Below are 60,948 nucleotides of genomic sequence, written 5' to 3'. Positions count from 1 at the left end.
CCCATTCCACACTCCTGCGCGATGGCGATCACTCGAGCCATCTTCCGCTTTATCTGGAGGTCGAAAATGGATCGTGTCTGCAGGGACGCGATGTACAAGCCTCTAGATAAAGGGGGAAAAAACGTGCCCAACATCGCCCTCATACTGATGGCCACCTTTGTGTGTGGCTGCATCAAGCGGTGCGTAGACCCTCAGTACGCAAACACCAAGTGTCACTACGTGCTGAGGTTCTACCTGTCCCCGGTGTTGCGAAGGATGGGTCTGGCCACGCTGCCGCGGAACGCTCCAAGTAGTTGGACCGTGCCGTACCACCTGTCCCTGGTGGAAAAATTTGTGCAGAAAAACACCTTTGACCACAAGTCCATCAGGCAGTGGTCAGCACGTAACGTCCTAGAGGCCCTGAGGGAAAAGGAGAGGGTGGACCCTGTGGGATGGTTCCCCGAGCAGACTGTCAAAGTCATTTGGCAGAATGCCTCATCGCCAGAACTTTCCAACAAGCACCAAGACGTAGCTTGGCTGGTGGTGAGAAAGGCCCTCCCCGTCAGATCCTTCCTACACGCCAGGAGTCTCACCCCCTCTGCACGTTGCCCTCGAGGTGGCTGTGGTGGGGAAGAGACCGTTGTTCACCTCCTTGTGGATTGTGCCTTTGCAAAGAAAGTCTGGAGAGAGATGCAGTGGTTGCTGTCGAGGTTCATCCCGAGCAGTTCTGTGACACAGGACTCTGTGCTCTACGGGCTGTTCCCAGGGACACACACCGAGACAAACATCGACTGCAGCTGGAGGATCATCAACTCGGTGAAAGACGCGCTTTGGTCTGCCCGAAACTTGTTGGTCTTCCAGCACAAAGAGTTGTCCCCGACCGATTGTTGCGGACTGGCACAATCCAAAGTCCAGGACTACGTGCTGAGGGACGCACTAAAGCTTGGGGCAGCTGCCGCAAAGGCGCAATGGGGAAGGGTCGCTGTCTAAGACCTTTCTACCACAGCGCACCGAGAGACTGGGAACTGTTTAGAGCCCCTCGGGCTGTACAGATCAAAATGAAAGGCTGTAAATGATTGTAATATTGTTTGTACTGATGCACCTGGTGATACATTTTGTAAAAGTTTAACCTGGATTGTACCCTTGTAATGTTGTTTTTGAAATGGTTTTGAATGTGATTGAAGATTTTTTATGAATAAAGTATATTTTTACAAAAAAAAAAATTCAGTGAGGTTTTTTTTGGACTCTTGGCTGCAATCCAACTGTCTAATTGTTTTATGAGTGCTTGACTTTATTTACACAAGTGGTTTGAAGAGTGTTTACACAAGGAGTTTCATGGGCTATTTAATAGCTTCCAACTGTCATAGTTGGGTTTGTGAGTTTTGTTCATAATGGATAATGGGTGAGGGTTAGGGTAAGGAGGAAGAGTGAGAGGAGTTCAAAGCAATCAGAAGGTTCAACTGTATATAGCTGAGCCACTGATTGCATTAGGAACATTGAGCTGAGGCTTTTTGGGAAATGAGGCGGACCTTTTAACCTGCCCGCTCTGGACTCAACCAGCCTCCACTTCTGCCTCTGGCCTACCATATTCGGCCAACCTTCTGGCCACTTAGGGCCTGGACTCCTAAAGACCCCGCTTGCTCGCAGTCTCGAGACAAAATGGGAATGCGACAGACGGATTAATCCCATCTCCTGATTCCTGCCTCCTAGGTGAAAATTTGTTCATTGTTTATCTTTCAAACCAAGTTAACTGTCAGTCACCATCAACTGGTACATTCTCCATGGCAACGCCTCTACCTATTAAAGTCCACTTGCTAACCAATCAGCACTCTCTTCTCATACAGTATAAATTGTTGTTTCCCCTGACATTGGCATTTTCTTACAAATTGTCTTGATAAGTGCAAGACAAAAAACTTCAGCAAAAGATGTATTTTTTTTCAGCAATACAGTAGTGTCTCAAATCTAGCTGTCCATAAACTGGAGTTGTCTGAAAACCGGACATTTTTAGAATGTGCCATGCATCAATTTTATTTGAGTAAAATAATAAAAAAAAACCTTACTTGGATAATTCAGCTAGATGCTGCATTAGCCCGATGTGCCACCTGACTAGTTATCCCCTTTGCTGCTTGTGCACTGGTCTATTCTCATGCTCCGACCAACCCTAACCTTGACCCTCAGCTCTGGTTAAAATCAGGGTGCCTGTGGTTTTTTTAAATTATTTCACGGGATGTAGGTTTTGCTGGCTAGGTCAGCATTTATTGCCCATCCCTAATTGCCCTTGAGAAGATGGTGCTGAGCTTCCTCCTTGAACTGCTGTAGTCCAAGTGGCGTAAATATACCCACAGTGCTGTTAGGGAGTTCCAGAATTTCGACTGAGTGACAGTGAAGGAACAGCAATATAGTTCCAAGTCAGGATGGTGTGTAGCTTGAAGGGAATCTTGTAGGTGGTGGTGGTGCTCCCACGCATCAGCTGTCCTTGTCCTTCTAAGTGGTAGAGGTTTGGAAGGCACTGTCGACGGAGGCATAGCAAGTTACTGCAGTGCATCTTGTTGATTGTACACTATACTACAGCCACTGTGCACTGGTGGTAGAGGGAGGGAGTGAATGTTTAAGGTGGTGGATAGGGTGCTGGTCAAGTGGGTTGCTTTGTCCTGGCAGTGTTGAGCTTGTTGAGTATAGTTGGAGCTGCAGTAATCAGGCAAGAGGAGACTATTCCATCACAATCCTGACTTGTGCCTTTATAGATGGTGGACAGGCTTTCAGAGTTAGGAAGTGAGTTTCTTGCCACAGAATTCCCAGCTTCTGTAGCCACAGTATTTATATGGCTAGTCCAGTTAAGTATCTGGTAAGTGGTTCAAGATGTTGATGGTGGGGGGGGGGGGGGGTTCAGTGAAGGTAATGCCATTGAATGTCAAGGGGAGATGGTTAGATTCCCTCTCAAAGTGGTCATTGCCTAGCACTTGTGGGATTTGAGATGTAAGATTTAATTAATGCTGCTGCATTGTTTTGTAAATTAACATGCATGAGTTTGTTATGTTCACTTAACACATTTTCAAACCTAACCAGCATTTCTCAAGAGCATCTGGAGGAACAGCACCTCATCTTCTGATTAGGCACTTTACAGCCTTCTGGGCATAACATTGAGTTCAACTTCAGACCATGAACTCTCTCCTCCAAACTCACCCCTTTTTTCAATATTCATTTTTTAATTTTTTATTTTTATCCACTTTTATTTTTATATATTTTCATTTTTATTCATTGCTTTATCCCCATCTTTTATTCTATTTTCGATCTTTTTTCCCACCACCGTCCCCTCCCCCCACCCACCCCTACAAGGGCCATCCGTCACTTGTTCATGTTGTTCTTTCCAGAGTGCTTACCCTTGTCCTGCTATTATCACATTCTGCTTTCTGACCTTAATGCCACCATCAGCACCTCCTTTAGCCAGTACCACTACCATTAACACCCCTTTGTCCTTTTGTTCATGACATCTTGTCAATCTCTCCTTTGCCCCCACCTATCACTGGCCTTCTATCCAGCTTCACCTGCTCCATCCCCCTTAAACAATATAAACTTAATCACATTTTTACTTCTCTTTAGCTCTGAAGAAGAGCTATACGGACTCAAAACATTAACTCTGCTTTTCTCTCCACAGATGCTGTTAGACCTGCTGAGCTTTTTCAGCATTTTCTGTTTTTGTTTCAGATTTCTAGCATCCACAGTATTTTGCTTTTATCTTAGTGTTTAATTCACTGCCACATCTCTTCCAGGACCTTGAAGAAGTACTGCTCTTCTCTCCAACAAGATTTCCGTTTGTCTCTTTTATCCTGTTCACCTTCATTGCTTTCCATTTCCCTCCTGATGTTTAACAAGGTTGTTACCAAAACTCACTTTCACAGCCATATTTCCTTCCTCAGTGACTGTCTCCGTCTCCAATTTATCCCATGTGGATTCCAACTGAAGTTTTCCATCCCTCATGTTTTGAATCCACCCAGGATTACAGGTATCTCCGGGACATACAACGCTCCTCAAACTGCTGTTCTCGTCGCATCTTGAGATCCACACTCAGTGCCATGCGCCACCATATGAACACACTCGACCTCTCCCTCCAGCAGCACCGACTCACCCTATCTCAAGGCTGCCCTTCTCCCCAGTTTCATTTTATTCTTCGTCTCATCTGACGCCTTAACAAGAAACTTTGTCTCTTCCTTCCAGGTGCTAAGGAACGCAAGCTCCAACAATTTCATTGATACCAGCGCCCTCCAGGACCCTCCACCCCTTCCCATCCCTCTGACCCCATCCCGACTTCTAATCCCAGCTCTTGCTGCATATTCACCATACCCTCTCACCTTCCCCTCTCTAATGCTGAATGCTCAGTACTCAGTAAAGGACTCAGTTTCATACCCTTATGCTCTCACCTCAATGAATTTCGGGCTCAGCACGATGCTGAACTCTTCTTCCACCGCCTTCGTCTCCGTGCTCACTTCTTTGGGCAGGAGTCCTCCCTTCGTTCAACGGATCCTTTCACCCACCTCCAGTATTCTCCCTCCACCTGGACCCCTCCCTCTGGCCTCTTACCTGCTCTTGATCTTTTCATTGAGAACTGTCGGCGTGACATCGGCCATCTCAATTTCTCTGCTCCACTCACCCACTCTAACCTGTCTCCTTCTGAACTTGCTGCACTTCGTTCTCTCAATTCCAACCCTAACTTTGTTATCAAACCTACTGACAAGGGTGGTGCTGCTGTTGTCTGGCGTACTGACATCTACCTCGCAGAGGCTGAGCACCAACTCTCATATACTTCCTCCTATTTCCCTCTGGACCATGACCCTACCACCGAAAATCAAGCCATTGTTTCCAGGACTGTCATTGACCTCATCTCCTCTGGAGATCTTCCCTCCACAGTTTCCAACCTCAAAGCCTCCCCACCCCAGACAGCCCACTTCTACCTCCTCCCCAAAATCCACAAACAGGACCGATCGTGTCAGCCTTTTCCTGCCCCACGGAACTCATTTCTTCCTATCTTGACTCCGTTCTCTCTCCCCTCGTCCAGTCTCTTCCCACCTACATCCGCGATTCCCCTGATGCCCTACATCATTTCAACAATTTCCAGTTCCCTGGTCCCAACCGCCTCCTCTTCACCATGGATGTCCAATCCCTCTACACCTCCATCCCCCACCAGGATGGTCTGAGGGCTCTCTGCTTCTTCCTTGAACAGGGGCCCGAACAATCCCCATCCACCACTACTCTCCTCCGTCTGGCTAAACTTGTTCTCTCACTGAAGAATTTCTCCTTAAACTTGTCTCAGTTCCTCCAAATAAAAAGCATGGCTATGGGTACCTGCATGGGCCCCAGTTATGCCTGTCTCTTTATGAGGTATGTGGAACATTCCTTGATCCAGTCCTACTTAGGCCCCCCACCCTCCCCTCCCCCACCCCCCCCACAACTCTCTTTTTGGTACATCGATGATTGCTTCGGTGCTGCTTCATGCTCTCATCTGGATCTGGAAAGATTTATCAATTTTGCTTCAAATTTCCACCCCTCCATCATCTTCACATGGTCCATCTCTGACACTTCCTTGACCTCTCTGTCTCCATTTCTGGTGATAGACTGTCCACCAATATTCATTACAAGCCCACTGGCTCCCACAGCTACCTCGACTACAGCTCCTCACACCCCGCTTCCTGTAAGGACTCCATCCCATTCTCTCAGTTCCTTTGCCTCCGTCGCATCTGTTCTGATGATGCCAGTTTCCAAAACAGCGCTTCTGACATGTCTTCCTTCTTCCTTAACCGAGGTTTCCCACCCAGTGTGGTTGACAGGGCCCTCAACAGTGTCCGGCCCATCTCCCGTGCCTCTGCCCTCACACATTCCTCTCCCACCCAGAATCATGATAGGGTCCCCCTTGTCCTCACTTTTCACCCCACCAGCCTCCGCATTCAAAGGATCATCCTCCACCATTTCTGTCAACTCCAGTATGATGCCATCACCAAAGACATTTTTCCTTCGCCCCCCCGCCCCACCCCAGGTCGACTGCATTCGTTGCACCCAATGCGGTTTCCTCTACATTGGAGAGACCAAACGCAGACTGGGTGACCACTTTGCAGAACACCTTTGGTCTGTCCGCAAGCATGACCCAGACCTTCCTGTCGCTTGCCATTTCAACACACCACCCTGCTCTCATGCCCACATGTCCGTCCTTGGCCTGCTGCAATGTTCCAGTGAAGCTCAACGCAAACTGGAGGAACAGCACCTCATCTTCCGATTAGGCACTTTACAGCCTTCTGGACTTAACATTGAGTTCAACAACTTCAGACCATGAACTCTCTCCTCCATCCTCACCCCTTTTTTCAATATTCATTTCTTAATTTTTATTTTTTATCCACTTATTTTTATTTTTGTTTATTTTCATTTTTATTCATTGTTTTATCCCTACCCTTTTATCCTATTTTCGATCTTTTTTCCCACCACCGTCCCCTCCCCCACTCCGCCCCCACAAGGACCATCTGTCACTTGTTCATGTTGTTCTTTCTAGAGTGCTTACCCTTGTCATGCTATTTTCACATTCTGCTTTCTTACTTTAATGCCACCATCAGCACCTCCTTTAGCCAGAACCACTACCCTTAACACCCCTTTGTCCTTCTGTTCATGACATCTTTGTTAATCTCTCCTTTGCCCCCATCTACCGCTGGTCTTCTATCCATCTTCACCTGCTCCACTCCCTTAAACAGTATAAATTTCAACACATTTTTACTTCTCTTTAGCTCTGAAGAAGTCATACAGACTCGAAAAGTTAACTCTGTTTTTCTCTCCACAGATGCTGTTAGACCTGCTGTGTTTTTCCAGCATTTTCTGTTTTTGTTTCAGATTTCCAGCATCTGCAGTATTTTGCTTTTTTCTCAAGAGCATGTTTATTTCAAACTCCTTGAGCCACATTCCCTCAGCTCCACCACTGGTAATTGCTCTTTCAGCGATTGCTCCTTTCTTCCCTGGAACATCCTCCCCTTAGTCACTCCACTTTTGCATTGCACCCTCTAGTTTCAAACATCTCCTGAAAACCTTTCTCTTGTTTAACGCCCTCTGCTCACAACCTATTTTTCTTACCCTTTTACCCTGTTACTTGGTACCCACAGACCTTTCTCCACCTTGTAAAAGATTTTAAAATGTCCTCTGTACATGAGGTCAGCTATAGAAATATGTTATTTCAGGGAATTTTTTAAAAGCATTTAAAAATGTTATATATGTAAAATCATACGAGTTATGCTGTTTAAGAGAATAATCTGCTTTATCAAAACTTTGATTTAAAAAACATTGTATACACACACAGTTTCTGATAAAGTGCAAAGAATAATTTTGATAAGTTTACCATCAACAGCTTTTTTTAAAAATCAACCAATGTAATGGAAAACATACTCTCAATGCTATTGGTATTGGTGTTGTGAACAAAATTTGCATGGTTTGCACGAGTGGGCACAGATAATTGGCAAAAGAGCAATGGAGACTTGAGGAGAAACTTTTTCACTCGGTGAGTGGTCAAGCTCTCATGCACTGCATGAGAATGTGATGCTGGCAGGTTCAGTCGACGATTTCAAGAGAGAATTGGATTATTATCTGAAATGGAAGAATATGCAGGCTCACTTGGAGAAGGCAAGAGAATGGCACTAGACAAATTGTTTATTCAGAGAGCTGGTGCAGACATGACGGGCCAAATGGCCTCCCAATTCTGTGCTGCAATAATCAGTGATTCATTTCAAGTGTTGCTGACAGTCGAGTATTCTGTTTATTTTCACTGTACGATAATTAGTGAAGAAATGTTGAATATGAGCGATAGTGTATCTTCTGCTTATTCTAAAGGCAGAAGGCTGACACTATTGAAAGCACGTGCGGACATGAAGTAGGACAAGAGGGGGCTTGGCTCTTGCGGACAAAATACCTTACAATAATTATGGTCAAGGCTCACCTGTGATTGATAGCCAATAGGGCTAGACTCAGGAAGATGACTGTCCTATGAAACAATATCCAAGCAACTGATTCAGACAGAGTGGGAGAAAATTGGCAATAAAAAGAGAGGAAAAAAATGGAATCACACTCTTCCAAAAATTTAAATGTTTACCGAGTCAGAATCTACATTAAAATCCTTTCGTCTGCGGTAAATGTGGATATGTGATAACATCACCAGGTACAGTGACCCGGAAGAGTTGATGGTGTGAATGGATTACAATTAGCCCCAATACATGCACAAGGTTTCTTTGCTGTTTATGCAATTGCAACTTGCAGTGTCGATTGCAGTACCTCATCCACCATTTTCCTCAATGATGCCAACAACACACTATTTGTAGGAAAATATTAAACGCGAAAGAGAAAATAAAAGCAACACAATAATTACTTCTATTTTTTTGTTACTCATTTCAATGTGAGTGGAAAATATAATAAATTATGCGGGATTTATGCAATGATGGCCACACTTAATGATTTTAAAAATGTTTCCTTGGTCTTTAGAAGGTGCCATTGTACACAATTCCTTGGCTAATAGTATGATTTTTGGCAGAATAATTATCTTTCCAAAATCAAATGGTAATTATTGTGCAAATAAGGATCTGCTTCTGTATTCCTATCAGATTTCTTTGTACTGAGAGATGTACATTTAGGACACAGCTCAGACTTAAGGCCCGTATGACATGGCGGGGTTGAGCTGATGATGTTGATGTATCCATGATGATCTCTCTTGCAAATAGCATTTTAGGACTGTCCAATCCCCACGAGGAGAGCTATCAGAAATGCCAAGTTTCCACATAGGTACATGATCAATAACAGCAAGTCAGGCTCCACCTGTAAAAGAATGGCAAAAATCATCACTAATTCAAACCGGCAACAATTCCTGACTAATTCTAAATGTAGTTGGTTAACCCAATTTTTTTTTAATATCAGCTAGCTAGTGCAAAATCTGTATTACTAGAGAGAGCTATGGCTCAATAACTCTGTCACATTAATGTTACCTCTCTTCAACTCTCCCAGTTGCTCAGCTGGTTAAGGTGATGACTCATCATACAGTCAGGAAAGTCCCAGATTCAAACCTCAGTCAATGTGGTGTTAGTTGAGGTACTGGTATAGGTTGCCAGAAGTGGTCTTACCACTTCTGCATTGGAGAGGAGAAAATAGAGTAGGGTTTTCACTCCAGATTATTGCCCAACAACCCCTCTCGAAAAGTGTCCAAGTGAGAACAATACAGGCAGGATTTGGTTCCTGTGTGATACTGGCATATGGTCAAATAACCTGTTAATGCTTCAGTACCTTGAGTCAGAACTGTGGATTAGACACCTCTCATCCATTATTCAATACAATCCAAGGTTGATGGAATGAATGGGAAATAAAGGTCCATCCAGTACATAATGAAATCCGGAACCAATTGTCAGCTAATTATTTTCTCAAAATAAGTCCTGTGTGACAAATGGAAAATGTCACATTAGTGCAGTATGAAGTGAGCATCCAAAGCACATTTATGGGGCAGGATAGAGGAGCTTCGCTTCATATACAACTCAGATGTGTCTGAGCTATTCAGCCGGTCTGGCAGCATCTGTGCAGAGAGATACAGAGTTCACGGTTAGAGTCGAATATGACCCATCTTCAATACTGAAGAGTCATATTCCTGAAGAGACATATTGGACTTGAAACATTAACTATATTTGTCTCTCCATAGATGCTGCCAGACCTGTTGAGTATTTCCAGCAATTTTTTCAATCTCAGAGTTCCAGCATCTGCAGTATTTTGCTTTTATTTCGGATGTGTTTGAGGTTGATTAAAGCCACCTAAAGAAGAGCATGTTTCATTCGCAGAACTGTGTCAGCTTGGCTCAGTGCTAGCACTCTTATCTGAGTCAGAAGATGGTAGGTTCAAGCCCACATCAAGGATTAAATATGTAAATGTTGTCTGACACTTCCTTCAATACTGATGAAATGCTGTATTGTCAGAGTTGCCCTTAGGATGAAACTTCCCTCAGAAGACTCCCTCAGGTGATGTAAAATATCTAATTGCATTATTTAAAAATGAACATGAAAGGTCTTCTGCTTGAACGTTTATCCCTCAGCCAATAAGATCAGAGCAGATTAAGTAGCCATTATCTCACTGCTGCTTGTGGGATCTTATTGTGCAAAAAGTAACTGTAACTGAACTGCTTTTAGGAAATTCTTGGGAGGTGACGCACACTATATCAATGTAAGTTCTTTGTTCTTTCTCATGTCCCTCAGCTTATTGACCAGAAAGGTACACAAAGAACAATGAATTGGGCAAGCTAGCAGAGGCTGACTAGCATCCATGGAACTACACCCCAGGAAGAAGCCAACATCTTAAGGAGAGGAGCAGTGGAAGTGAAGAGCAAAAAAAATTGAGAAGGAGAAACTCAATATTCATCTGCTAATGGTTCCAATAATCCTTTCAACATGGTTGAAGTTGGAGGAAAAAACATTGAAATTGTTGGATTCAATTCGCCCTGTGTTTCTCCAGATCAAAATAAATGTGTTGGAATGCCCACACTTAAGTAATACTTCATTGCAGATAAGAGGCAATTTCCTACACCATGACGTTGCTTTCAATCTTTACTGAATATAAGAGCATAAGAAATAGGATCAAGAGTAGACCATATGGCCCTTTGAGCCTGGTCTTACATTAAATATGATCATGGCACCTTAGACATCTCCTTAGACAGCACCTTCCAAACCCACAACCACTACCATTTAGAAGAACAAGGGCAGCAGATACATGGGAACACCACCGCCTGCAAGTTCCCCTCCAAGCCACTCACCATCCTGACTTGGAAATATATCACTGTTACTTCACTGTCGCTGGGTCAAAATCCTGGAACTCCCTCCCTTACAGCACTGTGGGTGTACCTACACCACATGGACTGCAGCACCTCACCAACACCTTCTTGAGAGCAACTAGGGGTGGAATTTTACACCAGCGGGATTTTAGGGTCCCACCTAAGTCACTGGAGTTTAGAATGGCTCGCCACGTTTTACGGCCCCATCCTCTCCATGACAGGGTCGTAAAATTCTGCCTAGGGATGCACAACAAATGCTGGCCTAGCCAGCGACACCCACATCCCATGAATTAATCCCATGAGTCTGCCTCAACTTCACTTTCCAGCTCCCTTTCCATATATATGGATTCCATGAGTGTCCAAAAATCTGTTTATCTCAGCCTTGAACATATTCAATGATATGCAACCACATATATCTCTGCGGTAGAGAATTCCAAAGATTCACGACCCTGGGAGTGAAGAAATGTCTTCTCCTCTCAGTGTTAAATGATTGACCCCTTAACCTGAGGTTGTGCTTCCATCTTCTAGATTTCCCAGCCAGGGGAAACAACCTCTCACTATCCACCCTGTCAAGCACCTTCATTGTTTTAATACAGAAGCAAATTACTGCAGATGCAGGAAATCTGACATAAAAACAGAAAATGCAGGAAGTACTGCTGAGTACCTCAGCATGTTAGGCAACATCGTTGGAGAGAAGCAGAGTTATCTTTTCAGGTCAATGGTCATTTTTATGAAAGGTCATCAACCTAAAACATTAACTCTTTCTCTCCACAGATGCTGCCTAACCTGTTGAGGTTTTTCTGTTTTCATCCCCTGATAATCGTGAACGTTTCAATGAGATCACCTCTCACTCGTCTAAACTCCATAGAAGAGGCCCAATTTACTCAGCCTCTCACCATAAGACAACTTTCTCATCCCAGGAACCAATCTAGTGAACTTTTGCTGTACCGACTCATGGTAAGTATATCCTTCCTAAGATATTGAGACCAAAGCAGATCACGCTACTGAAGCTATGGTCTCACCAAAGCCCCACAAGTTTGCAGGAAGACTTCCTTGTTCTTGTACTTTGGTCCACTTGCAAGAAAGGTCAACATGCAATTTCCCTTCCTAATTGCTTGCTGGATATTTCTATGATCTTTGCACTTGTACACCCAAGTCCCTCTGAATATCAACATTTAAAATTTTCACATCTTTTAAACAAATTATGTGCTTTTTTGATCTTACCTATTGAGGTGAATAATCTCACACTTGCCCACATGATACTGTACTCTATCTGTGACTTTGTTGTCCACTCACCAAACCATCTACATTTCCTTGTGTCCACATCGCAGCTTGCATTTTCACCTAGCTTTTTATCACAGCAAGCTTGGATATATTACTCAGTCCCTGTCTAAGTCATTAAAGAACCTATTACATCTACTTGGGTAATGACTGTGACTGCACTTCAAAAGTAATCATTGTATGTGTTTTGCTTTTGGGACATCTGCGGGAGATGTGAACCATTACATCACTACAAGTTCTTTGTTCTTTCTAATATCTCTCAGCTTCATAAATGCAAAAGGTATACAAAGAACAATTAATTGGACAAGCTATCAGATAATGACTTGCATCCATGGAACTAGACTCCAGGAAGAAGCCAACACCTTAAGGAGAGGAACAGTGGAAGTGAAGAGAAAATAATTGAAAAGAGAAAACCACACATTCATCTGCTAATGGCTCCAATAATCCTTTCAATCCCGTGGTTGATGTTGGAGTGAGGACCCTTGAACTGTTAGATTTAATTTGCCCTTTGTTCCCCTACATCAAAATAAATGTGCTGATCGCTCACATTTAAGATAAGTTACTTGTTCAATGTAGATAAGAGACAATTTCCTATGCCTATGCTTTTGCTTTCAATCACTACTGATCCCAAGAACATATGGAGTAGGTACAAGAACAGACTACATGGCCCCTCTGTGCCTCCTATGCCATTATATACAATCATGGCTGATCTTCTGCCAAAGCTCCACTTTCCCACTCCCTCCCCATAGCCCTTGATTCCCCAAAAGATCACATATCTATCTATCCCATCCTTGAACATATTCAAGGATGGAGCATCCACATACCCCTGGCATAGAGAATTCTAAAGATTCAAAACCCTCTGAACTCAACTCCACTTTCCTGCTCCCTCCCCATCTCCTTTGATTCATAGGGAGGTGAAAAATCTATCTAGCCTTGCTTGCTATTGATTTAACAGCTGCCTAAAGAACCTGTTCCATTCACCAGAACTGTGTTTGCTCAGTGGTAGGACTCTCATCTGAGTCAGAAGGTTGAAGGTTCAAGCCCCACATCACAGCTTAATCATGGAAACCTCATCCATTACTTCAATGCTATACTGATGAAATGTTGCATTGTCAAAAATGTTGTCCTGAGGATTAGTCATAAATCAAGCTGCTCTCAGGTGGATTTAACATATTTGATGGCATTATTTGAAGATGAACAGGAGAGGTCTTCTGCTTTAACGTTTTTCCCTCAACTAATATGATCAGATTAAATAGAGATATGTCATTGCTGCTTATGGGATCTTACTGTACAGAAGTTGCCTGTCACATTTAGCTGCATAATGATCAAGTCAGCATTGCAAAAGTAATCATTGCCTGTGAGATGTTCTTGGAAGGTGAGATGCACCTATTTATCAATCCAAACTGTGATTCTGTTTGTTCTTGCTAATGTCCCTCAGCTTATTAAGCAGGAAGGAACACACACAACAGTGAATTGGGCAAGTTACTAGAGGATGACTGTCACCAAGGCACTACCCTCCAGTAAGAAGCCAACATCTTAAGGAGCGGACAATAGAAGCAAGAGAAAAAAAATTGAGAAGGAAAAGCCCCACATTCATCTGCTAATAATCCTTCCAACGTGGTTGATGTTGGAGTAAGGAACATTGAGCTGTTAGATTTAATTTGCCCTTTGTTCCCCTACAACAAAATAAATGTGCCGCAATGCTTACATTTAAGATAAGTAATGTTTCAATGCAGATAAGAGACAATCTCCTTTACCGTGGTGTTGCTTTCAGTCATTACTGATCATATGAACAGAGGAACAGGAATCCACTCTGTGGCTCTTTGACCCTGTTCTGCCATTCAATGCGACCATGACTGATCTTCTGCCTCAACTCACTTTCCCACTCCCTCCTCATAAACTTTGATTCCTTTAGTGACCAAAAATCGGTCTTTGCAACCTTGAATATACTCAACGATGGAAAATCCAAAAACCTCTGGTAGAGAATTCCAAAGATTCCCAATCCTGCTAGTGAAGAAATTTATCCTCACATCAATCCTAAATCATCGCCCCTTCATTCTGCAACAGTAGCCCATGTTCTAGATTTCCCATCTAGAGGAACCATCTTAATGTCTACCCTGTCAAGCCCCTTCATAATCTCATATGTTTCAATGAGTTTATCTCTCATTTATTTAAACTCCAGAGTACAGGCCTAATTTACTCAGCCTGTCATCATAGGGGAACCTTCTCATCCCAAGAAACAAGCTAGTGAACCTTCATTGTACCACCTCCAAAGCAAGAACATCCTTCCTTAGAAATGTAGACCAAAACTGAGCACAGTACTTCAGGTATGGTGTCACCTAAGGCATCATCATCAGCTGTCCCTCGATTCAAGGAAGACATCTACTCAGAGTTGCGAGTTTCTATCATGCGTCTGCGCGTGACTGGGATTAGGAGTGCAGGATTTTGTCCTTTTATTTCCCCTTCTTCTCTGCTCAGCTCTGCCTCATCATTAAGACATTGTAACTCAAAGTATGTTGCAGCTTTATGGACAAGTTGTCGCCATTTTGAATGATTGGTAGCAAGTTCCTCCCAGTCAATAGTCCCAATGCTGCTGCGCTTCAAGGAGAGCTTCAGAGTGTCTTTGAAGTGTTTTCTTTGTCCTCCCTGGAACACTGGCCATTTGAGAGTTGAGAAAACAGGACAAGGCAGCTTACCACCACCTTCTCAAGGGCAACTAGGGATGGGCAATAAATGTGCTGGCCTAGCCAGCAAAGCCCACATCCCAAGAATAAATAAAAACAAAGATAGCTTTCTGCTATCCAGACACAGTGTCCAGTCCATCGAAGCTGATTTTGCAGCAGTTTTGCCTGAATGCTTGTGGAGCTGGCTTCAAGAAGGATACCAGCATTTGTTTGATGGCCCTCCCGTTGATTCCGGCGGGGGCACAGCAGAGATATTGCTGATGGAATTTCCCTAGTGCTCTTATGTGTCGCTGAAACACAGTCCAGGTCTCACTGCAGTACATGAGTGTGGTAGCAACAACTGCTCTGTAAGCTAGGACTTACGTTGACATGCAGAGGTCTTTGTTGTCAATCACTTATAATTTGTAGAAGACTCAGCTGACTGAGTCTTAGATCTCCTCATCAGTGGTGGCCTCTTGAGAAAGAGGGCTGCCAAGGAATGGCAAGACCAAAACTGAGCATAGTACTCCAAGTATGGTCTCACCAAAGCCCTTTACAATTGTCAAAAGATTTCCTTGTCCTTGTACTCCAGTCCCCTTGCAAGAAAGAACATCATCCATTTGCCTTCCTAATTCTTTGCTGTACATGCTAGCTAACTTTTTGTGTTCCTTACACATGTGCACCTAAGGCTATCTATAGATCAACATTTAAAAATTTTGGGCCTTTGAAAAAACAGTTCTAATTTTCTATTCTAACTATTATGGTGAATAATCTTACACCTCCTGAGCTGATACTCCAGCTGCCACCTTGTTACCCACTCTTTAACCTATTATCTCTTTGTGTGTTCCTCACAGCCTACATTTCCACCTAGCTTTGTATCATCAGAAAACTTGGACACATTACTCTGAGTCTTCGTCTAAATCATTTAAAAAATTGTGAAATTTGCCTGGGTAATGACTGTGACTGCACTTCAAAAGTAATCATTGCCTGTGAGTTGCTTTCAGAACATCTTGGGGTTGTGTGAACCACTCCATCAATTGAAGTTCTTTATTCTTTCTAATGTCCTTCAGCTTTGTAAGCACAAAAGGTACACAAAGAACAATGAATTGGGCTATGAGAGCATGACTGGCACCCATTGAATTAAACAGCACTGAGAAGTCAAAACCTCAAGGAATGGAGCAGTGGAAGTGAAGAGAGAAAAAAAATGAGAAGGAAAAACCTCACATTCATTTGCTAATAGTTCCAAAAATCTTTCCAATGTTGATGTTGATATAAAAAATGTTGAACTATTAGACTTAATTTGCCCTTTGTTCTCCAACATTAAAATAAATGTGCTGATTGCTCACATTTAAGATAAAGACATGGTTCAATGCAGATAAAAGGTAACACATTAGAAAAAGGGGCAGGAATAGACCTTGTGGTCTCTTGAGCCTGCTCCACTTTCCAATACACTCATGGCTGATCTTGTGCCAAATCTTCATGCTCCTGCTCTTTCCCCAAAACCCCATGTGATTGCTGAGAGATCAAAACTATCTATTCCAGTCTTGAATATATTCAAACTGGAACATCCACAGCCCCAAATTCCAAAGATTCACAACCCTCTGAGTAAATAAATTTCTCTTCATTCCAATACTAAATGATCAAATAAATCTCATGAGTCTGTGGCCCTATGTTCTAGATGTTCCAATCATTGAAACAGCCTCTAAGTGTCTACCCTGCCAAAACCTTTCAGAATCTTGCATATTTCAATGAGATTACTTCTCATTCTTCTGAACTCCAGGGAGGTCCATGTTTTTACACAGTTTCACATCATAGGACAACCTTCACATCCCAGGGACTAATCTAATGAACTTACATTATCCATTTGCCTTCCTAATTGCTTGCTGCACACACAGGCTAGCTTTTCATGTTCATTGCAGGCATACACCCAAGTCCCTCTGAACATCAGCATTTAGAAATTACAAATCATTCAAAAAAATGTCATGCATTTTTATTCTTATCATGGTGAATAACCTCCCACTCTCTCATCATACTCTACATTAGAATCCATCTGCCACCTTGTTGCCCATTCACTTTTACCCCGCCATATCTCTTTGCACTTCCTCACAGCTTACATTCCCACCTAGTTTTGTATCATCAGAAAACTTGGATGGTTTACTCCCAATCTCTTTGTCCAAGTTATTAAAAACCTTGTATGATTTGCCTGGGTAATGACAGCGACTGAACTTCAAAAGTAGTCACTGCCTGTGAGATGCTCTGAACATACCTGGGGAGGTGAGAAGTATTGCATCAATGCAAATTCTTTGTTCTCCACCATCAGCTTCATAAGCACAAAAGATACACAAAGAGCAATGAATGGGCAGTGGACAGAGGATGCCTGGTACCCATGGGTTTACACTGCAGTAAGAAGGCAACATCTTAAGGAGAGGAGCCATGGAAGTGAAGAGAAAAAGGATTGAGAAGGAAAAACCCCACATTCATCTGTTGATGGTTCCAAAAATTATTCCAGCGTTGATGTTGGTGTAAGAAACTTTGAACTATTAGAATAATTTGTCCTTTGTTCCCTGACATTAAAATAAATGTTCTGATTGCTTACATTTAAGATAAGTCACGGCTCAGTGCAGATAAGAGACAATTTCCTTTCCATGGTGTAGCTTCAATCATTACTAATCATAAGAGCCTAAGAAATAGGAGCAAGAATAGATCTTATGGCCCCATGAGCCTGCTCCACCTTCCAATACGATCATGGCTGATCTTCTGCCAAAACTCCACTTTTATGTTCCTTCCCAATAATCCTTGACTCCCCAGAGATCAAAAGTCCATCTGTTCCAGCCTTGAATTTTTTTACTAATACATTACTAATCATTAGAGTCTTTAGAAATAGGAGCAAGAATGGAGCTTTTGGCCCCATGATGCTGATCCACTTCCAATACGATCATAGCTGATCTTTTGTCAAAACTCCACTTTTACATTCCTTCCCCTTAACCCTTGATTCTTCACATGATCAAAACTCTACCTTTTCCAGCCCATCCACACCCCCTGGGTAGATAACTCCAAAGATTCACAATCCTCTGAGTGAATAATTTTCTCATCATCTCTTTCCTAAATGATCAAACAAATCCCCTATGCGTACTGTATGCTGCATTCTAGATTCCCCAGCCAGTGAAACAGTCTCTCAGTGTCTACCCTGTCAAGCCCTTTCACAATCTTGTATGTTTCAATGAGATCACTTCACATGAGATCACTAAACTCCAGAGAAGTAAAAGTTTACTCAGCCTCACATCAAAGGACAACCTTCATATCCCAGGGACCAATCTATTGAACCTTCACTGTACTCCCTCCAGTGCATGTAGATCCTTCCTTAGATATGGAGTTCAAAACTGTGTACAGTACTCCAGGTGTGGTCTTACGGAAGCCCTGTACAATTGTAGCAAGACTCTCTTGTTCTTGTATTCCAATCTTCTTGCAAGTAAGGACAACATGCCATTTGTCTCCCTACTTGCTTGCTGCACCTACATGCTAACTCTAGTGTAGTATGAGGTGAGCAACCAAAGCACATTGATGGGGCAGAATGGAGTGAGCTTTGCTTCATTTCCCACCTGAATGTGTTTGATATTGATTCTTAATTGCGTAAAAAAGAACATGTTCCATGTACCAGAACTGTGTTAGTTTGGCTCAGTGGTAGGACTCTCACCTGAGTCAGAAGATTGTAGGTTCAAGCCTCACTTCAAAGCTTGATTACATAAATCTTGTCTGTCACTTCGACAAAACACTGATTAAATGCTACACTGTCAAAGATGCTGTCCTGAGGATCAATCTGAAATCAAGACTTTCTCGGGTGGATTTAAAATATCATATGTCATATCATATATCATAAATAAATATGACATTATTTGAAGATTAACAGGGAAGGTCTTCTTAATCCCTCAATCAATATCATGAAATTAGATTACGTAGTTATTATCCCATTGTGGGATCTTACTGTGCACAAGTTACTGCATAATGATAAAGCCTGAACTTCAAAAGTAATCACTGCCCACGAAATGCTTTTGGGAAATCCAGGGGAGGTATGATGCACGAGATCAATGCAAGCTCTTTGTTCTTGCAAATGTCCCTCAGCTTATTGAGCTGAAATATACACAAAGTACAATGAAGCAGGCAAGCTACCAGAATGTGATTGGCAACCATGGGACTACACTCCAGTAAGAAGCCATCATCATAAGAAGTGGAGCAGCAGAATCAAAGAGAAAAAGAGCGAGAAGGAAAATCCCATGTTCATCTGCTGATGGTTACAATAATCCTTTGATGTGGTTGATGTTGGAATAAGGAACCTTGAACTATTAGATTTAATTTGTACTTTGTTCCCCATGCACCAAACAAATGTGCTGCAATGCCCTCACTTAAAATAAGTAATGTTTCAATGCAGATAAGAAACAATCTCCTTTACCATGGTGTTGCTTTCAATGATTAATGATCATAGGAACATACAAAATAGGAGCAGGAATCCACCATATGGCCCTTTGATCCTGTTCTTTCATTCAAAATGATCATGGTTCATCTTTTGCCTCGACTCACTTTCCTCTCCATCCACATATCCCTTGATTCCATGAGAGACCAAAAACCTGTCCATCTCAGCCTTAAATACACTCAACAATGGAGCATCCACAAAACTATGGGATAAAGATTGCAAAGGATTCACAACCGTCCAACTGAAGCAATTCCTTCTCATCTCAGTCCTAAATGATCGACCACTTATCATGAGACTGTGCCTCCGTGTTCTAGGTTCCCATGCCAGGGGAACAAAACCTCTCCCCATATCTACGCTGTCAAGCCCAAGAATCGTTTCATTGCGAACACCTCTCATTTTTCTAAACTCCATGATATAGGCCCACTTTACTGAGCCTTGCATCAAATGGGGATCTTCTCAACCTAGGAGCCAATCTAATGAATTTTTGCGGTACCACCTCCAATGGAAGTATATCCTTCCATAGATATGGAGACCAAAACTGAGTACATTCTTCCAGGTATGATCTCATCAATGCAGTATACAATTTAGCAAGACTTCTGTTTTTGTACTCTAGACCCCTTGCAAGGATGGACAACTTTAATTTGTCTTCCTAATTGCTTGCTGCACATGCATATTAGCTTTTTGTGTTCCTTGCACATGTCCACCCAACTCCCTCTGAACATCTGCATTTTAAAGTTTTAAGGCATTTAAAAAACAAAATTTAAGTATCCTATTCTACTTCTTGTGGTGAATAACCTCACGCTTCCTCATCATACTCCACATTATACTCCATCTGTCACCTTGTTGCCCACTCACTTTTAACTTTTATATATCTCTTTGCACCTCCTCACAGCTTACATTCCCACCCAGCTTTGAAACGTCAACAAACTTGGATGCTTTACTCCCAGTCTTTAATCCAAGTTATTAAAAACCTTGTGTGATTTGCCTGGGTAATGACAGTGACAACTTCAAAAGTAGTCACTGTCTGTGAGATGCTTTGAACATACCTGGGGAGGTGAGAACATCAATGCAAATTTTTTTATTCTTTCTAATGACCATCAGCTTCATTAGCACAAAAGATACACAAAAAACAATGAATTGGGCAAGCTAGCAGAGGATGATTGGCACTATCTTCCAGTTAGAAGCCAACATCTGAATTAAAGGAGCAGTGAAAATGAAGAGAAAAAAGACTGAGAAGGAAAAAACCCACATTCATCTGCTGATGGTTCCAATAATCATTCCAATGTTGATGTTGGTGTAAGAAACTTTGAACTATTAGACTAATTTGTCCTTTGTTCCCTGACACTAAAATAAATAACCTGATTGCCTACATTTAAGATAAGACACGGTTCAATGTAGATAAAAGACAATTTCCTATACCATGGTGCTGCTTTCAATAATTATTAATCATAAGAGCCTAAGAAATAGGAGCAAGAATAGACCTTATGGCCCCATAAGCCTGCTCCACCTTCCAATTCGATCATGGCTGATCTTCTGCCAAAACTCCACTTTCATGTTCCTTCTCCATAATCCTTGACTCCCCAGAGATCAAAAGTCCACCTATTCCAGCCTTGAATATATTTAAGTATGGAGCATCCACAGCTCCCTAGGGTAGATAACTGCAAAGATTCACAACCTCCGAGTGAAGAAAGTTCTCCCCATCTCGATCCTAAATGATCAAACATATCTCCTAGTCTGCATCCTCATGCTCTAGATTCCCCAGGCAGGCAAACAACCTCTCAATGTCTACCCTGTCAAGCCCCTTCAGAATCTTGTATGAGATCACCTCTCATTGTTCTAAACTACAGAGAAATAGAAGTTTACTCAGCCTAGCTTTATAGGATAACCTTCACACCACAGGAACCAATCATGTGAACACCCATTACACTGCCTCCAATGCACATATAGCCTTCCTTAGTTGTGGAGTCCAAAATTGTGTACAGTACTCCAGGTGTGGACACACCAAAGCCCTATACAATTGCAGCAAGACTTCCTTATTCTTGTACTCCAATCTCTTTGCAATAGAACCTAACATGCCATTTGCTTTCCTAAATGCTTGCTGTACCTACATGCTAACTGCTTTCCTAGTACGAATTTGGGACATCTTGGGGATGTGTAAGCTACTACATCAATGGAAGTTCTTTGTTCTTTCTAATGTCCTTCAGCTTTGAAAACACAGCAGGCGCACAAAAGACAATGAATTGGAGCTACCAGAGGTTGATGGCACCCATGGGATTAGACCAGTAAGAAGTTAATACCTTAATGAGAGAAGAAGTAGAATTGAAGAGAAAATAATTGAGAAGGAAACCCCCCAGATTCATCTGCTAATAGTTCCAATAATCTTTCCAACATTGATGTTGGTGTAAGAAATCTTGAACAAATAGATTTAATTTGCCCTTTGTTCCTTGACATTAAAATAAATGTGTTGATTGCTCACATTTAAGATAAGTTATGGTGCAATCTAGATAAGAGGCAATATATTAAAAATAGGAGCAATAATAGACCTTGTGGTCTCATGAGTCTGTTCCATTTTACAATATGATCATGGCTGATCTTGTGCCAAATCTTCACGTTCCTGCTCTTTCCCCATAACCCGTGATTCCCCAAAGACAAAAAGTCTATCTATTCCATCCTTGAATATATTCGAGGATGGAGCATCCATAACCCCCTGGGGTAGATAATTCCAAAGATTCACAACTCACTGAGTGAAGAAATTTCTCCTCATCTCGATGCTAAATGATCAAACATATCTTCTGAATCTGTGCCCACATGTTCTAGATTCCCCAGCCAGGGAAACAGCCTCTCAGTGTTTATCCTGTCAAGCCCCTTCCAAAAGTTGTATGTTTCAATGAGATTACCTCTCATTCTTCTAAAACTCCAGAGAAGTCCAACTTTATTCAGCCTCAAATCATAGGTCAACCTCCTCATCCCAGGAACCAATCTAGTGAACCTTCACTGTACTGCCTCCAGTGCATGTACATACTTCCTTAGACATGGAGTCTAAAATTGCTTACAGGTATGGTCTTACCTATACAAGCCCTATACAATTGTAGTAAGATTTTCTTGTTCTTGTATTCCAGTCTCCTTGCAAGAAAGGACAGGATGCCACTTGCCCTCTGAATTGCTTGTTGTACCTACATGCTATCTTTTTGTGTTCCTTATTCGATTGTACCCAAGTTTCTCCAAGCATCAAAATTTAAAAGTTTCATGCCTTTTTAAAAGATGTTCTGTTTTTCTATTCTTAATACCACAGTGAATAATCTCACATTTCCTATTATAATATTCCATCTGCCATCTCAGTATCTCCTCACCTAACCTGCCTATATTTCCTTGTGGCTTCTTCACAGCTTACAGGCCCACCTAGCTTTCTATCACCTGTAAATCTCAGTCTCTTCACTTAAGTCATTAAAAAGCCTGTCACTTTCAGCCAGTAATGACAGTGATTGTGCTTCAAAAGTAATCTTTGCTTATGAAATGCTTTTTGGACATCCTGGGGAGGTGAGAAGCATTATATCAATGTCAAAGTGAAACACTATGGTTGCTGGAAATCTGAAATACAAGAGCAGGACAGACGCTGGGAATTCTGAGGCAAGTAACTCACCTCCTGATTCCCCAAAGCCTGTCCACTATTTACGAAGTACAAGTCAGGAGTGTGATGGAATACTCTCCACTTGTCTGGATGAGTACAGCTCCAATGACACTCAAAAAGCTCAACACCATCCAGGACAAAGTAGTCTGCTTGAGCGGCACCCCATCCACCAACTTAAAAATTCACTGTCTCCACCATTGATGCACAGTGTGTACTATATATAAGATGTACTGCAGCAACTCACCAAGGTTCCTTCAAGAGCACCTTCTGAACCTATGACCTCTACCATCTAGATGATGAAGGCAGCAGTTCCATGGGAACTTTTCAAGTCACACACCATCCTGACTTGGATCTATACCGCTGTTCCTTCACTGTCGCTAGATCAAAACCCTGGAACTCTCTTCCTAACAGCATTCTAGGTGTACCTGCACCAGCTGGACTGCAGCATTTCAAGAAGGCGGTTCACCACAACCTTCTTAAGGGCGATTACGGATGGGCCTAGCCATTGATGCCCATATCCCATGAAAGAATTAAAAAGTAGCCTTCCTGTCTCCTAAAACCGGGTATTTCCGTCCACGCTTACATTGATTGCTATCCTTGCGATGACCAGGTTTTCTGTGAATTTTAACCCTAATAATGTATGATATTTATAAGCAGAAAGTAATTAGTGAGATAAAACACAATACCTTGTTCCTCAGGTTGATGTACAAAGCTGAAAAAATGAGATGTAAAGGGCATGGTTAGTTTTTAATCATGTATTCTGTATACTCAATGATGTGAGATTTATTGATCATCAATATAGAAAATCAATGCTGAACTGTTCCTTACCGTTTTCTTTAGTATAGCAACATACGCAAAGCATGATGTATAACAGGGCTTCCCATCCAACAAATCCTCCCAAGACCTTCTCCGGCCATCTATTTGCTGTTACATTTATCAGATTGAACCCTAGAAACAGAGTTGCCACTAGAAGGGAGAGAGTGATGAACGTGAGGAGGTTTCAAGGAAGCTGGTATTTTTTTCAGAAAAAAAAATGGTTATATTTTCATTTGCAAATGAATTTGAGAGGAAAAGGAAAAATTACATTCTAATATGAATGTCAGGACTCTATTCTGAGTTCTCCCCATCGGACACTGTTAAGCCTAACAGGAGCCCTGGGCCTTCTCCCGATCTACCACTGCAGCTGATCGGGGGGAGTTCTGTTTCTTTCTTACACTAAAACCCCAGAGCCCATGAAATTACATTCTGAATAATGGTGTACAAACACTTATTATATCCCCATGTAGTGCCTTTCTTAACAAAGACATTAATCCATTAAAAAAATATTCATACACAGACATTCCTTAACTTCAGTATTGTGAAAAATATTAAGAAACCTTGTCCAGAACAAAGTCAACCGCATTAAAGCAGCAAATAGAGATAGGATGTAGCATATCATACATATTTATTAAAATTATTTATGACTTTCCATATGTTGAACAATCACTTACCTGCAAGACACTTGATGACCAAAGCCATGAAGGCATGAAACCAGTTAAAAATGTATCGGCTGTAGAAACACAAAATTGCCATTTAATTTTGCTTTCATCGTTTGATAAATATCCTTCATTAAAGATGGTTATTTATTTAAAATAAAAAAATGAAAAGAAAACATGGGAACAATAAAGTTACTATTTTGCAGTCATTGTTCAATTGACTTCCATATTTTTCCTTCCCATCTTTCCTTCTCATGGATGACACCTCTAGATCCTGACAAGGATCTACCTTTGGCTCCCTCATAGACACACTGTCCCTCAGTGGCATCATCAACACACATAGCATCTGTTCTACTTCTCCATAATTTCCCTCAATCATATAGCTATCCAAGTAGCCATCAGGTTGTTTCTCTGCCATCGATCAGAAATAAGTCAAAATTATTCTCCAAATGACCATCAGGAAAACCAAACCCATTATTCGCTACTCCTTTGTCACTAAGCAGCATCTCCTCAGACAAGATGAATTGTTAAAGAACGTTAAAATCAATTAAAATTTATTTTTATTGCTGATTGAAAATGACAGGGTTTTCTCAGTGTTTTTTTAAGGACCAAGCCAGAATGAATTCAAAGAAAAACACATTTTTATTTTGATCTTTAAATCTCAAGAATGCAAATAAGTGATTAATAATGCTTCATTATGTTACATGACAACCAATATATTATTTTTCTCTTTTGCACAAAATCCTTCTTTACTTCATCTATTAAGTTATGAATGGACGCTTCGGAAAGAAAAAGATGCTAAATTCACTACACTGTTTGACAATAGATTCAACAACAATGAAAAATTGAACAGGCTGGGGCTCTCCTCTACAAAAGGGAAGACCAAGGGGTGATCTGATTGAGGTCTTCAAAATTATGAAGGGGTTTAATAGGGTAGCCATAGAGAAGATGTTTGCACTTATGGGTGAGCCAAGAACTAGAGGCCATAAATATAAGGTAGTCTTTAAGAAACCCAGCAGTGAATTCAGAAGAAATTTCTTTACCCAGAAAGTGGTTAGAATGTGGAACTCGGCACCACAGGGTTTAGTTGACATGAATAGTTAAAAGGTCTCCTGCAAAGTGATAAGGTGAGGTTTCCTTAGGGCCACATCATGGTATCAAAATGGAGTCTGTTATAAATTCCATATTTAAAAATAAATTCAGTGGAAGGATTTGGGTCATTTATGAAAATAACTGGACAGATAGCAGATAAATTGCTGAATGACACATTGATGTGCAACTGTGAATGAAATGGATTTTGACTAGGATGATTCAGAAAAGGACCATGAACACTATCAGGAGGAGACAATGAAGCAATCTTTTTCATAAAGTTTATAAAGTGCCAGGGAATATAGCCAGAACAGAGAATACAATTTAATCAAGGTAATTTTGAGGTTGTACAGTACAGTGATCACAATGCACTTGAAAGGCTGCGTAAAGTTCTGAATGCTACAAATGTACTACATCTTAGGAAATGAGAGAATAGCAATAGACAAATTCAGAGTAAGGGTGATGAGCTATAAGGAGAGCAGACAATTAAGCGGAGTCCCTGACTTAAATATCAAGAGGTTCAGATAAGACTAATCCTGAACATTAGTTTAAAATAAAGCAGTAGCGTAGTATCATAGGTCATAGATATAAGCTAATTAAAAGATAAATTTAAATCAGATACTAAAAGGAGCTTCTTTTTTCTATTGACTGATAAAGGCTAAGTAGTCATTCGACAGGAGTGGCAAGAGAGAAAGGCTATTCAGAACATGGGGCAGAATTTTCCCGTTGGCGTGCAGGGGCAGGCCCCGCACATCCGCGTGTAAAATGACGCGCGGTGACGTTGGGCAAGCTTCCCAATGTCACCGGGTGCCATCGCGATATTTCGTTGGGCGGGCGGACAATGATATCTGCTGCACGCCCGCCATTAATTAACGGGCCACTTAAGGCCCTTGACTCACCAATCAACTCCGATTTTTCGGCACCCATGCAATCTTCGGCTCGGCGCATGGGCGCAATGGGCAGGTGGGTAGGACACATTTGTATGAACCTCATCCGCGGGCGAGATAAGAGGGGTCACTGGGGTCGCGAATGTGCTCTGTCAAGTATTGATTTTTCAAAGTTTTTGAAACTTGCCTGTGTGATCTGCAATACTTCAAAACACATACCAGCTGCTTTGTCTGGACTCTTAATCTTCAGGTCAGCACTCTGCAGTGAGGAACCTTTTTTGGGCCTGCAGGTTTCAGGAAGCCTTCCCATAGCCTGGGAATGGGAGCTGAACTGTCCAGTGGAGGCACCTCCTCTGAGGAGGAAGGGAGGGCTAGAAGAGGGAGGAGGTCAAGAGTACTCATTCAGCCTCCAGGAGAGCCGCCTTTGGGAGGACAGGCGCAGGCACAAGGGGCGCAGGGCCAAGAGGTAGACCAAGGCGGTAGGGGCTGCAGAAAACGCCACTATCCTGCTGCCAGGGTATACAGGCAGCGAAGCAGTGACCTCAATATGTCTGAGGTGCAGTGCCGAAGGAGGCTCCGTCTCTCAAGTCAACTATATCTGTCAGATGATTGGGCCTGAGACCTCCCCTAACTGTGTGGGTGGACACCCCATGCCAGTGGCTCTAAAGGTCACAGCTGCCCTCAATTTCTAAGCCCCTGGCTCCTTCCAGGGGTCCGTGGGTAATCTTTGCAGTGTCTCCCAATCAGCTGTCCACATTTGTGTCAAGCAGGTCACAGACACTCTGTTTAGCCGTGCATCGACCTTCTCCCACTTCTGTTACAGCCAGTTACAGCGAGTCAGTGGCTTCACGGCCATTGCTGGCTTCCCCCACGTCCAGGGTGCTATAGACTGTACACATGTGGCCATCAAGGCACCAGCAGGTGAGCCCGGTGCCTTCATCAACAGGAAGGGCTTCCACTCCATGAACGTGCAGATAGTGTGTGATCACAGGATGCAGATTCTACAAGTCTGTACAAGGTACCCAGGCAGCTCCCACGATGCCTACATCCTCAGACTCTCCCAGGTGTCAGCGCTCTTCAGTGCTCCAGCCCAGCTTGATGGCTGGCTGCTGGGTGACAAGGGTTATTCCTCAGAAGGTGATTCATGACGGCTCTCTGGCATCCAAGAACAGAAGCTGAGCAGTGGTACAATAGGAGCCATGGCACCACAAGGGCTGTGGTGGAGAGAACCATCGGTCTTCTCAAGATGCGCTTCCAATGCCTGGGCCGCTCAGGGGGTGCACTCCAGTACCCCCCAGAATGTGTCTTGGTGATAGTAGTTGCATGTTGCACTCTCCACAATGTTGCGCTGGAAAGGGGGGAAGCAAGGACACCCGGGAGGCTTTAATTCAACGAGCATTCAGCTAGCACACCACAGGACGAGATTGGGCTGGAGGCTCCATACTCGATACCCAAGTGCTAAATCTTCCAGGTTATGAACAGTAATTAAGGGCCTTGTTAATAAAGCTGAATGTTCCACAAAGCACTCCTAATATTTTTGGAAACCATACACATAAGAAGAAAAGAGGCACCCTCAGCCATGGTCACATGTCTGAATTTAATGTCACAGGCAAAGAAACTTAATGAAACAAAATTACAAGGGTGTTCCAATTCAAAGCAAATCATAAAAACCTCATCTCGGGCCAACACAAAAGCACCAGTGATAAACCCGGGGTCTGCCTAAGATGCCTTATGCTTACGTTTCCGGGTGCTATGTCTTGGTGCTGCCCCATCGCTGAGACTGGTATCTGAGACAGCCTGCTGACTCTGCTGTTTTGTTGGCCTCAATGACCCTGGCGGTCGTCCTCTGGCCCGTGGAGCCTGTGCTGGCCCCGCCTGGGTGGGATCTGCCAGTTCCACAGCTGGCATCTCCCCAGTCGTCACAGCCTCACTGGATGTAATGGTCACTGGCAGGGGGGCGGAGGAGCTGCCGCCCTCATCCAGAGTGCCCTGAGAGGCGCCCGCAGAGACGACATGCAGCTGCTGCGCCAACGTGAGGTCGCTTCGGACCTCCCTGCTCACCGTGGATGGATGGGCACCGAGCTGGGAAACTTGGTGCCCACACTTCTCCCAATCTGGCACTGACCAGCTGAGGCCAATGCCGATGTGAGGGCTTGCTGGTCAGAGCGCATCCCCAGGAAGCCCTGATGGGTCTCCTGGAGGAGGCTCTCTCCATGGAGGACGCATGGCACTCGGACATGTGGTTCATTGCTTCGGCAATCATCTGCGTAGACGCCTCCACCACGGACAGCAAGCCAAGCATAGCCTCATGTATCTCCTTCAGATGCTCCCGCACACCCGGCTGCATTTCCTGCGTTTGCATCGCGGACGACTCCAGAGGCACATCATCAGGCACTGACTGAGCATGTGCCTGGTCCCCTGCAGTCCTCTGACTGCTGGCATCATGGGCACTCTCTGTCTCTGCCAGCTCCTCCAGTGACTGTGAAGCGTCCTCACCGCTGTGCCCCGGGACACTAGCCGATGTTCTAATTCCCACCGAGTTGCTAGTATCTACACTGGTGCCTGCCTGGCAGAGATGGTGTGACGCTGGTGAGACTTCAGGCCCCTCAGGTGTGAGAGGGGGCCTCTGCTGCTCCTCCTCCTGGCCCTGCTCCGCTGATGTTGAAAGGAAGAACAAGGACATTGGATGAGTTAAAGTGAAGACAATGTCAAAGTGCATCCCTGTCCCCCGGATCATCATGCGCTCATCCTTCCATAAGCAATGGTCAAGCCATGTTGCAAACTTCAATCACTGAACATTCAGCATTGCCATGGCTGTTGGGAGAACAATGCTGACTTCACTGCTAGGCATACCTACCTGGCCGTGGCAACCCAGCCTCAACGACACCAGTGGACCTGGGCACAAGGCGCCTCTCCAGATCCAGGGCCTCCTGCTCAGAATGGCTGAGAATGGCGATCTGCACCTGCCTGCTGCCAGTCCTCACCCGCTCTGCCATGTTATGAGCATTCTTCTCCTGAAAATGAGAGAAGAGCATTGATTTGTGCAAATTGTACATGGACTCTCTTCCCACACGGCCCACCCCAACCAGAGTGGGACATATCAGGGCTCCAGTGTCTCCTCACCCCGCTGCTGCCAAACACTCACACAAAGGTACTAGGCCCTTCCCATCCCCCCCAGCCCCCTCCACCACCCCCTTTGGTCACATGCTGCCTACATCACATTAGGCACCACACAGTATATCCTTCCATAGCAAGGAGGCGCAAGCACATGGAGTGCAGAGGGCAGCAGATGGTTTGTTGCCATGCTACCTTGAAGCTCCCCTCCCAGCATCTCATCACCCTGACTTGGACCTGTCCTGAAGTTCAAACACAGCACCTAGGTGCAGCTCCTCCAGGTTGCCCCCAAAACAGTCATGCGTGTCTTAGTGTACCACATGCTGCTGGCGCAAAACCCATCTCTTCACCACCCTCTCAGGGTGACCGCGGCATGGGCAATATCTGCTGGTCCACCCAGCGAAGGACACTTGCCGTCAATGGTTCAGTGCAGTCACTACGCTCAGACTTCGGGGTGGGGGGAGGGGCAGCAGGGGGGAAAGCCTACCTGCTGGGTTAAGTGACCAATGCCAACATTGTTCTCACCCTTCCCGGGCGCAACAGGTTGTTGAAGCGCTTGCGACACTGGATCCTGGTGCGCCGCACCACGTCGCGGGAGCTCACCACCTTCTCCCAGGCACGTTTCATCATGTGGGGGGGCCTCCTCCTCCCGTCCTGGGAAACCAGCACCTCCCACCTCCTCGAGGAGGACAGCAAGGCAGTTATCCAAAAAACGAGGGGCACATTGGCCCCCCACCCTACCCTTTGGCCTGGCCTGCCCCAATGGCCTACCCTCTGGCCTGGCCTGCCCCGATGGCCTACCCTCTGGCCTGGCCTGCCCCGATGGCCTACCCTCTGGCCTGGCCTGCCCCGATGGCCTACCCTCCGGCCTGGCCTGCTCCGATGGCCTACCCTCTGGCCTGGCCTGCCACCGCCCGCCCACTCCCGCTATGCATGGGAGTCGTGAAGTACACTGGGTGGGCCTTAATTGGCCCGCCTGCGTAAAATGGGGGCGCGGACCCGACCGCGAGCGGTGATCGGGTCCGCGCCTGCCCACGCCCATTCCCACTTCGCCCCTTGCCATCCAGAAAATTCTGCCCGTGGCTGGTTTCTTGGTTGGGACAGCTGGAACACTACGGATAGAATATGCGGCACTAAACTGGCTTTGGCAGCCCTTGATTTTTCTTACATTTCTTATAAAGGAATACAGTGTTACAATACCATTCGATTCTGAAAGAGGAAGCGGCAAGAGAACTGATGAATTTCCTCCTGGGAATGGAAAACCCAGCAGATGAGTCATTTGTGCCACATCCCTAGCAACATCATCAGAAAACACACAGGCTCAGGTACGTTAGTGGTCTGCCAGACTGACATCTCGGCCAGAGAATGGTGCATGTCACACAAGGATCAAAAAGCCATAAGAGCAACCGCATTTACATTGCAATATAGAGATGAGCAGTCAGAAATATAATTAAACCAGGAAAGCTGCAATCAAAATACTGCTCATAAAGATCAGTAGAGCCTCTTTAATATGATAAAATGTTCCTCGGAAATTCAGCAAGGTCAAAAAGAATTATCAACAGCTTTATCTGCTGCAACAGCATGGTTACTAACATCACTAAATAGCACTGACTTGTGGTATCAGCAATATTAGATTCCACATTCATAATGTGACACTCCACCTTCCAACACTGGAGAAATGTATTCCTCTTCTGTTAGATCTCAGTCGGTCTTCCTCTCATTACCAAAATCCGATTACCTGTCTTTGTTTAAATAGTTAACTGATATCCAGAGAACTGAATCATGTCAGGGCAAATCCAGAATTCAAAACATCAGGCCGTACGAGATGTTAAATTGCTATTGAACTGACCTCTTGTGATCTGGTGTAGGTCGGCACATGGCTACAATAGGTTGAATCAGTGCGAGCCCCATTACAATACACCCCAACACAGGGTGAGCTCCTGCATTCTGCAAGAGAAACACACAGGAACATAGAGGGGAGGAAAAGCCAAGTTTCACTACGATATAGCAAAAGGTGGTATTTATTAAGGTGAAGAATTAAGTCATTTTCTTTAATAAAGGAAAATATATTAGTTTTTAAATAAATTAGTTACTTCTTTAATGATTCAATTATGGATCAAGGTGGAGAATTATTTTGGTAGAAGCAAGTTAATGATCAACATTTCTGTTCCTGTCAGTAAATATAAGAGCAAACACAACTGATGCCATTTGAAACAAAATGTTGTAAAGACATCTATAGCCCACTTAAACAAATCAATTCGTCCGGATTGAATCATTGAGTTACATCAAGTCTGCAGCACATTGGCTCCAACAGGTCGATGCTCATGTTTATGTTGCACATGAGCCTCCTCCCAACCATGTTCATCTAATCCTATCAGCTTAACCTTCTATTTCTTTCACCCTCGTGTGTTTATCTGATTTCTCCTTAAATGCATCCATGCTATTGCTTCAACTACTCCCTGCGCTTCACATTCTGACCACTCACTGAACAAAGATCTCTTCTGAACTTCCTTTGGAATTTATTAGTGACTATTTTATACTTATGACCTCTAGTTTGAACACTTCCACAAGTAGAAACATTTTCTCCACATATACTCCATTAAACCCTTTCAGAATTTTAAAGGCTTCCATCATTTCACCCCTAAGTCTTCTCTTTTTTACAGAAAAGAGCCCTCGCCTGTTCAGCCTTTTCTGGTAGGTATATCCTTTCAGGTTAGGCCTTATTCTTGCACTTTCTTCAGCATCTCTATATCATCCCTATAATGCAGAGACCAGAAATGTACACAGCAATCCAAGTGTAGACTAACCAAGTTTCTATACAAGTTTAACATAACTTTTCTGCTTTTGAATTCAATTCCTCTGGAAAGTAAGCAATGTTTGGCCTGTTTTTTTTTAAATGGCACTGGTAACTGGTATCCTTACATTTAGTGATTTGTGAATGTGTAACCCTAGGTCCTATATTCAGGCTCATTATCCAAGAATTAAGTGGCCTCTTTATTCCCACCAAAACGCACCCCCTCATACATACTTGCCTGTTTTAAAATTAATTTCTCAATTACATTCTACATGTCCATTCTGCTAGCTTATTAAAGTCTTTTTGTATTTTGTCACATTCTTCCTTTGTGTTAACTGCACTGCCCAGTTTGTGTCATCTGCAATATTTTGAATTGTACTTCGAAATTCCAAATGAAAATTGTGAGCTATGCATGCCACCGACACCAATCCCTATGGAACCCCACCTCCTTCCTATCTTTGGCCAGTCTGAGTAGTTACCTTTAACCCCTACTCTATTTATTTTGTTTCACAGCCAGCTTCCTATTCATTTTGTTACCTGTCCCCTGACTCCTCATACTTTGACTTTAGTCATAAATTTACTTTTGGGTGCCTCATCAAAGGCCTTTTGAAAATAATTATAAACCATCCCCCCCGGTGTCAGTATATCATGTGATGGGAGTGTATCACAGAAGGTCCCAGAAGTAAACCAGTGGGGCTTAAAAGAGTGAGGTCAGGATATAGCAAGAGGGAATGACCAACATTTCTGGTCAGGAATGACTTGGCCAGAAAAGCAAATTCCTTGACTAGAGCTCAGTGATAAAAAAAATGTAGCTGGGAGTGAGGCTCACAGTTGGCAGAATTAAGAGGTAAGCATTGGGGCAGGGGTTGGGGGGCATTGCTGGGTACGGGATAGAAAGTCAGTAAATCAGCTCCCCAGAAGCTGGATTTAAATTGCATAGGTGATCACTTTTTGGAGGTGAAATAGTGCCACCACTGATGGGAATACTGAAATGCAATGACTCAAGAATGACGGTAATTTTAAGAGACTTGACCGTTTGCTTATCAAAAATAGCATAAGTAAGAATAACTTCAAACATGCCAAGCATTGTGTCATAACAGATGATAAAAATTGTCACACAGGAACTGCGTATGTTGCAAGAAACTGTTGCTGGGTCAAAATCCTGGAACTCCCCTCCTAACAGCACCACATGGGCTGCAGCGGTTTAAGAAGGCAGCTCACCACCACCTTCTCAAGAGCAACTAGGGATGGGCAATAAATGCTGGCCCAGCCAGCGAAGTCCACATCCCATTAATGAATTTTTAAAAATATGATGAAATAATATTCTGAAACTAGAGTCAAGCAAGAAAATAGTGATTGCATTATAACTTTGCTTTTGATGCTGATGTACTACTGACAGGGTAATGATATCAACATTAATCAATATTTAAAAAATGATTTTATGCTTCTCATCAGATTGCTTGTTTTAAAACATGAGAACTTACAGAACTCCAACCTTTCTCCTTCACGAATATCAGCACAAAGCCAATGATTGTTGCAGCAACAGTTAGCACCATCAGAAACGAATGTAGCTAACGAAAAAAAACACACCCATTTAATATATTGTTTTCATTCTGTATAAGCTTAAAATACATGTACAAACTTCACAACAACATGCACCGGCAGTGATTAGCAAACATTTCCCCAAGAAAATAATTGCTGTTCCCAAAAGTCTCTGGCTGTGGAACAAACCATTGTCTAAAGGATAAACAATTGAGACTATCAAGTGCCAAGATTAAATTAGTAATAAAGTATATTGGAAGATCTAACAGAGTAAATGAACATGGCTACAAAGTTACTTCATTTCTTAATCAAAGGCATGGTCCAGTGCCAAAATTCTACCAGAATGGACATTTCTAACAAATGTGAATGAATTTAAACATGGTCAGGGCTAAATAATGAACCAATTTTGTTGGCAATTCTGAAAGCAAATAATCCACATTCCAAGTTTACCTGAAACCAAATATCCTTGTCCAAAATTTTCCTACTGCCTCCAATGCTCCTAAAGAACTTCGCAATTATCATGCCAATGCTTCCAGTTGTCATCCAGGCTATTAACATCAGTGCACCTTTAAAATAGAAACATGGTAGGGCTTTATATATTTTCGGTAGTCCCATCCATTACCAAGACCTCTGCAACATTATCTCCCTCTGTTCCTTGCAGGTTTAATGGGCAGAATTTAATGGAGGTGACAGGGGTCTCATCTGCCAGCGAGAGCTCCAATTTGCCTCCTCTGAGGAAGGCCAGTCGAATTGAGTGTCAGTCAGGCACTTAGCTGGGCAACAGCAGGCCTTCCCCAGGATCAAGGGACCTGTGGGCAGAAATCCCATTCCCTTAGAGATGCTGGCCAATTAGAGGTTGGTAGTTGTGCATTGCTTGGCAAAACCATTGGAGAGAAGTTGCCGGTAATGCACCCCCACTGAGGCCTAGGATCATTAAGGGACACAGGTCACAAGTGAGCGTTGGCAGGATGGGGGTGTCGAGTTGCGGGGTCGTGGGGGGGCAGGGGTATGGCTCACAACAGCACCTCCTCTCTTTTGATGCCAGCTCCCTTTATTAGGCACTGAGTACCTGACAATGAGGAACCATCCCTCGGAAGCCCGCAGCAACTCTGATAGAGTTTGCTTTTAGGGCTTCTTGTAAGGCGAGACCCCTAGGTTAATACCAGTGGCGGCGGGATGAGGGCCTTAAGTGAGCCATTAAAGCTCAATTGGCAGTGGGGTGGGAAAGCCTTCCTTCCCTTCCTTGGCCACCTTCTCAAATTTTCCCATTCTCAATTAATATCTGTTCATTTCAATCTTCTTTTCTGTACAACGCTAAAAGTCCTTCCCTAGAACCTTGTCATGGTGAGAAGGCTTGTGGGCCTCCAATGCCCTGGGAGCTAATAACATTACCCAGGATTGGGAATTCAAAAGGTAGGCTGGGCAAAGCAAAGCTAGTCCACCAATTTTTCTGGTAGAGGATTGAGAGGCTAATAATCTTTCCATGTAAAAACGCCTTTAGTTATGGAAACAAACCGGATACATGCATAGGGCCTGACTTTAATTCTGTGTAAGTGAATGTGTTTTGTGTGAGTTAAAATCTCACACAAGAAGTCTATTATAGGCTTGCAAATATAAAAATCAACTTTGGAAAACCACAATCCGCTGGATGTGGTGCAAGATACTACTCCATTCAGTGTTAAATATTTAGTTTGGACAAACAGCAAACCGAAGATATAGGCTTCCTTGTTTTACTCCCTATTGTTTGATTGGATGGCCAGGTCAAACTAGAAAGATGTAAAATTGCTTCAGAGCTTTTGGGCTTTGTTTTTTCTTTCTGAAGTCAAAAAGTGAAATCTGCAAATATTCACTGAAGCAAAAGCCTGACTAAATGGCTGTAAAATACTTAACTGTTGATGTATGATTATGATATAATTTTTACACTTGGGTAGAGAGGATCAGCAGGGTTATAAGGGATAATTCTGTGATCTAGTGCACCTAGCTGGGTGTCATGCATGGAGGAAACACAGGCCACTTAATTGGGACTACTATGTTGTAGACTGAGTGAGGCATTATTCCTTTAGAGTTTTTGCTCCAAGGGAAAGCACTGAAAACAATATCTGACACAAAATGGAAGATTGCTTAATAAAAACAAATGAAAGGAGAAATCAGGGTTGAGCTACCACAGTGTTCCTATTTTGCAACGCAAGATCCTTTCAAGCCACTTCATTGCCTACATTAGTCAGACTTTAAGCTATCAGTTTGCCAAGCAGCCTCGTTTACGATGTCGCTTCCCCCACTGGGGAAATTGGCCAATATATTTCAGCTTCCAGTAGATAGACAACGTAATAACATAGATCTGCTTCAGGTGAAACATATCAGACAATCAAAATGCATTGTGTTGAGTCCCAAAATTATCCACACACTCAGTCCCTTAAAAGCCTCACAGTTATAATGAATCTTGGCTATTTTCATATTTATACTCTGTTGTGAGGCATTCACTGTGCCACAAACTTAATGAGAACATATAAAATCCTGGATCCAACCTAGAGAATTGTTAATGAAGGTTAAATGCATTTGGCAGTGGTCCTCAATCTAAAATCGCAACATAAAAGTGGATTGTGGGAAGGATGCGCAATAATCTTTTTGCAAATCTCAATTTTCCATCATCCTATACTTTTCAGACTGTGGAAACCCAAGCTTGAAATCACCAATTCCCTGCTTCACTATTTATCTCATCTCTTTCACTCTTTACAACTGAATATTCTGTCTGATGGGCCTTGGGCCTTTCCCTTTATTTCTCAATGAAAAAAAATGCCATCATGTCACCAAAAGGGAGCCATTATTGCTGGCTGCATCAACATGTGAGGTTGCTCATGACAGGCCCATATACCAAACTCATAATGTCTATAGTGCCATGCTTGTCTTTCAGAAAAAGTGTCACATAACAGCTTATTAAGCATAAACAGTTACAATTTTGATCTGTGCCAGAGAGCTAAATTGTCAAATGTATAATCACATTGAAAAGGATTTGGTATACGAGATACTTTGTGAGTAGCTACAATTCACAGTAAAAATAATTTTTGACCCAACATTGATAACTGAATTCACTTAGGTGTAGTAGTAACAGTTATAAACTGTTATGATATGATGTACATTTACCTTTAAGGGAGCATATCTTAAACTGCTGTCAATTACTACCACCTCAACAGGATGTGATGCATTAATTTGATGACTTGTGTTCAGTCTACATCAGCAGAATAGTTAACATTATCTGTACATAGTCTTATCTTCAAATAAAGAACTCACATTATTGTTTCACCAATCCTTATCCTGTGATTGGTACATTTACAACAAATAGAAGAACATGACATGAACCTGCTTTCACATTCCTTACCATGAACCTTGGTGAGGATGGATCTGCCGTTGTTCCCTGAAGATGACTGTATAACGCTAATATCTACTTTCTCTTCTGAAATGAATGGGATCTCTGGATGCTTTCTTATTTGTCCTGAAATATGTACAATAAGTTTAAATGCATGCTAGGAGTAGGCAATTCTTTGTTCAAAAGAACTCACAATGACACCCTAAATTGTGCATTATTTACCAACAACATACTTTGCAATTGCTACCACAGCACATTATTTCTCTGTCACTTAACATGGTCAACCATTCCATCTTACCACTACCTTTCGTCAACAATCCACCTCCTTGTGATCGCCCTTCCTTGGTTCCATTTCTTTCTGTTCCAACACAACCAATATATGCCTAGAAATGGCTTTGACTTTCAGTTATCTCAAAAGTGCTCCACCTTTCCACCTTTGGCTTCCTCATCAACATTTACATTATTTATTGGCATGGGGCATTTCCACAGGAATGCCAATAACACTGAACTCTACTTCTCCAATACCAGCATCATGAGTGTTGTCAAGTAGCTTGTCCATCAGCAAGCTATGGATGAGACACAACTTTCTCCAATTAAGCATTGTCAATACTGATTTCTTCCAGGTCAACTCCTACCAAAATTTTTCATGGCCTTCTCCTGCCTCTCAAGTCATCCCCATTTAGTTGCTCATTAGATTTGGACTTTGAACTTAAACTACATTCTCTCCATCATTATTTTCACCCATGACGTATTGCTGGCCTTTGCCTTATCTTTCACTCCAGTGACAGAATCTCATCTTTGTCTCCAGACTTACTCCAACATCCTCTTAATTAGCATCCCATTCTACAACAAACTCCAGTCGGTCCTAAGCTTTGCTGTCCAGATCCAGTTCTACACCATGTTTCTGCCTGCCCATTATTCTGATCCTCTTCAACATTCATTGCATCCCTTTACAAATTCCTCCATGGCCTTGCTACACCTAAACTCTGGAACCACCTCCAACTTTATATCCCGCCTTGTGCCTATGGCCTTATTTTTCTGTACATCGCTTCCCTGGAACTCTGTCTCATTATTGCTCTTTCTTTACCTTTAAATTCTCTTCAAAATTTACATTTCCAGGCCTGAAAAATTCCTTAATTCCTTTTTACATACTACTCTTGAGTATTCATTTCAACTGAGTAGTATCTTGGGATGTTAGGGAGAGTAAGGGAGAAAGAGAGAAAATGAGAGACAGAGAGAAAAGGAGGGAAGAGAAAGACTTGCATTTTATAGCATCTTTCACAACATCAGGAGGTTCTAAGGTGCTTTACAGCCAATGAAGAACTTTCTGAAGTGCAGTCACTGCTGTAATGTAGGAAATGCAGCAGCCAATTCGTGCACAGCATGGTCCACAAACAGCACGTGAAAACCACAGAATCTGTTTTAGTGATGTTGATTGAGGAATAATTATTGACCAGGGTACCAGGGAGAACTTATTTAGAACATAAAACATAAGAAATCGGAGCCAGAGTAAGCCATTCAGCCTTCCAAGTCTGCTCTGTCATTCAATAACATCATGGTTGATCTACCTCAGCCACACCTTCCCACATTATACCCATATCTTTCAGTATCAAAAATCTAATCAAGCTCTGACTTGAGTATACTCAACAACTGAGCATCCACAATGCTCTGGGTTCACCGGAGAGAGTAGATGAGGCTTAACGTCTCATCCAAACTGCAACACCTCTGACAGCAGTGCTCTGGAGTGTCTAGATTTTTGTGCTCAAGTTTCTGGAGTGAGACTCAAGCCCACTACCTTCTGAGTCAAAGGTGAGAGTGCAATCTACTGCGTCACATTATATGTTGTATATATATTTGCACAATTTTCACTTTCATCCTGTACCAATGATAATGTACAACTCAGTTTATAAAGATATTAGGTGAAAATATAATTCACCAGTCCACACTCTGTTCATCATATTCTGCTCTCTTCCCTCCTTCAACAAAAAATTCACAAAAGCATAGACCAGTCAACTGTCCACAACATACTAGAATCATGCATGGCCAGGATTTTGAAGTCAGTGGCAAAGTGATGGCGTTTCCCATTAATATTGAAGAAGCCTGCTCACAAAGACCTAATTATCTCCGTGGTGTGGACTTCTCCTTTCCTTACAGTAGTTTGAATCCGGTGCCAAATCAAAGCGAGCTCCAAGCATCTAGGAACAGTGATGTCATTAAGCAGGGTAAGCAGCCAATTACATTGATGTAATCTCACAGACAGCAAAGCAGTAAGTAAAACACTCAGGATTTTTCACCTTTATTTTAAATTTCACAGAAAGTGAAATCAATGAATGGGACATACACATAAGATGAACGTAGAAGCTGAAATATCACAAACAAACTTTCAAAATTAAGAAGTTGATATTTTTTATCATAATGGAGAAATTTGATTTTTCACAAATATAAAACATGTTTTGATGGGCCAGAGAGCTTGCTCAGTAGTAATTATGAACTTAGTACACTATTAAAAACCCAGTTACATCTCATTCAACAAGGTCTAACTTTTTAAAGGATATTTACAACAAGACTACAAGGGAGACAGTGATGTAGTGGTAATGTCACTGGACTAGCAATGCAGACAACCAAGCCATAGGTTCAAATCCCATCATGGTAGCTTGTGGGATTTAAATTCAATTAATAAAAGCGCCAGAATTGAAAGCTAGTCTCAGTAGTGGAGATCATAAAGCTATCATTGATTGTCATAAGAACCCATCTGGTTCACTAATGTCCCTTAGGGAAGGAAGGAAATCTGCTGTCCCATCCTTGTCTGGCCTACATGTGACTCCAGACCCACAGCAATGAGGTTGGCTCCTAAGTGGCCTAGCGAGCCACTCAGTTCAAAGGGCAATTAGGGATGGGCAACAAATGCTGGCCTTGCCAGTGACACCCACATCCTGTGAAAGAATAAAGAAAATAAAAACTGATGTAAATAAGCAAGTTCTTAGCAGTTCAAAGATTTATATCTGATTTGCGGCTGGGGGGATTTCAACACCACATCCAATGAGAGAATGGCCGACAGCAACTTCTGAATTCTCATGTTTAACTGCAGACTCCAGTCGCTGTCAGTTTTGGAGGAGTAATGACGGCAAATGCTGACCGTTTTGCCATTATTCCTAATGCAAAATCTGAGCCAATGTATCAAATACCAAACACTTAAAATGCGTTTTCCATACTTACATGGAAACAAATGCATGTAGTAGGTAGAGTTTAACCTGAAAGATTAATAGATTAATTCTACTATTGAGGAAAAGCATCAAGCTGTGAATGATAAGAAGCCGAGGAGTGCTTTAAGGTACATGCGATGAAAATGTTTTCCATATTAAATCAATTTCTTATCTAATGCTTTATACAGAACACACTGTATTTGAATGCTGCATTGAATTTAAAAGACATGAAACAGAATTGTTTCTTCTGAATCTCACTGTAGTACTTACCACCATCAGAAGGTCCATTCGCAAAGAATAAGTAGTACAGGTTGTTAGAAGCTCTTTGTACTACTGAAATGTTGTTTCTTGTGATGAATGAGCACTGAATGACTCCATTTACATCGGCAGTATTTATATTGTTCACTTCACCCTGTGTATGAGTGATCATTGTTATCTTGCATGGTCATGAACGAACATTATAGGCAGAATTTTCCCCACCATATTGCAGCAGGTTACATGGTGGCGTGTGTGTAAATTCACACACCAGACAGCATGCTGGTACGCCAGCACCATCCCACCCCCAGGGCATTTTCCCAGAGGTGGGATCAGGGATGGAAGGGCAACTTGCCTACAATTGGCAGCTAGCCAATTAAGGTAAGTAACTGGTCTATTAAGGCCAATTGTCAGAGGCTGACTGGAATTTTCTAGTCGTCCTGTGGGCCCACATGGCATTGGGAATTGGGTCAGCTGCCTGGAAGCAGTCTCTTGTTGGCAGACCAGAGGACCAGCGCTCCTGGCGCACTGTGAGGCCCTCCCTGTCTGCCTATTCACAGCTGCAGCCACAGCCTGCCCTCCCAAAATGGTGGCCCAGCAGCTGTGGCTATTTTTTTTTCATTTAAAAGTTATAAAAGTAGCTGAAATGGTGCCACAAGATAGGGGCCTCCTCCCATTCCATTGCCTGCAATGGCAGGCTGCAGCTTCTTCATTGCTGGAGGGTGTCCTGTTGACCCTCCAGCTTCAAGAGCCTGCCCACCATTCTTAATTGGATGCCAAGCACACCCTCTGGCCACTAATTGGCCAATTCAGTGAAATTATTGCTGGGCGACTGTTTCCCATACAGAGCAGATTGGGATCCCTACACCGAGGTTATGGTCCAAAGCTCTGCCCTATGCCTTTTACCTTGTGTTTCAAGGAGGCTTTTAGAAGCTGAGAATCACAAAGCTATGGATCCTGCTACTGCTATGAAAGAATAAAAGGGTCAAAGATTGCAACAGAAACACAATACAGGAGCATATAATGAATTTATGGGTTGTCCATTAGAAATTGCACTGCAAGCCATATATTATTTACTGAATATATAGTATATATTAAAAGGGGAGACAGTGGCGTAGTGGTTATGTCACCGGATTAGTAATCCAGAAGCCCAAGCTAATGTTTTGGGGACAAGGGTTCAAATCCCACTGTGGCAGCTGGCGGAATTAGGGATGGGCAACAAACGCTGGCCTTGCTAGTGACGCCCACATCCCATGAAAGAATTTTTTTAAATGTCATCTTTCAGTCATGCACTTGAGTGCAAGTTTAGAATGTGAGCCCAATCCCTGGTACGGTACTCAAACCCACAACCCCTAGTTTAGGTGCAAAAGCACAAGAACAGAACCTTTTCATCAGGCTCTATTGTTTATAGAGCACAGTGATGCTTTACATACAATCTATTTGTGTACAAGTCGAAGATGGTTACCAGCTGCTCTGGGCGAGGAAGCATTTTTCCTGTGGAATAGGCACGCTGCACTTGTACATTTCCAGAGTTGTCCATACCACAAATGTAGTTTTCATCATTGCCCTAGGTATAAAGTGGAACCATAGTCAATGACAGGATACCTCACACAAAGAAAAACCACATGGAATGCGTCAGGTATGGTATCTTAAGTCATTCAAACACATTAACTTGCATTTGCATCATTCAGAATTTCAAACACATTAGTCTATAATAGCCAATCAATCTTGAGTTAAGTGACAAGCAGATTCTTGCTGAAACCAGTGTAATATTCTGTGATGATAAAGAGCACATTATAGGAATATTTCCAATGTTAAGAAACTTTGTTACCTTCTGCCATCTCTCTGCCTATGCTAATCTAATTAAAGGTATAATGATAGAATTTCTCATTGGTTGGCAAAATCAGTAAACAAGGTAGGAGGAACAAGTTGTTGCATAGACTCAGGATTATCGCCAGAACAAATATTTTCTCACGCCAAGCATTATTAGAATATATGGCATTGGAAACCGTGATTATCATTTAGAAGGGATTTGGATTTGAAAAGCAAGTATGTAAATACATATAAAGGGTGAAACAAAAGGAAAGAAAAATGCAATCTAACTTTTTTGGGGATTACTTGTGCTTTCACTGATATTTCAACTCAACAGGAAGACCCACTATTCTGTCACTGATCTTCAGCAGGTAACTTCATTGTCAGTCACATAGATCAACATTATTTGCTATTTGGAACATCAATTGGGAGCTATTTATGCCAGGTACTTCAATACTCACTAACTGCTGCAAACTATATATAGCTCTATCAACCAGGAATATCATTCACTTTGATGAACGGCAAACTACCTCCTAAACTTGCGTCCAATACATTATATCTTCTTCCAAGATTACTTACCATTATTTTGTCATCTGAAAAGCCAATCGAGATGTAGCCGGTTGCCCTTCCACTCATTTCAAATTGCAAGCCTTGGTTACCCAATGGAGTGGATGAAAAAAAGAAACAGTTCCCATCACTGGCTGGATTACACTGGGCAGGATTATTGAAGCAAAACTTGGTGGTGCCGCATCCATCACTAGAGATCTGAGCTTGAACAGAAGGAAGGTGGTGGTAAACAACATGGTGTTTACAATACACGCCATACATCATGCTCTGTTCCCGGCATTTAAAATGACCGCTCGCAGTGAAGCAGCTTTCGGGTGTTTATTCTGCTTTCAAATATTTCTTCATTTACATGTAGGCTCCACGGACCTATTCTAGGACATCTTATTTTAGTGTGTCATTGACTCAAGAAAGGGAATACAGAAGTTTATGATGATATAAAAATTAGAGTGCATGGTAAATCAGAGGATGATTGCAGCATGAAGGTGAATGGGAAGAAAGATAGCAAACGCAGTTCCAAACTAGAGAAATGTGAAGTAGTATATTCACTAAATGACAATATTGATAACATGGGTGTGAAACAGCAGTCAAAATTAGACTTATAGAAACACAAAGCTTTAAAAATGTTGGAATACTGTAGAAAAGACTATAAAAAGACAAATGAGATTGTGTGTTCTAGGCTGTATACAGTCATATCCCTGTTCCCCAACAGACTGGAAATGATAGGGCAACTCCCCTGCCAATCACACATGTGAAAGCAAGTGGGATTGGTTGTATATATCTACATTTGTATGCAACTACCCCCCACACACTGCATTTTGCTGGAGAAATCATCCTGCTTTTATAAGGAGATGTTGCTATTGTACATAGAGAATTTGTTTAAATAGATTCTGTAGACTGTTTGCTGTAGTGTACTGTTTAAATAGATTCTGTTTACTGCAAAACAGACTGCTGTGAGTTCTGCCACAACAAAAAGAAAGAAGACTGGGGGAGGGTGTTGAGAGCACCCAATACAGGTTTTCAACAACATTGAAGTTTTGACAGGGTACAAAATGATAGAATTTCTCATTGGTTGGCAAATTCAGTAACAGGGTAGGAGGAGTGAGTTGTTGCATAGACTCAGGATTATCACCAAAACGACGAGGAGAAGTTTGAAGCGTTTTTTTTACACAAAGCATTATTAGAATAGATGGCAATTGAAACAGTGACTATAATTTAAAAGGGATTTGGATTTGAAAGGTGAGTATGTAAATGCATATAGAGGGTAAGAAAATAGGATTATACAAGGAATAAAACCAGAGGACATGCAGGCTAACTATCTTCTTTTATGAAAGGGGTTTCATAGTTCAATCGCCTGGTTCTCTCGTTGATGCTTGTTCATTCGAATTGCTAAGTCGTTTCAGCCTTGATTACTGAGAAGAATAAATTACAGTTCATGTTTATTAAATGATCATGACTTAATGAATTCACATTTAAATCGGAGTTTGAGGTTAAACTGACCCCCTGAGGTTGAGTGACAGTTTGTAGAAGGGTGGTCATGGTAGGAGAAACGCTGGTGACAGATCTTTCGATGGTCTGACTCTTGACTTGAGTCCAAAACGTGGAAAATGTTTGCACAACAGCAGCTCTAAAAAACATAGATGCTATGTAAAATTAAAAGGGCATTGTTATTATAACATAACTGTGGATCTACTAAAAAGTCTATTAAAATCAACTAAATAACCTGCCAGCTAAAGGAATACTCCAAAATAACTGGCTTCGTAAATGGTCTTATCATTGGAGTTTCCTTTTTAAGAAGAACTGCTGCAGCTTTTGTTTTTCTTTTTAATAAAGAGGCTGTGGTTGGGCTCATGTGGAGAGTTGCCATTTTTCATTTTAGAGTGGGAATAGCCAGCCTGATATACTGCAGATAGATTAGCTTTAAGTTGCATGTATAATAGGGTGGAAGTCTTGTAATGCAGTGGTATCACCCCTGTCTCCAAGCCAGAAGCTTTGGGTTCAAGTCCCACTCTAGGACTTGATGGCCATTGAAGGTGTATCAAACAGGTTGAGTATTAGCCTGTAAATCCATCCAATATACCTAATGGCAGGTGATAAGAGTGGGAGAGTTTCCTGGTCAGCCATACTCCAAAGGGCAATGGCAAACCACTCTAGTATTTTGCCAAGAGTAATTATGGACCAATCTGATGGTCCATGGTCACCAAAGCCCTCTTAGGATATGGTACCTGAAGAAGGAGGCACAGTAGGGCCTTAAAGCCCCCAACCCTCCTGCTTTGGATAGGAATCTCTTGGAATTGATGATGGGTCTCCAGAGCGCTTTTACGGGTGATTTGGCAGAAGCTGTTCTTGTACGAGCAGTTTGTGCATGTGCAGTGTGACAGCTGCCACAGGTTGTAACCAAGCCAAATTGTTGGGACCCTGGGCTATTTGGAAGCAGGTTGCATTACTGTTTGTGAGGATAGGGGCTTTGGGGGTCTAGAAAGATAGGGAGAGAAACAAATAAACTGAGAAGGGAAGAGAGAGGGAGAAAGGAAAACATAAACTGGGGAAGTAGAGAGAGAAAAAGAGAGAAACCAAACTGGGGAGGAAGGGAGAGACATACATCTGGAGATAGACACCAGTAGGTCATTCAGGAAAAAATAGGAAAATTCATTGGTGGGACAAACCGCTCTGCTCAAGTTCACCATCAGTTCATGAGTGAGATTGTGAGAAGCTGGGAAGAGGTTGCCTCTCTTCCATCTCTGTTTGGTGGGGGAGGGGTGGTGAAAATGGTATGAAGGAAGGGAAGGGTAGCAAACATAAAATAAAAGTGATAACATATATACAAAGCAATTTACCTGAACTGAATGTTGCCTGTATCCGATGCAGTCCAATTGACAATAATCTCTGATTTGTTAATTGCTGAGGTTTGACTTACAGCAGATTTCTGTGAAGAAATGAAGACATGAACCCATCAATGTGAACCATAGGAACAGGAGTAGGCCACCTAGCATAATCTATCAATTTCAGATTTAAAATCAACAATTGATTGAATGCTACTTGTGAAACAAATGTTCCAGATTTCTACCCACTTTGTGTGTAGAAGTGTTGCCTCACTCCACTCCTGAAAGGCCTGGTTCTAATATTTAAACTATGCTTCCTAGCCCTAGATTCCTGACCAAGCGGAAAGATTTTCTCTCCATCTACTCTGTCAGTTCCCCATAATATCTAGAAAACTTTGATCAAATTACCCTCTAATCTTCTAGATTCCAGGGAATATAACCCTAGTTTGTGGAATTTCTCTTTGTAATTTAACTTTTGGAATCCAAGGCCTGGATTTTTGCTACCGAGGTGGGTAACTCAAGCTGGGAAACTTCCTGGCTCGTCACATGAACTTCGGTAAAAAGGCCCCCGAAAGGCGGGATCTTTGTTCTAGGCAGAGGGTAGGTGCGGGATAGAATCAGGCCACCACAAAAGGAATTGGAGCATAGGCAATCATGCAGGCTGCTAAGTGCCAAGGCAGGTTAGTTAAAAAGCCCATCTCAATTCTCTGGGACTTCATTTTAGTTCTATTGTGAGCTTTTCAGCCCTCTAGCCCTCACCCCTCACACCCTTTCACCATCCTCCCACCCACTACCCATGCCACCTGCATGCCAACTCATGTTCCCCCACCTATTCCATGGCCCTTATAGCCCCAGTTCCAAATCAAGCCACTCACTCACCCCCATAGCCCTTATACCCTCCCGTGTCAACTTATCCAGTATCCACCATGGGCAGACCTCAGGAGCCATGTTGAGATGAAATAAAGCTCTATAAATCTAAGGCAGTCTTCCCTATATTAAAAAAAACTCCTATTCTTGAAAGTCCATTCAAACCTTTTAAGTGAAAGTGGTTAATCTCTTATAAAAACAAACATATTCCTGTTCATATCATATCAAAGGTAGTTAAAGCCTTAATAGTATCTTTAAGCTGTTAAGCATTCTTTGAATTCAGAACCCCTTCTGACATGATTGTAGCTTTTGAAATTCAGCCAAACATTCATAAACAGCCCCTAGGAAATGTCAATTATTGATGTTAATTATTGAGACTGCTGGGCTATACAGTGTGCTTCTTAACTCTCAAAGACAGCTACAAACAAATTTTAGAGATCTGGGAATTATTTTTAAAAATTGAGATCATGACCATTAAATAGACCCTATCCATTCTCAAGAGCCTTTAGTTTATTCCATAAATTTGTGACTCCCATGATGTTGGTTAAGTCCCTTGCAGCAGCCAAAATAGAACAAAATGAAAAGTTGAACTCAGCACAGCTTCTTGAGGACTGCAGGCTTCCCCGTGGTGCAGGATGCCACTAACTGCAAGCACATCACTTTGCAGTGGTGGCACATGTAAACTCTAAGAAATACTGCAACTGAAAGGAATTGAAATCCCTCAACGCCCAATTGTTGTGTGATCAGGTGCAGCACATCAAGCAGGTCAATGCCTGGTACCCTGGCAGCAGTAATGATGCCTTTGTTCTGTGGCAATCTAGTGTGCCAGTTGCATTTGAGCCTCCACAGCAAATTTACTGGATGACAAGGACCATCACTGAGAAGATGGTTGATGACTGAAGTGCACAACCCATGCACATGTGCCCAGCATACATGCAATGTAAGCAATAGTGTCACATGAAATGCGATCGAGCAGGTCATTGGGGTCCTTAGCAATACTTCTGCTGCCTGACCACTCTCATGAGCCCTGTAGCACATGGTAGAATGTGTGTCAAGATTCATCAATTATGAAGGAACAGACTTTGCCACCAGCTGAGGAGGGAAAAGGAAAGGAAGATCCATCCAGATCACTGTATCTAAATCCTCAGGGCTTGACTGCTGGCATTGACCATCATGGCCCTCTGGTCCCACTGTCTCCACAAAGTTCATTTGAAAGGCCTCCTTTCTGTCCATCTCCTCCACCAAGGTGGTTCAGCACTGCTTCAGAGAACATGGAGCATGTTCTCTGCCCTGTAGCCCCATAATTGATTGTTCTTTTTGTTCCCATTCTCTCTGCAACCAGTTCCAGAACTTGCTCCAGCCAGAATGTACCTTCTCTTTAAACAGCACAGACTGGCTTTCAGTGGTGTAGGCCAGATTTAAACTAGCCACTCATGTTTTAGTGCCCCCTGCTCAGGCATGCAGCCACTAGCAGTTCACTTAGTGCTAGCTGCACATAGCTATTAGGCAAATCATCAGGCAGCACAAAGTTTGCATGCAACCTGCATTGGAAACAGTGGGTGTTATGTTTTGTGCCTGCATGCCACTATAATGTAAAGGTGCTTAGCAGGGCAAGGGTTAATGTGAGACTGGAGAATAGCACTGCCCATGTATGATGTATAGAGTCATATGGTAATAGACCCCGAGAGAACAGTCTAGAGAGAGAGAACACTCTGCAAGCAGCCTAGCCTTCATGGTGAGCAGCACCACGACAGCAATTCTTAGGATCTGTAAATAGTTAAAGACTACCAATAAAGGGTTCATGTTTAAACAGTATAAGACCTTCTCATCAATGATACAACAATTAACACCCATAATATGACATGGTTGGCAACAGTAGGAGCTTTTAAAAGACATCTAATGAACCCATATTACAACAGTGGGCACAGTTTAATTACTCATTATGCTACCTATGTCTGGTTTCTGGCCATGACAGTTTTGCAGCTAAAGTTTTCTACTATCACCGAGAGTAACTTATAACTCAAAATTGCGAAATTATTCTTTACCTAAGCATAACATTGTATTAGAAATAAATCTGACTGGTATTAACTGCTGGAAAATACAGTCCAGAATGTTGCCACCATCCCAATAGGTAATGAGCATTTCTAACAGCTTACGGTATAGGTAGTCCCATCACTATGGCAGTCGAGGAGCTGAGCTTTTGAACTTGATGTACTGAAGGTGCCAAGAAATGTCACAGGTGCTGAAGCTTCAGCAGATCGAGCCTCCAGCAGAAATCCTTTGAAGTTGATTCCTGGATTGCTTTGCAGCGTCACTTAAACAATATACGCAGATTTAAGAAAGTGTTTTATTTTAACTAACACACCTTAAACAAGTTTCTGATTCATCTGGAAAAGATATATGCAGTGAAACCTACATTAACTGACACCTGCAGAAAAAAACTTATTGAAAGACCCAAATAACTTTCATTGTAAAATATACAAGAGACCATCTAAAACCAAGCACGCTGACAAATGATAACCTACTGACACCTTCGATGCATCAAGCCCTTTTACAATTTAAAATATGGGACACAGCGTGTTGCAAAGCTGCTGTGACTGGGGTTTTAACTGAATTGGAATTATTGGTATTTTCCTTGGCAGGTGTCTCCCTTTCTGCCCCAATTTTTTGTGAGATCAGTGCAAAGTAGGGGCAGGTTTTGTGGACAAAAAGCCTTTTGTGGAATGGAAAGCTCTTTACCAAACATTTTACATTTGTTCATGGGATATAAGTGTCACTGCCAAGACCAGCATTTTTAAAATTCTTTTACAGGATGTGGGCATTGCTGACTAGGCCAGCATTTAATGCCCATCCTTAATTGCCCTTGAAGAGGTGGTGGTGAGCCACCTTCAACTGAGTGGTGTTGTGGGGTGTTGGTTACATCTCAGTAGGTTTGATGAAGTCTTCGTAGTCTTTAGCAGGTTAACTGTAAGTCTCTTTTAACTACTAGAACTATTTACAAATACACAGTAAGCTAGGAGATGTCGCCATGCTTAAGTCTGCACACGGCTCTGTCCAACACCACACTGACCCCTAAGTTGGGTTATGTGTTCTCTTACATCACTGTGTAGGCGGTACTATACTCAGTCCCATATTAACCTTACGTGTGCTAGACCCTTGTACTACAAGTAGCTTGCTATATCATTTCAGAGGGCAGTTAAGAGCCAACTACATTGGTGTGGGTTTGAAGTCACATGCAGGCCAGACGGGGTAAGGACAGCAGATTTCCTTCCCTGATGTAACCAACACCCCACAACACCAGTCAGTTGAAGGTGGCTCACCTGAAGGAAATTAGTGAACCAGATCCATTTTTACATGATTTGCATAATCATTGTTATTGAAACTAGTTTCTTTTATATTCCAAATTAATTAACCAAATTCAAATTCCTCCAGCTACCAGGATGGGATTTGAACTCATGTCTGTAGGGCATTACTCTGGGCTTTTGTGTTACTAGTCCGGTAACATTACTATCTCCCTAAACATGCACAATGCTGATGCTCTGCTGCCATGGAGGCTGGGTAAAGAGTTACCCATTCTACTGAACATTTTTCCTGTACATATAATGGCCATTTTGAAAATAAGGACATTGGCAAAAAGACATAATAGCTAGTGCCAGGTAACTGAAATTTACAGGTTTCATTGTGTAATACAATCTAAGTCAAGGAGACAGCAGTCTACACTCACAGATACTGAGCATCACAGGTAGAGATGAAACAGAAACACAAATCTGGTTTAAGCTCATTCATCTAAAACCTGAATTGATGCAACATTGCCACTCTGTGTTAAATCTGTATTTTCCTTTTTTTTGAAGTAAAGGCAGAGTTCTAGGGGTAGAGGATCACTCTGGACCGTGTGCAGCTGTTTGCTCAATCCCTTTGTAAATTTCTACATCGTCATCACAAGTTATCAGCTGATGGGCGAATATCTGTGGCTACAGCCAGAATGACAAAGCTGATTTCCATACACACTTCTCCAACATATGCTCCCATCAAATGTGGTACAGTATCTGGAGTGGAATTTTGTGACTCACCCTTATAACCGTCGAGGAATTAATTGCCAATTGTTCAGTCACAGAAAAGCATTCAAAGGGAGGAAAAAAAGCAAAAGCAGGTTTTGTATAATTCACATGAAAGAAAAGTGGTGCTTTACAGTACAGTATCTGTATTCTTAATTAGACGTGCTATAGACAGACTTTGGTTGAAAAAAGAGTTTCAACAGCAGTTTTGATACATTCACTAGTATGGTACCTTGGATTATATCCCCTGGGTTAAAGGAGCTGCTGCTTGCAATGATTTGATATGGTGGATCTGTTGTCTGTTCACTGCCCGCATTATGCTTAGGCATCATGGAGCCACAGGCAGCACTAACTTTGCCACTGGAAAATCCTGAGACGTACACCAGGAAGGTGACAGTAATGAAGGCCAGCACAAAACAAATATGTCTCCTCATCTGAAAAGATAAAAACACCAATCAATTATTGCATTTGTTACAGTGATATTTTCTTTTATTTATTGCTTGAAGTCTGAATTCTCCGGGCACCTTTAAAATGCAAAGTGTTCCAGCCCAGGGGTTTCTGATGCCTCAGCCTATATGGGACCATGTGACAAAAAAATGTACTTGGAACAAAGCAACCTGGTCAGTGGCAGTCCTTCCTCTGCTCAGTTAAAGAAAGCCCATCTCCCGTTGCCCAGCAATAATAAAAACAGCACAATAATAAATTATAAAAGCTTTCTGACCTGTTTAGAGTAGAAGGCTTTCAGACATGGAGTAACTGTTAGGTAGGCCACAAATGGGAGCCGATTTACACAGCAAGATGAAGGACCAGTTGACCTATTTTTGTCCGAGAAGTGTTGGCCAAGACATTGGGAGAGCTTCCTGCTATGCACCATGCAAGAGTGGAAGACATTAGAAATTGACAAAGACAAAGGGGATAGGAATGTGGGATTTTGTGCCAGATAAGATATGTGTGGCAACAATTTGAATAAGTAGCATGAAGCTTGGACGATCAACAGAGGGAGCATAGAGAAATTAAGAGGGCTGCCCAGTATAATAAGGCTTGAATGCATAGTCAAATCTAGCCTCCACTACGGTCTCAGGCAGTGCATTCTAAATTCTAACCACTCGCGTGTAAAAAGATTTTCCTCATGTCATATTGGTTCTTTTGCCATTCACTTTATATTGGTGTTTCTGGTTCTCAACTTTCTGCCAATAGGAACGGTTACTTTCCATCTACTCTGTCTCATGATTTTGAACATTTCTATCAAATCTCCTCTCAAACTTTTCTTCCTCTAAGGAGAACAACCCCAGCTTCTCCAATCTATCCAGATAACTGAAATCCCTCATCCCATGAGTAATTCACATAAATATTTTCTGCACCCTCGCTACAACCTTCACATCCTTCCTAATGAGGGAACACAATACCATTGGAAGTATCACCCTTTCAATGAGTTTTCAGCCAAGATCTGCTTGCCTATTCTAGTGGATGTTAAAGGTCTTACCTTGGTCCTATTAGAACCAGAACTGAGGCCTCTAAGTGTATACTGGCTAACATTCCTTCTTGTAATCAATGCCACTTAAAAACAGATGGATTAATTATTCATCTCATGACATAGTCTGTAATGTGGCTTGGATGGAATGTTTGTTCCATTTACCCCTATATAAAACCAGTCAGTATGTTTGTAATTTGTTGTATCAAGTGTTTTGAGACACTTATACAAGTAATATTATATTCAAGTCCAAATGTATGCTGTCTAGTCATTAAAGCAGTTTCATTGTCCAGTAATCACCCACTGAAGATATATGCAATATGGAGCATATCTTTGTGGATTCCCAGCATTGCAAGTATAACCACACTGTCTGCATTTTGTTTGGTGTCAATGATCCTGAAATTCTGCAGAAATTATACTGGCCCCCAGCCAAAATTTCTGGCGGAGCATCAGGGAAAATGGTCATCTTTAGTTGTATGACACTGTTTCAGTGGTGGCTCCACCAATAGCTACAGCAGGAAACTGTTAGAGCCCGCACAAAGCATTTTCAACACCAATTTATTTTTATAAGGTCAACAGTTAATGCTGAAGTGAGAGACTTGCTGATGCACAATACAGGTTGTTCACAGATCATCGCATGTCAATGTTGTTGTCTACACCATAATAAAGGGGACAAAGTGATGAAAGGTTATACAACGAGTTCAGAAAAGCCACTAATACTTTCATACAGTTCAGCCACTGCCAAGGAATTCACTAATGATCACACCCAGAGAACTGTTGGGAGTAATGGAATGCTTTCTACACAGGGAATACTTGAAGCAGAGACCATTTTGTCTCTTAAGGGAACGATAGGGAAACATTTGAAGCAGAGGGAGGGAATGGGATCAGGAAAATGTAGGATAGTGGGATTAATTTTGGAGTTTTCTCTAGGATCTAGGCTATAAATAGCAAATTATTAAATGGTTAAAACACAGGAGGCCATTTGGCCCTACATGCCTTTGCCAGCTCTCTGCAAGAGAAACTCAGCTAATCCCACTCCCCTGCCCTTTCCCTATAGCATAGCAAATCTTTTCTCTTCAGGTGCTTACCGAATTCCCTTTTGAAAGCCACAATTGAATCTGCTTCCCCAATTCTATCAGGCAGTGCATTCTAACCCATTCGCAGCAGAAAAGGGTTTTTCCACGTCGCCATTGGATGTTTTACCATTCACCTCCAAGTCAGTCACCATCCTGACTTGGAAATATATCGCCGTTCCTTCACTGTCGCTGGGTTAAAATCCTGGAACTCCCTCCCTAACAGCAGTGTGGGTGTACCTACACCACATTGACTGCAGTGGTTCAAGAAGGAAGCTCACCACCACCTTTTCAAGGGCAACTATGGATGAATGCTGGCCCAGCCAGTGAAACCCACATCCCGTGAATGAATAAAAAATAACCCTGAGCCTGTGCCCTTGGGTTCTTGACCCTTCTGCTTAATAGTGTCTACTCTGTCTAGATCCCTCATGATTTTGTATACCGCTGTCAGATCTTCTCTCAATCTTCACTTCTGTAAGGAGAGCAATACCACTTTCTCCAATCTATCCAAATGACTGGTCCCTTATCCATGGAACCATTCTCATAAATCTTTTCTGCACCCTCACTAAATACTTCACATCCTTCCTAAATCGTGGTGCCCAGAATTGAACACAATACTGCAGTTAAGGCTGAATTAGTGTTAAATAAATCTTTATGATAATTTCCTTGATTTTGTACTCTATGCCTTTGTTTATAAAGCACAGGAGCTCTATGCTCTTTCAACCATTTTTCTCAACCTGCCCTGCCACCCTCATTAATTTGTGCACATATATCCCAGGTCTCTCTGTTCCTGCATTTCCACCCTCTACCTTAGAATTGCACCATTTATTTTACGTTGCCTCTTCTCATTCTTTCTATCAAAATGAATCACCACTTCCTATGCATTAAATTTCATCGGCCACTTGTCCGCCCATTCCACCAACCTGCATATACCCTTAATTGTGCCCTGTGCACCCAATTTTAGGGACAGAATTTTCCGTTGTTGGGGGGTGGGGGGGGCAGAGAGCGGGTGCAGGCACAGACCTGATCGGCACTCACGATCAGGTCCGCACTGCCATTTAACGCGGGTGGGCCAATTCAGGCCCGCCAGCGTATTTGCCGACTCCCGTGGGTTATCCACGGGAGTGTGCAGGCGGCGGTGGGCTTGCACAGGCCGTCGGGTCCGATGGCGACCAGGCAGTCTGTTTAAAAGGGCTGGCAGCCTCCTGTAGGCTGGTGACAATGGCCAGCTCAAGGGCGTACCACAGGGAGTCGGCTGAGAAGGCCAGGCTGGAGGGAAGGGCAGAGGAGCAGGCCAGGCTGCAGGGTCTGCCCCAGGAGCAGGGCAGGCTGCAGGGTAGGCCAGCGGGAGGCCAATGCGCCCCTCGCTTTTCAGGTGAAGGCCTTGCTGCCCTCCTCGAGGAGGTGGCAGCACGGCGGCAGGTGTTGGTCCCCCAGGATGGGAGGGGGAGCCCCCCCCCACATGACGAAGCGTGCCTGGGAGGAGGTGGCGGAGGTGGTGAGCTCCTGCAATGTGGTGCGTCGCAGAATGGTAGCCTTAACCTTTGAGGGCCCCCCCCCCAAATTCTTACTGTCGTGACTGCATTGAATCATGTTGGGCATTTCTCGTACGCCGAGCGGGCAAGCAGATTGTGCCCATGCTTAAATCAGCCTCAGTGGTTCCTGAGGAGATGAGTTCTCCCCCACACAATGTGTTGCTCTTAGTCGCACATGACTAGTCTGGGGGCAACCTGCAGGAGATGCAGCTAGGTGCATACTGAGAACTCTGGGACATGTCCTATTCAGGGTGATGAGATGGTGGAAGGGGAGCCTCAAGGTGTCATGGCCAAGAACCATCTGTTGCCCTCGACGTTGCACGTAGTTGCGCCTCCTTGCTATGGGAGCAAAAACCATGTGGTTCCTAAAGTGATGTACGCAGCATGTGTCCAAGGTGGCTGTTGGGGGCGGGGTGGGGTTGGGTGCAGGTGTACTATCTTTGTGTGAATGATCAGCAGTAGCGGGGAGAGGAGGCACTGGAGGCCTGATGTGGCCCACTCTGGTTGGGGTGCGGTGTGTGCGTGCAGAGTCCATGTGCAATTTGTTGTAATGAATGGTGTTCTCTCTTTCTCAGGAGAAGAATGCTCATAATGCCTTGGAGCGTTCGAGGACTGGAGGCAGCCAGGCTCACCTCCTCATGTTAATCTGCTTCAAGCAAGAGGTCCTTGAGCTGGAGAGGCACCATGCACCCAGGTCAACTGGTGTCGGCGAGGCTGGGGTGGAACAGCCAGGTATTTGAGGCCAGCAGTGAGATCCGCTCTGTCTTCCCACCATTCATAGCACTGATGATTGTTAAATCTGTTATTGTTGCAACATCGCTCGGTCACAGACTGATAGAGTCAGAGGTGTGGAGCACAGAAAAAGGCCCTTCAGCCCTTCGAGGATGCGCACGTCAAGCACCTTCCTAACTATTCTAATCCCATTTCCCAGCACTCTGCTCATAACCTTGTATGCCATGGCATCGCAAGTGCTCATCCAAATATTTATTACATGTCAGGAAGGTTTCTGCATCCACCACCCTTTCAGGCAGCGCTTTCCAGATTCCCACCACCCTCTGGGTGCAAAAGTTGGTCATCACATCCCCTGTAAACCTCATGCTGGTTACTTTAAATCTATGCCACCTGGTTACTGATTCCTCCGCCAAGAGGAAAAGTTCCTTTCTGTTGACCCTATCTATGCCCTTCATAAGCTTATACACCTCAATCATGTCACCCCTCAATCCTTTCTGCTCCAGGGGAAATAACCCTGGTCTATGCAATCTCTCCTCGTAAGTGAAACTCTCCAGGCCAGCCAACACCCTAGTAAGCGCACTCTGCACTCTCTCCACTGCAATCACATCCCTCCCAGAAAGCGCATTTCAGAAATTCATGCAGAACTGTAGCTGTGTCCCAAGCAGCGTTTTCTGCAGTTGGAATATTACTTCCCCGCTCCGATATTCTGTGCCTCGGCTAATAAAGGCGAGTATGGCATATGCCTTCTTAAACACCTTATGTATCTGTCCCGCTCCCTTAAGGGACCTGTCGACATGCCCAGCAAGGTCCCTCTGATCATCGTTACTTCCCACGGTCCTACCATTCACTGTGCCTTGTTTGTCCTGCCCAAGTGCATCACCTCACACTTATCCACATTAAATTCCATTTGGCCTTCATCAGCCCATCTGATCAGCCCGTCTATATCCTCCTGTAATGTAAGGCTATCCTCCTCATTATTTACCACCCGAACAATTCTCGTGTCCATTGGTTCTGGAAGGTTGAGCGCATAATGAGCCAGGGGGAAAGGGATGAAGTGTGTCACTGTGTGCGCTCTAACTGATCCACTGTCCTTGTTGTTCATTTCAGCATCATCAGAGCATGGCCTCCAGGAGGAGCTGCAGATGCCTCTCTCACACCTGAGGGCCCTCAAGTGTCACCTGTATCACACCATTTCTGCCAGGCAGGCACCAGCACAGATACTAGCACCTCGGTGGGCATTGCAACATCGGCTAGTGTCCCGGTGGAGAGGGCACTTCACATTTGCTGGAGGAGCTGGCAGAGACAGAGAGTGCCCATGGCGCCAGCAGTTGGAGGACTGCAGGGGACCAGGCGTATGCTCAGTCGGTGCCTGATGATGTGCCTCTAGAGTCGTCCGCGACACAGCAGCTGCAGGAAATGTGGCCGGGTGTGCAGGAGAATCTGGGTGTGACACATGAGGCTATGCTTCACCTGGTGTACCGTGGTGGAGGAGTCCATGCGGAGCATCACTGATGCAATGAGCCTCATGTCTGAGCGTCATGCTTCTCCCATGGAGAGAGTGGCGACTCTCGTGGAGAATCGCCTCCAGGCGATCAATCAGGTCCTCCTGGGGTTATGCTCGGACCTGCAAGCCCTCACAGTGCCAGTGGCCACAGCTGGTCATTGCCAATGTGGGAGATGGTGTGGGTTTCAAGCTTCCCAGCTCGTTGCCCATCCATCCACGGTGAGCAGGGAGGTCCGGGGCGACCTCACGTCAGCGCAGCAGCTGCCTGTCGTATCTGCGGGCTCCTCTCACGGCGCTCCGGATGAGGGCACCAGCTCCTCCGCCTCTCTCCCAGTGACCATTTCATCTGGTGAGGCTGCAACAAATGGGGAGATGCCAGCTGTGCAACTGGCTGCTCCCTCCCAGGCGGGGCCAGCACAGGCTCCACGGGTCAGAGGACGACCGCCAAGGTCATCGAGGCCAACACGAGAGCAGAGTCAGCAGGCTGTCTCAGATGCCACTCCAAGCGATGGGGCGGCACCAAGATGTAGCACCCGCAAATGGAAACAAAAGGCACATTAGGTACACCACGGGTTTCTCACTGGTGCTTTTTTGTTGGCCCGGGATTAGGTCCTTAGAATTTATTTTTGCTTGCTTCCAGTACTGTTTTGCAAATGAGAGAACATCTGTTATTAAAATTCAAATTCAGATGTGTGACTATGGCTGAGGGTGGTTCGTTTGTTCTACATTTGTATGTTTAAGAAAAATGTCATGAGTGTTTGTTTGGACATTCAAGTTTATGTCCAAGGCCCTTAGTTCCTGCTGATGACCTGGCAGATTTTGCACTTTGGTGTCGAGTATGGATGCGCCAGGCAAGGCTGGTCCTGGTGATCCGTTTGTGTTGAGCTAGCTGAAGGTTTGTTGGATTAAAGTCTCCCGGGTGTCCCTGCCTCCTTGGTGTAGTCCCGGGTCAGCGTCTACCCCCTCAGCATTCCCCTGTGCATGCTCATCCTCAGAGTCAGTGCTGGACTCATTGTGTGCAGCCGCAGACAATGCATCGATGTCATCATCGTTCAATGCGTCCCCCCTTTCCATCACAAGATTGTGGAGAGTGCAGCAAGCAACCACTATCACTGAGACACAATCTGGGGGGTGCTGGAGTGCACCCCCTGAGTGGTCCAGACATCGGAAACGCATCTTGAGAAGACCGATGGCTCTCTCCACCACAGCCCTTGTGGAGGCCTGGCTCCTATTGTACTGCTGCTCAGCTTCTGTTCTTGGATGGCGGAGAGGCGTCATGAGCCACCTCTGAGGGGGTAGCCCTTGTCACCCAGCAGCCACCCATCAAGCCAGGCCGAAGCACTGCAGAGACCCGGCACCTGGGAGTGTCTGAGGATGTAGGCGTCGTGGGAGCTGCCTGGGTACCTGGCACAGACTTGTAGAATCTGCATCCTGTGATCACACACTATTTGCACGTTCATGGAGTGGAAGCCCTTCCTGTTGACGAAGGCACCGGGCTCACCTGCTGGCTCCTTGATGGCCATATGTGTGCAGTCTATAGCACCCTGGACGTGGGGGAAGCCAGCAATGGCCGCAAAGCCTCTGGCTCGCTGTGTCTGACTTGCCTGGCCCCAACGGAAGTGGATGTAGGTCAATGTGCGCCTGAACAGAGCGTCTGTGACCTGCTTGACGCAAGTGTGGACAGCTGATTGGGAGACACCGCAAAGATCACCCACCGAGCCCTGGAAGGAGCCAGAGGCATAGAAGTTGAGGGCAGATGTGACCTTCAGAGCCACTGGCATGGGGTGTCCACCCACAGAGTTAGGGGAGATCTCAGGGCCAATCATCTGACAGATATAGTTGACTGTCTCCCTTGACAGTCGGAGCCTCCTTCGGCACTGCACCTCTGTCATATTGAGGTAGCTGCTTTGCCGCCTGTTTGCCCTGGCAGCAGGATAGTGGTGTCTTCTGTGGCCCCTTCCACCTTGGACTACCTCTTGTCCCTGCGCCCCTTGTGCCTGTGACTGTACTCCCAAGTGTGGCTCCCCTGGAGGCTGAATGTGCACTCATGGCTTCCTCCTCCTTCTAGCCCTCTCTTCCTCTTCAGAGGAGCTGCTTCCAGTGGACATGTCATATCCCATACCCAGGCTAAGGGGAGGCTTCTGGGAAGCTACAGGCCCGCTAAAGATTCCTGACTGCAGAGTGCTGACCTGAAGGTTCAAAGTACAGAGAAAGCTGCTGGAATTTGTTCTGAACAGGCAAGTTTAAAATACTTTCTCCAATAAATACTCCACAAAGCAGATTGACAACCCCACTGAGCCCTCTTATCCTGCCTGTGGATGAGGTTCATAGAAAAGTCTTTCAGCCACCTGCCCGTTGCGTCCATGCGCCGATCCAAAGATCACACGGGCGCTTAAAAATCGCCGTCGATTGAAGAATAAAGGGCCTTAACTGGCCTGTTAATTAATGGCGGGCGCGCATCGGACTTCATCGCACACCCGCCCAGCGAAATATTGCGATGGCGCGCGGTGGCGTCAGGACACGCGCCCGACATCACCACACGTCATTTTGTGCAGGGCCCGCCCCCCTCATGTCAAACTGAAAATTCTGCCCTAGGTCATTAATATGTATCAAGAAAACATCTAAGATTCTACATCAGAATTCACTGCTGGCTGGTTTCACGTGAGTCCAATATCCGAAAGTGCATTGAAATCTGTGAATGTTGCTATCTCTCTTCAGATCTCCATAAACCACTATTTTAACAGCCCCTCAACATTGAACTTATATGACAGGGTGTGTGAAACATTTATCAGCAAGCAGTCACGTTTAGAAAGCAAATTGTCAGCACTGTAATAGGAAGTGATAATCCAGGAATTTTAATTGATACAATGGCTTTTTCTAGTGAACCAGGCTAAACACATAGCAAAGACATAAGGAAAGGTCCCTGACTCACAATTTTATCCACAAAAACACAAGTGAGATAAGATGGGTTGCGAAGCTTTGGGTCAATCAATTTGGCATAGCTCCAGCAATGGTATTAGCAGAACAGAATTTATGGCACCCCATGAACAATGGCAGAACTTGCTAGTGCCACAATTTTCTGGGGCTTTACAGTTGTAAATGAACCTAATGCTTTTGACGTGCCATTCTAATGGCAAAACTCTCCAGGAAATTCTAGGCCAAAGTTACCATAGTGCTTTGGATAGTACATGAAATTATTGTTTAAAAGACAGAGTATCATACAAGATGCCAAAGCAGTGATCCTGTCTTGTGGTTTGATAGATAGTTTGGATATTACACAATATACATTATTTATCAACAAATGTGCCACACCTACTTTCTCCTTTACAATATTTTTGTTGATATAAAATAGTAAAAAAACTGGCCATTAATTTATTTTTGTCAAATTTCAGATTTGGTTCAAAAGACGGGTTATTTCTAAAAGTTGTTTTTAGTTGTTGGCAAAATAACCTTTGGAAAACAGTCAAATTATGCTGGCATTTGACAAAAGATTTTCTGCTTTGTCTGTAGATTATTGGCTTTAGTGCTAACTAGGGTTACTAACTTTGGTTCAAGGCATCGCTTGAGGTCTAATCACATGATGTTCTGATCATATAATGCCAGCAAATGCTAACGCATTTACCATAGAAAGGTTAGGGCCCAGTAGTTGAGTATATTTCCTCATGATTTCACACCAGTAGTGGTTGGATGAGAAGTTTGGTGAAGCTGAAGAAAGGAAACCAAAGATGGAGGAGAAATTAAAAGGGAGAGACCAGAGGTGGCTGAAAATTTGACTTAAAACTAGTAACTCACCGACATTGTGCTGAAATCTAATGGATGTCCCTCACAACCAACAGTAATATGATGTCTCACTAATATGTATCTGGTAGAATGCAATAGTTGTGCCGATGACAATTCTAAACTGGAGCTTTAGTCACAGCCTATATTCGGACTTCACATGTCATAACTGACTCTC

At 43.4% G+C, this 60,948-nt stretch overlaps 1 protein-coding gene across 1 annotated transcript; it reads right to left on the bottom strand.

The window, feature by feature from the left end:
* Positions 1–8,074: 8,074 nt before the first annotated feature.
* LOC144692245 (putative ferric-chelate reductase 1) lies at positions 8,075–51,112 on the bottom strand. The gene is made up of 15 exons (XM_078560841.1): positions 50,911–51,112; positions 48,780–48,937; positions 45,772–45,860; positions 44,435–44,561; positions 42,950–43,135; positions 42,024–42,125; positions 40,574–40,715; positions 37,113–37,226; positions 34,187–34,302; positions 33,679–33,765; positions 31,250–31,347; positions 24,326–24,384; positions 23,664–23,801; positions 23,522–23,547; positions 8,075–8,808 (listed from the first exon to the last, which is right to left on the bottom strand). Exons 1-15 carry the CDS (start codon positions 51,110–51,112, stop codon positions 8,719–8,721), a joined length of 1,734 nt encoding a protein of 577 aa, XP_078416967.1. The 3' UTR covers positions 8,075–8,718.
* Between the last annotated feature and the right edge of the window lie 9,836 nt (positions 51,113–60,948).

The sequence above is a fragment of the Cetorhinus maximus genome, chromosome 17, assembly GCF_964194155.1.
Source record: "Cetorhinus maximus chromosome 17, sCetMax3.hap1.1, whole genome shotgun sequence".
Classification (NCBI taxonomy): Eukaryota; Metazoa; Chordata; class Chondrichthyes; order Lamniformes; family Cetorhinidae; genus Cetorhinus; species Cetorhinus maximus.
The sequence above is the reverse complement of the archived record's forward strand: the minus strand, read 5'-3'. Positions and strand labels throughout refer to the sequence as shown.

Coding starts and splice junctions, on each gene's coding strand:
- LOC144692245 (XM_078560841.1), bottom strand. CDS start 51,112: ATGAGGAGACATATTTGTTTTGTGCTGGCCTTCATTACTGTCACCTTC. Junction 40,716..42,023: donor TTCCTCGCCCAGAGCAGCTG/GTAACCATCTTC, acceptor ACTCATACACAG/GGTGAAGTGAACAATATAAA. Junction 23,802..24,325: donor GGTCATCAAGTGTCTTGCAG/GTAAGTGATTGT, acceptor TCTCCCTTCTAG/TGGCAACTCTGTTTCTAGGG.